Below are 72,089 nucleotides of genomic sequence, written 5' to 3'. Positions count from 1 at the left end.
GTCTAGGTTTTTCCACAGCTTTTGAATCTGTTCCATTGGTCTGTGTGTCTGAGTTTTTTGCCAGTACTGTACCATTTTGATTACTACAGCTTTGTGGTACAGTTTGAAACCAACTCTGTTTTTCTTTCTCAATATTGTTTTGCTTATTCTGGTTCTGTTGTGGTTTCATACAAATTTTAGGATGGTTTTTATATTATGTGAAAAATAACGTTATAATTTTGATAAGAATTTCACTGAACCTATAAATGACTTCGGTTATGGGCATTTTAACAATATTACTTCTTTTCATTGATGAACATGACATATCTTTCCACTTATTTTCACCTTCATTTTTTTCATCAATATCTCACTATTTTCAGTGTACAGATCTTTCCCCTCCTTGGTTAAATTTATTTGTTCTTGTTTTATTCTTTTTTCATTCTATGGGAAATGGGATTTTTTTCTTTCTTATTTGGATATTTTATTGTTGGGGTATAGAAACACAACTAACTTTTGTATATTGGGTTTGTATTGTGCAGTTTTACTTAGTTCTAACAGAGCTCTGGTAGCATCTTTAGGGTTTTCTATATACAAGATCATGTCTTCTGCAAACAGAGTTAATTTTGTGTCTTCCTTTTTAATTTGGATTCTTTTCCCTTTTTTTTTTTTTGCTTTTTGCCTGATCGCTCTGGCTAGGACTCCCAGTACTATGTTGAATAGGACAAAGCTTCTTTCTCCATTAGGATCAGTTTTCTCCCAGGAGGCTCTTCATTTACTCATGGTTACATTTTTTTGGCAAGAACTGCCCCACGGTTTTCCAGATGTGCACAGGCATGTATGAATCAGACCAGAAGTGCACTGATGAGTCTCAGAAGGTGGGTTCTGCTGTGTTAGTAAAGCATCCAGCCTTCAAAATTGATGACAACCACTAGTCCTGAGCTTGACTCAAGTCATCCTTAAGTGGACCCTGGCCAGGTAGTTCAGTTGGTTAGAACACTGTCCCCATACGCCAAGGTTGTGGGTTCAATCTCTGGTCAGGGCACATACAAGAAGCAACCAATGAATGCATAAAAAAGTGGAACAATGATTTTTTTCCCTCTCTCTCCCTACCTCTCACTCTCTAAAATCAGTTAAGAAAAGTAAAAGAAAAATCATCGTTAATGGAAGCACATAAAGTAGGGCAGCTTCAAAGTCATTTACATCTGAATTTGGACTCCAACTCAATAGACTGTCTGTTCACAATTTCTTTGGGTTTTGCTCTGATTCTTATGATTTTTTTCTTCTGCTTACTTTGGACTTAATTTGCACATTTTTCCCCCTAGTTTTCTAAGGTTGAAAGTTCAGACCGTTGATTCCAGATCTTTCCCTTTTTCTAATACATGTGCATTCAATAGTATAAATTTTCCTCTAAGCATTGCTCTTACTGCATCCCTCACATTTTGGTAAGCTGTGTTTTCATTTTCACTTAATTCAAAATATTTTTAAATTTCTCTTGAGATTTCTTCTTTGACCTGTGTTATTTAGAAGTATGGTTTTCTTTCCCTCCCTCCCTCCCTTCCTTCTTTTTTCCTTCCTTTCCTTTGCATCACTGTTTATTTTCCATCAACCATCTCTCCATTTTCTGTTGAAGAAGCCGTGGAAGACTAGCTTAAGACCACTCAGTGGTTATTCCCACCCATTCAGTGGCCTGAGCAGCAGGAGCTGTAGACTCGTCTTCAGTGGCAGCTGAGTGCTTTCATCTTCAATAGGAAGCTGCTGAACAGACATGGAGGGCACCTGAGATCAGTCTGCAACCTTGGGTTGAGTAGCAGTAAATTCAGGAGCTGGAGCAGTCCCTTCACCCTGTCATTTTTCTCTGGCGACAGCTTTTAGCAGCATCGCGCTTTTCTGTTTCAGTCTTCACAGGATCTCTGCAAGAATAGAAATCAGGCATGACCTCCTGCAGACATATGGTGCCACGAATGTGCAGAACTTCCTGGACCAGCGTCCAACACATCAGAGTCACTGAATGAGCTCCTTTGTTGTTGCACTTGATGGCAATGTCCACACAGTGCAGAGGAGCGTCTTATGGCACAGGGCATTGGCAGGTGGGTTAACATAAGCTGCGAAAGTCTTGTGTTCAGCCCTGGGGTCCATCAGCATCAGCAGTTAGAACTTCCAGAAGGCTGCCTGCATCTGGTTAGGAAAAGTTCTAGTGGTCAAGCAGTGGCAATAGAGGTGGCTTCAAAGGCAGCAGCAAACTTCAGCACAGCCTGCTGGCCATTATTCCTGAAGGACAGGACATTGACCTCAGCCAGAACTATGATGATGTCAACTGCTGGAAGGAGCTTCTCTCAGGCTATCTTCAGATTTATTGTGAAGACGCCACCACTTTTCCTTCCGTAAATGTATGCTCCATTTGGAATTCAAGGTTGGTGCCACCTAAGTGGGTTCTTGCTGCAAGAAATTTGAGGGCATCCTCTTTCTTCATATGTGGATATCAAAAGCTCCAGATACTGTGAGAGTTTCCATTCATGTTATGATGAGAATCTAGAACAACGCCACAGAGACACCTCACTGGGTAGCACAGAAAAGCAAGATGTGTATTTGCTAACCTTCACAGGATTTGTAATTTTTAGCTATGTTTCTGTTATTGACTTTTAGTGTAATCCCACTGTAATCTGAGAGCAGGCACTGAATGATTTCTATTTTAAAGAATTTGTTACGGTGTGTTTTATGGCCCAGAATGTGTTCTCACTTGGTCAGTGCTCTGTGCGAGCTTCAGGAGAACGTGCGTGCTGCTGTGGTTGGATGAAGCAGTTGAGAGACGTCAGTTATATCCGGTTGATTGATGGTGTTGTTGAGTTCAATTATATGTCTATTGATTTTCTGCCTGCTGGGTCTGTTCATTTCTAATAGAGGGGTGTTGAAGTCTCCACTTATGATAGTGGATTCGTCTGTTTCTCCTCACATTTCCATTAGTTTTTGCTTCATGTAGTCTGAAAGTCTGTTATTATGTGCGTACATGTTAAGGGCTGTTAGATCTTCTTGGGGAATTGACCCCTAATGCTATCTGTATCCCTGATAAACTTCCTTCCTTTGAATTCTGCTGTAAAGTAAGTGCAGTCCCACTTGTTTTCTTCTGATTAGTGTGAGCTGGTATATTTTTCTTTATCCATTTACTCTTTATTTTGTTTTATGTTGAGGTATAACTAACACACAACATCAGTTTCAGGTATACAACGTGACTTTGCTTTTGTACAGAACGATCACGACAATAAGTCTCATTATCAGCCAGCACCACCTGTGTAGTCATAGTTTGTTTCCTCATGATGATAATGTAATAGCTACTCTCTTAGCAAATTTAAAATGTGCAACCCAGTGTTATTAGCTAGAGCAGTTGTGCTGTACACCACATCTTCATGACTCACTTCTTCTGTAACTGGAAGTTGGCACCTTTTGACTCCCTTTCCCCACTTCGTCCTGTCCCTTCCACGAATCTACTATGGTAACCACGAATCTACTCTCTGCATCTAGGGGGGGGTTATTTGTTTGTTTGTTTTGTTCAGATTCTACATATTAGAGAATATGTTTTTTATTCTCTGTCTGAAAATAAAAACCATATTAAAGAATATGTTTTTAATAAAAACATATTAGAGAATATGGTTTTTATTCTCTGGCTCATTTGACTTAGCATAATGCTCTCTAGATCCATCCATGTTGTCACAAATGACAAAATTCCATTCTTTTTCATGACTGAATAATATTCCATTGTATATATATGTGTGTGTGTGTATGTATATATGTATATGTGTGTGTGTGTGTATACATATACATATACATACACACAACTTTTTTTATCCTTTAACCTGTTGGTGGAAACTTAGGTTGTTTACATATCCTGACTATTGTAAGTGACGCCGCAATGAATGTGAGGTGCATATTTCTCTCTGAGTCAGTGTTTTTGTTTTCTTTGAGTAAATGTCTAGACATGGAATTGCTAAATCACATGGCAGCTCTATTTTTAATTTTTTGAGCAACTTCCATACTGTTTTCCTCAATGGTGGCACCAATTTTCATTTCCAACAACGATGCAGAAGGATACATTTTTCTCCACGTTCTCAGCACTCTTTGCTATTTCTTGTCTTTTTGGTAATAGCCTTTCTAACAGGTGTGAGGTGATATCTCATTGTGGTTTGGATTTGTCTTTCCCTGATTAGTGATGTCACACATCTTTCCATGTACCAGTCATTTGTATGTCTTCTTTGGAAAAATGCCTATTCAGTCCTCTGCCTGTTTTTGTTTTTTATTTTTAAAAACATTTTCTCTATTTGTAGACAGAGGAGAAGGGAGAGAGAAAAAGAGAGAGAGAAACATTAATGTGTGGTTGCCTGTTGTGTACCCGCTGCTGGGGACCTGGCCTGAAACCCAGGTATGTGCCCTGACTGGGAACTGGACCAGAGATCCTTCGGTTCTCAGGCCAGCATTCAATCCACTGAGCCACACCAGCCAGGGTTAGTCCTCTGCCCATTTTTAAATTGGATTGTTTGTTTCATTATTGAGTTGTGTAAGCTATTCATATATTTTGGATATTAACTCATTATTACATATATGATTTGCAAATATTTTCTCCAGTTTAGTAGGTTGTCTTTTCATTTGCCAATTGTTTTATTTGCTAGGCAGGAGCTTTTTAGTTTGACATAGTCCCACTTGTTTATTTTTGCTTTTATTGCCCTTGCTTGTGGTGTCAAATCTAAAAAATCTCAGCCAGGACCAATGTCAAGGAGCTTCCTGCCTATATTTTCTTCTAGGAGTTTCCGGTCTTACATTCAAGTCATTAATCTATTATCAGCTATTTTGTGTATGGTGGAAAAGAGTGGTTTAGTTACTTATTTTTTGACATGTGTCTATACAGTTTTTCCAACACCATTTATTGAAGTGACTATCCTTTCCCTATTGTATATACTTGACTCCTTTGTTGTAAATTAATTGACCACATAAACATAAGTTTATGGTTGGATTCTCTATTCTGTTCCATTGACATGTGTCTGTGTGCCATTACCACACTGGTTTGATTACTATAGCTTTGTAATATACTTTGAAATCAGGGATTGTGATGCCCCCAGCTTTGATTTTATTTCTCAAGATTGCTTTGGCTATTAGGATTCTTGTGGTTCCATACAAATTTTAATATTATTTTCTCTATTTCCAAGAAAAAATGCCATTGGAATTTTGGTAGGAATTGAATTGAATGTGTAGATTGCTTTGGTTGTTAAGAATATTAATTCTTTCAATCCATGAGCATGGTATGTATTTCTATTTATTTGTGTATTCTTCAATTTCCTTCATCAATATCTTAAGAGTTTTCAGCCCTGGCTGGCATAGCTCAGTGGATTGAGCATGGGCCTGTAAAGCAAAGGGTCATCAGTTCGATTCCCAGTCAGGGCACATGCCTGGGTTGCAGGCCAGGTCCCCAGTAGGGGACACATGAGAGGCACCCACACATTGATGTTTCTCTCCCTCTCTCCTTCCCTTCCCCTTTCTAAAAATAAAAAATATAAATAAAAAATATTGTATGATTGCATAGCAGAATATCAAAATTTGACAACATGCTATTCTATGTGGATCCCTAGAGTAAGTTCTTGGAGTAGAAAATAAGCCATTTATATTAATGCAAGGTTCATAGAAAGTGAGCCCAAATTAATGTGAATGTGATTTTTTTCAACAAAAACCAATCTTACGCAGATGCAAAGTGCATTTGCAACAACAAAAGATAGTTTAAAGTCTGCAGACACTGACGTGTTGTCAAGGATGCTCACTTGATAATAAAGTTGATGTGGCATGGAGCTCTTCCATTTCCCCGCATCCTGCCAATCAGATGCTGATTTAGGTCCAAGGTTTTCTTCTAATTGTAAATAATTTTAAGGATAATGAAAATTTGTTGTGTAAATAATTATGCATATATATAGTCTGTAGATTTAAATGGGTCAAATATAAGAAATAAATTTTGGCTCCAGAACTAGTAACATGGCAAAATCATTATGCACATACCGGCACGAGGCCAGAAAACTCTTGTTAAGGGTGCTGCTTTGCTGGTGCTCCACAAAGCAGAGGGTTCACTGCCCGAACCCAATGCTCCTGGCTCTGCAGGTCCATGGCCAGAAGGTACTCAAGAGTGGTGATGTGCCCTGGCTGGGGTGGCTCAGTTGACTGGAATCTAAGGAGTGAGAGTTCAATTCCTGGTCAAGGCACATACCAGGCTGCAAATTCGATCCCCTGTTGGGGCGCATATAGAAGGCAACGGATTGGTGTTCTCTTTTGTATCAATGTTTTTCTTTCTTTCCCTTTCCCCCTCTCTCTAAAAGCAATGAAAAACTGTCCTTGGGTGAGAATTAAAAAAAAAAAAAGAGTGGTCTCTAAGTGGAACTTCATGCCCACTTGAATGGATCCATTAGTTCAAATATCATGAAGAAATTAATGGCTAAGAAATCAGGTCTTAAAATTCATGATCAGATGACTATAATTTATAAGGGAAAGAAAAGAACTTTAGAAGAATGTTTCCAGATGTTTCAGATTATTCATCAGCTTACTACTTGCCCTTATGATATTCTAATGCTCACAAAAGATGTTATTAAAGAATTTGCAGATGAGCTATAAATTCTGGACCTAAGGGACACAGCCTGATGAGAACTGCTGCAGAAATGACTAAAAAGACTTATGTGGAATGTGTACATGAGGGCATAAAACAGTCTAACCAAGGAAACTTAGAGACTGATGTTATGTCCTTGATATCAATTGACAGAAGAAGGGGCCCTTCAGTGGCCAAGGAGACCTAAACTTTCTGAAGAATTCTTCCTTTCTACTAAAGATACAGTTCTTGGCCTTGACCTTGGTGGAGACCCTATAGCAGGACAAGCAAAAGATTTATTTGAACCTCTTTTAGAAGCAAAACAAACACACAAACAAACAAGAAAACAACCCATTAGTTCTGAAGATGGTATTGCATCTTCCGGAGACTTCCAAAACTCCTGGGTCTGCTTTCTGACAGAACCGGGCAGGGATCAACTCTCAGCTCCTTTGAGGGAGGGTCCCTGGATTTGGTGGACTTTGTGAGGAAATACAAGATCCTGCTGGGACTCTGTTTGATCTCACATCTTCAAAGTCAGACAGCTCTGTCTTATCACCAGCACCACTGCAGATTCCCACAGTACTGCTCATCCTTCCGCCATCTGTATTGATGATAAGGGTGTTTTTTGCAGTATACCTTTCCCAAGAGCAACAGCTGGCAGCTGAAAAATTTAGTTTGGTCCCAGCTGGTATGGATTAGTGGGTTGAGCATTGGTCTGCAATCTGAAAGGTTGCCAGTTTGATTCCTGGTCAGGGCACATGCCTGGGCTCCGGGCCAGGTCCTCTGGGACATCGCTGTTTCTCTCCCTCTCTTTCTCTTGCTAAAGAATAAATAAAGTCTTAAAAATTTAGTGTGACCCAGTCTCAGGGATGGGATCTGTCTTATAAATCCATCAACTACACTTTTGCTTCTGATAGCATTAGGTCTGACCTAAGGAGGAAGTGGAATCATCTGAAGTTCAAAGTGTTTCACTTTTAAAGCTGTAATGAGGTAGATTACTTTTGAGTATGTGTTGCAACCGAGATCCTCCTACCATACTCCTCTTAGAAGTAAACCATCCACCTGTCCCTTTGAAGCATAGCAGCCAGGTAGCACAGGTTCCGTCACCAATACCTTACTCATGGTGGTTGCTCAGTAAATATGTCTTAAATTGAAAAAAAAAAGGGCCTGTACCCTCATATTCTTTATTTCTTTCAGTCCTACTCTTCCCAAAGCCAAAATTGAAACAAAACCTTTGAAGGCAAAGAAAGCAGTGCTGAAGGGTGTCTGTCTACAGCCAGAAGAAGAAGAAAAAGGAGGAGGGGAAGGGAGGGGAGGGGAAGAAGTTCCACATGTCACTCACCTTCCAGGCAGCCAAAGACCCTATGCTCTGAAGGCAGCCTAAGTATCGGGGAGGAACACCCCCAGGAGAAACAAGCTTGGGCACTATGCCATCATCAAACTCCCCTGACTATCGAGTCAGCCATGAAGAAGATAGAAGACAACAATACACTTGTGTTCATTGTGGATGTCACAGGTGATGTTAACATGAGATCAAAAGGTAGTTTTTTTCTTCTAAACCTGTTTATTATAGTTGCATCTTTCACAACAAGCAAAATAAGCAATATTGAGCTCAAACTCAGGTTAATCCCTGTAGAATCAGAGGAGAGATTAAAGTTTCTGTTCTGAACATCTTAAAGCATTGGTTTCAGAGCCACAGTGTAATTATTGATGTTGGTTATTAATTCTCTTTGGGGAGAATTATGTCCAAAGACATCCCTAAACAAATAAGTGATTTAAAAATTACCTTAGTTACACAGATTATCACAATGAATTACTACAGATAATGATTACGGAAGCCTGTGAATAATAGCAACCAGGCGGCCTTCTCTGAACACCTCCCTGGGTGTGGGAGAGGCTAGACTTTGAACACAGAGGGATGCGAACTGTTGGGTGGGTTAAATACGCACTCTCCCAAGTATGGTGTGGCTAGTCAAAGCAAAATGCACATCTGAAAAAAGTGCAGCAAAAATTTTTAAAGAATGGGCATTAATTTTTATTTTAAACAATTTTCTTCATTTTCCATGGTATTTTATAGTAGACTTTGTGAAAGACTAAGAATTAAGTTATTGCTGACACTCATTAAAAAAATCCCAATAAGGGCCCTGGCTGGTGTAGCTCAGTGGATTGAGCACAGGCCCACGAACCAGAGGATCATAGTTCAATTCCCAGTCAGGGCACATGCCTGGGTTGCAGGCCAGTTCCCTGCAGGCCAGTTCCCAGCAGGGGACGCATGAAAGGCAACCATACATTGAGGTGTCTCTCCCTCTCTCCTTCCCCTCTAAAGATAAATAAATAAATAAAATCTTTAAAAAAATCCCAATAAAATATAATGTCAATATTTGGAAAATTCAAATTAACTATTATTTCCAAAATAGCTGACAGATATTTACATATAGAATGTCTGATATTGTATTCTTACAGGAATCAGAGGTATGGATGGTTTTTCTCAACATGTACAGAATATGTATTTTATATCATACACTTATTAAATAAATCAGGTTTTAAATGTTCATGTACTTATACATGCCATACTTCTTACGTTTAGAAAGCAAAACAGCATTCCTTATCAAGGTACATTATTTTTCAACTGCTATACTTAGTGAGGTTTTCTTGGGTGGGATAGCAACCTCACAATCTTAAATTCCTAGAGAGACTGTAATTTTGAATAATGTCAATTAAACTATAGATAAAAAACACTCATCATAATTAATCATTTCCTGAAAGTGAATGTTTTGCCTAACCAGATGAAGGTACCGTGGACCTCATGTCAAACCATTAAACATGTTGTACACAGCCTGTGTATACCACTGTGTATATCACATACAGTGGCGCAGTAGATACCATGTAGAAAGCACAGCCACATTAGAGTTCTGTGTACTATTCTTGTGACATTAGATCTTGTTTTTCGAAAGATTCTATTTATTTTTTGAGAGCGGGAAAGGGAGGGAGGATACGAGGGTGAGAAACATCAGTGTGTAAGAGAAACATCCAGCAGTTGCCTCTCACACGTCCCCAGATGGGGACCTGGCCCCCCACCCAGGCATGTGCCCCGACTGGGAATTTATCAGATTGGTTCTCAGGCTGGCTCAGTCCACTGAGCCACAGCAGTCAGGGCTCACACTAGATCGTTTAAGTAAAAAATTTTCTTTTTCTTGGCTTTAAACGTTTTTTAAAAAGTGAGCTTCTTGTAGACAATACACGATTAGGTCGTGTTTCAATCCTCTCTGGCAATATCTTTTCATGGTGTTATTTAGACCACTGACATCCAAAGTGATTATTGATGTAGTGGATTACTATCTACCATAGACATTACTGTTCTACTTGTTGTCACTCTTACTTGTTCTTATTTTTGTCTTCCACACTTTTCTTTCCTTTTGTGATTTTAATTAAGTTTTTATATGCTCCCATTTCCTTCCTTTCTTAGCATATTCGTTATACATTTTATTTTTAAATTTTATTTAATTATTTAGTTAATTATTTTTAGATCTTTCTGGTGAAAAGTTTATTGATTATATTAGCCCTTTCGTAGAAACAAGTTTTGGTTCTGGGGTGTCATATGTACATTCAGATATAAGCAAGGAAACCCACCAGCTATCAAATTCACAACAGACACTAGTTGACTAAGCTGGGAAGGAAGGAGGAGAGTTAAAATTATTTTATGTAATTATTTAAGTAATTTTATAATTTTATTTTATTAAAATTATGTAAAACTATGTACATTTTATAGTAAGGATGTCAAATAATCACGTGAATTTTTCGTTCATGCAGGTGATTATTTAAATACCTCCGACTGGGTTTTTATAATATTTATACATTCAAAAAGTATTTAGAATCTATTATTCAACATACATATACAGATGTATGTATGTATGGTGGTTAGGTATGAGAAAAATACATTTCTATTTTCAGTGAGACCTCTAAAGAGAAACTATAGCTTTCCTTGCTAACTCAAGTCAGTCTTAACATCTAATTTAATACCTTAAAAAATTTTTAATGATTGTTCTAGACTTCGAAATACACATTTACAACTAATCCAAGTCTACTTTCAAATAACTCCTTACAATTTTGAGTAGCGTGAGAACCTTATATTAACAAAATAATACTCATTGTCCCCTTTTATCCATTGTATCGTTATTCATTTCACTTATACATATGCACACATCGCATTTATATATACACACATAACGCAATATATACGCACGAGCATACATAGTTTAATACATTGTTGAAATTAGCATTTTAAACAAGCCATTAGTCCAATAAAAATTTTAAAAATAAGTTTTTATTTTACCATCACTTACTCATTTGATGCTCTTCTTTTCTCTACGTTGATCTGAGTTTCTGACGTATTTATTATTTTTCTTTTTTCTCTGTAAAGAACATCTTTTCACAATTCTCACAGGCAGATTTGGTGGCAATGAATCCGCTCATTTATTTTTTTGAGCGTGTACTTCTCCACGAATGTGATGCCATATACACACCGCCGGGTTGGGGTACAGATGGGGACAGCAGCAAGGTCTGATCCGACTAGGACGGGACTGCTCAGTGCCACAATTACCCAAGACACTCGAGGGAGAGTTCCGCCCCTCTGCGGAAGTAATTTAACTCAAAACAGCTAGGAGAGAAAAGGGGAAGTGGGGTATTAAGTGCTCACGGGAGCACGTAACTCGGACAAAGTGCTGACTGCCCCTAGCGGGTGAGTCCCAGACGCTAGATATTCTACCCTACGCACCGTGCGTGGCAATATGTGCAGCGTCTTCCGCAGGACTTTGTGCAGGTTCCTGTGCAACACTTTGTGGCGCTACAAGCGACTCCCTACATGGTGGCTCCAGGAAGACTCAACTTTAGAACCCCCCAGTTTTAGGCTGGAGAATAATGGCAACACCCGAAAAACCAACCAACCAACCACACTGCGGTAGGCATGAGGCAGCACTGCACCCCGCTTTGCAGGTGCGATATCGCAGCATCGCACCAAGACATTCTTTAGTGACATATGATTGGTTTGGCCAAGAAGTCCGTTTAGGTTTTTTCCATAAAACAAAAGACACGTTTTTCATTTTCACCAGGAACTTTACTGATTTGGATATTCTGAGTATGCCAACTATCTCCTGCAATTGGCTTCTAGTGGGTAGAGGCCAGGGGTGCTGCTAAACATCTTCCAAAGCATAAGACAGCCCCACAGCAAAGAATTATTTGGCCAAAATGGCAATAGGACCAAGAAATTTCTCAAACCACTTTTGACAGATTCAATCAGTCACAGCACCTTCTTCACACCCTGCACAAATCTTTTGTGCGTTTCAGTTGCATTTTTACCTCTAGTGAAATAATAAAGCATAATATGCTAAAGATGTGTTTTCTCTCATCTTTAATATTTAAATGGCTGCACAAAAATTCACCAATATTGATAAGTTTTTAAAAATGCATGCTGATATGACAGCTATCACAATACAATCTATTTAACGAGAGTGTTTCTAATGAAGTTAAAGACAACTAAGCAATACCACAGCCATTGTACAGAAAAAAAAATAAATGAACCTTTTGGCCAATTCAATATTAGTCAGGCTGCTGAAACTCTCCTAGGCTCATAAAATTCAGTTTTAGCAAGAACTCTGTGAGTCAGTTTCCCCAGAACCTCATACCTAACCACCACAGTGGAACTTGACACTGAACCAGGTGTACCCTGGGATCATACCACAAGAGTACTCCGGAGCTATACCTCAGACGGACCTCGGCACTGTACCACGGATGCACCTCAGCACCGAACAGCAGACACACCTAGTAACCTTATGAGATTGTATCTCAACCAGTACAGCGAATGCACCTCCGCACCAACCATGGACGAACCTCAGCACTTCTGTCCAGGTCTTCCAGTCTCAGCCTTTTGTGAAGATTCGTGGCTTCCGTATGCATTTTTGTCAGGCTCGCTCTTTCTTCTCCTAGGCTCATCTGTGCACCTCCTTGAAAAATCTGGTTTTAGCAAGGACTTTGTTAAATCAGTTTCATCAGAACGATCCACCCGAAGTTGCCCTCCAAGTCCGATCACCCTGGATATCTGCAGGACCCACATCCTTCACCTTCCCTCAGGTGATATTTAACCTCCCTGTTTCATCTTCAGAAAGACAGGCGCTAGGTTAGTGTAGCCAGAAACCACTCTAATCCCTGTGCGCACTACATCCACAGCATCCTACATAACACTGCTCTTTGGCTTCCCCTAGTGGTACCAGAGGCAGTACTGCAGCGCGTACCTCGGTACCGTACCCACGGGTGAACCCTCTGGTGGACGTCCCTTTGCACTGACTTCCAGGTTTTACTGCGGCACTCTTTTGTGACAAATTTTTTTTGCTGCATTATACCTTTCAGTAAGGTTCGTTCCCTGACCTTCTCCAAGGCTCCCCTGTGCACTTCCTTGTTTCGAGCATGCATTTTTGATAGTCTTTCCTATAAGCCAGCCCGTGGTCACTGCTGGGGTCATCTCATTTGGCTCTTAAGAACTGAAAGCCCTGAGCCATCTGTGTGACCGCCAGTTCTAAAGGTGACACCGGCACTGAGAAATAAAAGGAAGCTAACACAGGTGACTATGTTATTCACTTGGCTTTTACTAACATAGATTTGGCCGGCTTTATTCATGCAGATTCCAAATCCATACTAACTTAATGACAATTATAATCATTCAGATGCAATGAGTAACAACATCACACAAGAGAATTGGGATCTAACAAGCTCAAGCCCCGAGTCCCGAGTCCCAGAGTCTCGGTCAGTGAGTCCTGGAGACCGCACAGTGAGCAAGGGAGTTGTCGGGGTCTTACAAGGCAGAATTACTGGAGCGGGGTCCACAGCGAAGCAAATGAAGTTCTCGGAAGCAAGGCAGAGCCTCAAGTGACACAGCAGTCAGATCTGCAGGCGTGGGCCAGCACGTTGGTGTGTGGAGCTCGGCTGTCTCAGAGTGGTCTGGAGTCTAGTTCAGTTACACCCTCGAGATTCTTTGTTCCCCACCTCTTTGGGTCTCTTGATAATGTCTCGGGACCCTAACTATGGGCGTACCTCTGCACTTCCTTCCAGGTTGGACTGGGGCACTCTTTCATCACAAAGATGCTCTGCTTCACTATACTTTTTCATGTGGGTGGCTCCCTAACCTTCTAGGCTCATCTGTGCAGTTCCTTGTAAAATCCAGTCTTAACAAGAACTCTGTTAAGTCAGTTTTACCAGAACCCCATACCGAACCCCAGGTGGGCCTTGGCACGGTACCAGGCGTACCCTCGAACCACACAGTAGGTGCATAACAGGCAGCACCAGTCCTCAAATGCGCCTCGCCTCTGTCCTTCAGACACTCATGCTGTGCTGTTGAGGAGCTTCAACACCTTGCCAGGAAGCACTTAGGGACCTGGGAACCTTCCTGGGGTTGCTGCGCAGTGCCTTTAGGGCAGTGGTGCACCTCGGCAAGGTACCGCGGGCGAACCTCGGCACTGACTTCCAGGTCTTAGGTGGAACTCTTTTGTGATGAAGAGTCTTACTTCATTCTGTTGGGTTGGCCCAAAGGTCCGTATGCTAATTTCCATAAAATAAGAGATACGCTTTTTATTTTCACCAATAAATTTATGATTTTGAGTATGTTGGCTATCTCCTGTGTGGCCTAATGTTGATTATTACCAGTTAGTGTTGGATTTGATCACTATCAACTTCAACTGGTCTACCTGACCGTGAAGTTCGTTTAGCAAAAAATCTTAGGCACAAAACTTGGTAAACCATGTTTGACATGTTCCATCAGTCACAGCATGAATCTTTTTGTGTGTGTGTTTCAGTTGCATTTTTACCTTTCTTGAAATAATAAAGCATAATATGCCAAAAATGTTGCATATCTTCTTGCATTTTCAATATTAAAATGGCTGCACAAAAAGTCACCAATTTGATAAACTTTTTAAAAATGCACACTGATATGACAGTTGTCACAATGCAATCTAGCAAGATTTTTTCGAATAAAGCTAAAGACAACTAAGTGCTACTAAAGCCCTCTGACAGAAAAAAAAATGAAGCAAACTTTTTGGGCAACCCAATACTTCTTAGTCAGGTTCACTCCCTAATGCCGAAGGCTCGCGTGTGTACTTCCTTGTAAAATCGAGCTTTAGCAAGAACTCTGCTAAATCAGTTCCACCACAACCTCCATAAGCAACAGCAGGTAAATCTTGCACCATATAGGGTGTACCTGGGAACCATCCCGAGGCTGTACTCCAGCGCCGTATCTCGAATATACCTCTGCATTGTGTAGAGGATGTACCTCAGCACCAGGCTAACATACTTTGGGAACTTACGGTTGTACCTCAGCCCCTGAAGTCCTATACACCTTGGCACTTATTTCTAGGTGTTTTGTGGCACTCTTTTTAAAAATCCTCTACTGAAAATATGTTTATCGACTTTAGAGAGAGAAGAAGGGAGAGAGAAAATATGAATGTGAGAGAAAGTAACATCAGTTGGTTGCCTCCCTTTTGCACCCCAACTGGGTACTGAAACTGTCGTCCATATACGTGCCTTGACTGGGGTTGTACTCTCAACCTTTCGAGGTACTGGCTGAATCTCTAACCAAATTTGCCACTTGGCCAGGGCTTGTGGCCATCTTTTGCGATGAAGATTCTTTGCTTCATTGTACTTTTTAGTCAAGCTCGTTCACTAATATTCTGAGACTTGTCTGTATACTTCCTTGTCATAATCAGTTCAAACTCCACTAAGTGAGCTTCATCCAAATTGCTACCTCCGTATCTGATCACCCTGGATAACTGATCAGGACCCTCATCCCTCATCATCCCCCAAGTGATGTTTCATCACCCAGTCACATCTTCAGAAAGTCTCCTGTTAGGTTCGTTGGTCAGAACGCCCCTTTTTCCTGTGCGCACCTCCCTATACCACACCTGACACAGCACTGTTCTTTGACTGTTTCCAGTGGTACCATAGAAAGTACAGTTCCCATGGAGGACCCTTGCCGACTTACTAGGACACACACACACCTCTCTGAACTAGGTGATGGTTGTACCTCAGCACCATACTAAAAGAACTTACCCTGGCAGTGTTTATGACAAAGATTCCTTCCTTCATGATACCTCAGTCAGGCCCCTGTACCTTGTCCTAGGCTCCTCTATGATCTTCCTTATAAAAAGAGTTTTTGTAAAATTCAGCTAAGTCAGGTTCCTTCCAAATGCCACCACTACCCATTTTTGTTGGGCTTGGCACTTCATACACTCTTCCAGTGCAAAATAATGCCCTTCAGACCATCATAACAAGTGTCATGGCAAGCCGTGTCACTAAGACAGAGAAACTTTCATGTGACAGAGAAACATCAATTGGTTGCCTCGTGTACATGCCACAAATAGGATGAACCCTGCAACCTGGTATGTACCCTGACCAGGAATTGAACATGCAACATTTTGGTGTACAGGATGATCCTCCACCAGCCAAGCTACCCGACCACAGCTCTGCCCATATTTAAATTGAATTATTTGATTTGTTCTCAATGAGTAGTCAAGTGTTACTGCATATTCTCTCTTTAATGGTGGCACATCAAAGCACCCACAACTCAATGCCTCAGGTGTCATCACAAGCCTGTGAGCACCATTCACAATTGCATTTGCAACATCCCCCGTAGTGGTGGCCTTTGGCTACTACCAGGTGGACCAGAGCCGGTTCTGTGCAACTGTGTTCAGACCCGGAAATACCATATTTTGCTATGTACAATGTGCTCCCCTGTAGCACGTTTTAAGCCCAAACATTCAGAAAAACATGTTTGTTTTAATTTTTAAATCAATTAATTAACTATTTAGATTTAGAAAGCAAATCAATTATCACATTCCAAAGTGTTATTTCGCATACAAACATTGTCATTGCTTTTTAGAACAACACTTTTATAGCATAGGCATAAATAAAAGAATTAAAAACATTCCTATAGATATGGAATTTGTACTACCCGTGTATAATATGCTGCCTTATTATTCCCTCAGAAATCTGGGCAACAGAGTGTGCATTACAAAAAACAAAATATGGGGCCTCCATGTCTTAACCTTTGCCCTTTTCGAGGTGTGTTCTGCCGCCAGACCGTGGCTGTGTTCCAGCGCAGTAACACGGTGTACCCGACTCCCGCTCCCCGGAAGTGCTTCATAACTGCACTGCAGCTGTATCTCAGCACTGTATGGTGGATGCGCCTAGAAACCTTACCCTGGGCGTACCACCCCACTTACTTCTAGGTTTTACTGGGGCACTCTTTTATGACAAGGATATTTGCCTCATTATATTTTTTCATGTGGGTGGCTCCCCAACCTTTTAGCCTCATCGGCGTACTTTCTTGTAAAATCCAGTCTTAACAAGAACTCTGCTAAGTCAGTTTTACCAGAACCACATGCCGAACCCCAGGTGGGCCTCGGTGTGGTACCAGGCGTACCCTCGAACCTCAGGGTGGGTGCACAACAGGCAGCACCAGTCCTCGGATGCGCCTCAGCTCTGTCCTTCTGACACTCGCACCGTGCTGCCGAGGAACTTCAACTCTGTGCCGGGAAGCACTTAGGGACCTGGGAACCTTCCTGGGGTTGCTGCGCAGTGCCTTTAGGGCAGTGGTGCACCTCGGCAAGGTACCGCGGGCGAACCTCGGCACTGACTTCCAGGTCTTAGGTGGAACTCTTTTGTGATGAAGAGTCTTACTTCATTCTGTTGGGTTGGCCCAAAGGTCCGTATGCTAATTTCCATAAAATAAGAGATACGCTTTTTATTTTCACCAATAAATTTATGATTTTGAGTATGTTGGCTATCTCCTGTGTGGCCTAATGTTGATTATTACCAGTTAGTGTTGGATTTGATCACTATCAACTTCAACTGGTCTACCTGACCGTGAAGTTCGTTTAGCAAAAAATCTTAGGCACAAAACTTGGTAAACCATGTTTGACATGTTCCATCAGTCACAGCATGAATCTTTTTGTGTGTGTGTTTCAGTTGCATTTTTACCTTTCTTGAAATAATAAAGCATAATATGCCAAAAATGTTGCATATCTTCTTGCATTTTCAATATTAAAATGGCTGCACAAAAAGTCACCAATTTGATAAACTTTTTAAAAATGCACACTGATATGACAGTTGTCACAATGCAATCTAGCAAGATTTTTTCGAATAAAGCTAAAGACAACTAAGTGCTACTAAAGCCCTCTGACAGAAAAAAAAATGAAGCAAACTTTTTGGGCAACCCAATACTTCTTAGTCAGGTTCACTCCCTAATGCCGAAGGCTCGCGTGTGTACTTCCTTGTAAAATCGAGCTTTAGCAAGAACTCTGCTAAATCAGTTCCACCACAACCTCCATAAGCAACAGCAGGTAAATCTTGCACCATATAGGGTGTACCTGGGAACCATCCCGAGGCTGTACTCCAGCGCCGTATCTCGAATATACCTCTGCATTGTGTAGAGGATGTACCTCAGCACCAGGCTAACATACTTTGGGAACTTACGGTTGTACCTCAGCCCCTGAAGTCCTATACACCTTGGCACTTATTTCTAGGTGTTTTGTGGCACTCTTTTTAAAAATCCTCTACTGAAAATATGTTTATCGACTTTAGAGAGAGAAGAAGGGAGAGAGAAAATATGAATGTGAGAGAAAGTAACATCAGTTGGTTGCCTCCCTTTTGCACCCCAACTGGGTACTGAAACTGTCGTCCATATACGTGCCTTGACTGGGGTTGTACTCTCAACCTTTCGAGGTACTGGCTGAATCTCTAACCAAATTTGCCACTTGGCCAGGGCTTGTGGCCATCTTTTGCGATGAAGATTCTTTGCTTCATTGTACTTTTTAGTCAAGCTCGTTCACTAATATTCTGAGACTTGTCTGTATACTTCCTTGTCATAATCAGTTCAAACTCCACTAAGTGAGCTTCATCCAAATTGCTACCTCCGTATCTGATCACCCTGGATAACTGATCAGGACCCTCATCCCTCATCATCCCCCAAGTGATGTTTCATCACCCAGTCACATCTTCAGAAAGTCTCCTGTTAGGTTCGTTGGTCAGAACGCCCCTTTTTCCTGTGCGCACCTCCCTATACCACACCTGACACAGCACTGTTCTTTGACTGTTTCCAGTGGTACCATAGAAAGTACAGTTCCCATGGAGGACCCTTGCCGACTTACTAGGACACACACACACCTCTCTGAACTAGGTGATGGTTGTACCTCAGCACCATACTAAAAGAACTTACCCTGGCAGTGTTTATGACAAAGATTCCTTCCTTCATGATACCTCAGTCAGGCCCCTGTACCTTGTCCTAGGCTCCTCTATGATCTTCCTTATAAAAAGAGTTTTTGTAAAATTCAGCTAAGTCAGGTTCCTTCCAAATGCCACCACTACCCATTTTTGTTGGGCTTGGCACTTCATACACTCTTCCAGTGCAAAATAATGCCCTTCAGACCATCATAACAAGTGTCATGGCAAGCCGTGTCACTAAGACAGAGAAACTTTCATGTGACAGAGAAACATCAATTGGTTGCCTCGTGTACATGCCACAAATAGGATGAACCCTGCAACCTGGTATGTACCCTGACCAGGAATTGAACATGCAACATTTTGGTGTACAGGATGATCCTCCACCAGCCAAGCTACCCGACCACAGCTCTGCCCATATTTAAATTGAATTATTTGATTTGTTCTCAATGAGTAGTCAAGTGTTACTGCATATTCTCTCTTTAATGGTGGCACATCAAAGCACCCACAACTCAATGCCTCAGGTGTCATCACAAGCCTGTGAGCACCATTCACAATTGCATTTGCAACATCCCCCGTAGTGGTGGCCTTTGGCTACTACCAGGTGGACCAGAGCCGGTTCTGTGCAACTGTGTTCAGACCCGGAAATACCATATTTTGCTATGTACAATGTGCTCCCCTGTAGCACGTTTTAAGCCCAAACATTCAGAAAAACATGTTTGTTTTAATTTTTAAATCAATTAATTAACTATTTAGATTTAGAAAGCAAATCAATTATCACATTCCAAAGTGTTATTTCGCATACAAACATTGTCATTGCTTTTTAGAACAACACTTTTATAGCATAGGCATAAATAAAAGAATTAAAAACATTCCTATAGATATGGAATTTGTACTACCCGTGTATAATATGCTGCCTTATTATTCCCTCAGAAATCTGGGCAACAGAGTGTGCATTACAAAAAACAAAATATGGGGCCTCCATGTCTTAACCTTTGCCCTTTTCGAGGTGTGTTCTGCCGCCAGACCGTGGCTGTGTTCCAGCGCAGTAACACGGTGTACCCGACTCCCGCTCCCCGGAAGTGCTTCATAACTGCACTGCAGCTGTATCTCAGCACTGTATGGTGGATGCGCCTAGAAACCTTACCCTGGGCGTACCACCCCACTTACTTCTAGGTTTTACTGGGGCACTCTTTTATGACAAGGATATTTGCCTCATTATATTTTTTCATGTGGGTGGCTCCCCAACCTTTTAGCCTCATCGGCGCACTTTCTTGTAAAATCCAGTCTTAACAAGAACTCTGCTAAGTCAGTTTTACCAGAACCACATGCCGAACCCCAGGTGGGCCTCGGGTGTGGTACCAGGCGTACCCTCGAACCTCAGGGTGGGTGCACAACAGGCAGCACCAGTCCTCGGATGCGCCTCAGCTCTGTCCTTCTGACACTCGCACTGTGCTGCCGAGGAACTTCAACTCTGTGCCGGGAAGCACTTAGGGACCTGGGAAGCTTCTTGCGGTTGCTGCTCAGTGACTTAGGGCAGCGGTGCACCTCGGCAAGGTACCGCGGGCGAACCTCGGCACTGGCTTCCGGGTCTTAGGTGGAACTCTTTTGTGATGAAGATTCTTACTTCACTATGTTGGGTTGTCCTACAAGCTCCTATCTTCTTTTTCTATATAATAAGAGATACACTTTTCATTTCACTAATAACTTTATGATTTGGATATTTTGAGTATGTCGGCTATCTCCTGTGTGGTTTAATGTTGATTGTTATCGATTAGTGTCCGGGTTTTATCGCTATCAACTTCAACTGGTCTGCCCCACTGTGGAGTTTGTTTAGTAAGAAATCTCAGGCACGAAAGTTGGCAAACCACGCTTGACGTGTTCCATCAGTCACAGCACCTTCTCCATACACTGCACCAATCTATTTTTGTGTATGTTTCAGTTGCGTGTTTACCTTTCTTGAAATAATGAAGCATACTATGCTGAAAACGTTGTGTATATTCTTGCATTTTCAATATTAAAGTGGCCACACAAATATCCTACAATTTTAATACAATTGTTAAAAACGATTTTATTTATTTATTTTTAGACTGAGAAGCAGGGAAGGAGAAAGAGTGCACAGAGTATGAATGTGTGGTTGCCTCTTGCACGCCTCCCTTGGGGGACCTGGCCCGCAACTCATGCATGTGCCCTGAATGGGAATCGAATCGGCGACACTTTGGTTTGCAGACCAGCACTCAATCCACTGAACCACACCAGCCAGGGAGATAATATTTTTTTTTCTGGGTTGAGACTACTCCTGCGCTTCTCTGTACATGCCAAGGTTTGACAGAGACACTGATAATATTTTTAATGCACAGATATGACAGCTGTCACTATACCATCTAGTATGGTTGTTTTGAATGAAATTAAAGACAACTAAGTGCTACTAGAGCATCTTAGAAAAGACACCAGATAAACATTTTGGCCAACCCAGTACTTCTTAGTCAGGCTCACTCCCTAACCACCAAGGCTCACCTGTGTACTTCCTTGTAAATCCAGCTTTGACAAGAGCTCTGTTAAGTCAGTTTAACCAGCACGTCCAGTTTATATTGTGCACAAATATTCTTAACTAAAACTTTCAGAAAAGATGTCATTTCATCAAAAATTAATTAATTAATTTAATAAGTTTAATTAAATTCATTTAATTAAAATTAAAATTTCATTTTAATTTTAAAAATCAATCAATTATTTATTTACCTTTAGAAACAAAGCCAATTATCATATTCCAGGATATTATTTTGCATACCTACATCGTTGCTGCTTTCTAGAGTTACACTTTTAATGCATAAGCAAAAAAAAAAAAGAATTAAAAACATTCCCATAGATATGGAATTAGTACTACCCATGTATAATATGCCGCCATATTTTTCTCTCAAAAATTTGAGCAAAAATGTGCTCATTACACAAGACAAAATAAGGGGCCTCCATATCTTGACCTTTGCCATTTTCCAGGTTTGTTCTGCCGCCAGACCGTGGCTGTGTTCCAGCACAGTAACACAGCGTACTGGGGTCGCGCTCCGCGGATGTGCTTCATAACTGCACTGCAGCTGTATTTCGGCACCGTAGGTGGATGCGCCTAGAAACCTTACCCTGGGCGTACCGCCACACTTACTTCTAGGTTTTACTGGGGCACTCTTTTATGACAAAGCTATTTGCCTCATTATACTTTTTCATGTGGGTGGCTCCCCAAACTTCTAGCCTCATTGGCGCACTTTCTTGTAAAATCCAGTTTTAGCAAGAACGCTGCTAAGTCAGTTTCACCAGAACCCCATACAGAATCCCAGGTGGGCCTCGGTGTGCTACCAGGCGTACCCTTGAAACGCACAGTACGTGCAAAACAAGCAGCACCAGTCCTTGGATGCGCCTCAGCTCTGTCCTTCACACACACGCGCAGTGTGCTGCTGAGGAACTTCAACACTGTGCCGGGAAGCACTTAGCAAATTGGGAAGCTTCCTGGGGTTGCTGCTCAGCACCTTAGGGCAGCGGTGCACCTCGGCAGGGTACCGTGGGCGAACCTCGGCATTGACTTCCAGGTCTTAGGTGGAACTCTTCTGTGATGAAGATTCTTACTGCATTATATTAGGTTGTTCTAAAAGTTCTTATGTTTTTTCCCATAAAATAAGAGATACACCTTTTATTTTCACCAATAACTTTAAGATTTGGATATTTGGAGTATGTCGGCTATCTCCTGCAAGGTCTAACATTGTGTGTTATCAGTTTCTCAATTTGACCTTATGAGTTTAACTGGCTTATTTGACCACGGAGTTCGTTTAGCAAGAAATCTCAGACACAAAACTTCATAAATCATGTTTGACATGTTCCGTCTGTCACAGAATCTGCTCCATACACTGCACAAAAATTATTGTATGTGTTTCAGTTGCTTGTTTGCCTTTCTTGAAAAATAAAGCATAACATTCCAAAAATGTTGCTTATCTTTTCCCATCTTCAATATCACAATGACTGCACATAAATCCAACAATTCATATAATTCATTTAATGTGGAAATGGGATTTTTTCATTTCATTTTAGGCAGAGGGAAGGAAGGGAGAGAAGCATCAACATGTGGTTGCCTCTTGCACACCCCATACTGGGGGACTTGCCCGCAGCCCAGGTACATATGCTGAGTGGCCATTGGACTTGTGACCCTTGGTTCACAGGCCAGCACTCAATGCACTGAGCCACACCAGTGAGGGCAGATACGACTTTTTAAATGCAAGCAAATATGACAGCTATCACAGTACAATCTAGCAAGATTGTTTTTGAATGCAGTTAGAGACAACTAAGCACTACTAGAGCGATTTTAGAGAAAAACACCAAATGAAGTTATTGGTGTACTTCATACTTCTTAGTGAGGCTCACTCCCTAAACGTCAAGGCTCATGTGTGTACCTCTTGTAACATCTAGTTTTAGTGAGAACTCTGCTAGGTCAGCTTCACCAGGACCTCTATACAGAGCCTACCTGAACCTTGGCACTGTATCAGGTGTGTCCTGAAACCACTCCACGAATATACCCCAGTGCTGTATGTACCTCGAATGTACCCCAGCATTGTACAGAGAATGTACATTGGCACCGGGCTAATGTATGTCGGAAGCTTACGGTTTACCTGAGTCTGAAGGCCTACCCTTGACCATTACTTCTAGGTGTTTCTGTGGTACTCTTTTTTTAAAAAAAAATCTTCTATTGAAGATATGTTAATTGATTTTAGAGAGAGAGAAAGAGAGAAGAGGAGAAAACATAGATGTGGCAAAGAGAACCATAATTGATTGCCTCTGGTACATACCAAAGAGATGGAACCTGCAACTTTGGGAAATACCCTGACCAGGAATTGAATCTGTAACCCTTTGTTGTACTGGATGACGCTCCAGCAACCTTGTTTTCTGGTCAGAGCTCTGCCCATACTTTGAGTGGGTTATTTGTTTTGATCTCATGAATCATCAAGTTTCAATGAATATTCTTTTATTTAACAGTGGCACTGCATAGCACCCACACCTCAACAGCACAGGTGGCATTATAGTTCAGTGAGCGCCATGCGCAATTACAAGGGCAGCCTCCCACCCAGTGATGGCCTTTGGCTGCCCCCAGGTGGAAACCTAGGCGGTTTGTCCCTCTACACTCTCCCGCGGCCGGGTATACCGTATTTTGCTGTGTATAATAAGATCCCCTGTATATTGTGCACACACATTTCTAGCCCAAACTTTCAGAAAAAAAATCTGTTTTAAATCAGTTTTAAAAATCAATTATTGATTTGTTTATATTTCAAAACAATACTAATGATCATATTTCAGGGCATTATTTTGCATACAGACATGGTTATTGCTTTTTAGAGTTACACTTTTAATGCATAAACATAGATAAAATAATTAAAAGCAATTCTATAGATATGGAATTTGTACTACCCATATATAATATGCCCTCTTATTTTTCCCTAAAATTTTTGGGCAAAAAAAGGGTGTGTTATAGACAGCAAAATACGGTACATCGATCAGCTGCAGGGGGACCTTTGCCCTTTCCCAGGTGTGTCTTGCCGCCAGACCGTGGCTGTGTCTCAGTGCTATCCCAGGCATGCTCTGCAGATGTGCTTCATAACTGTACTGCAGCCTTATTTCAGGACCGCATGGTGGATGTGCCTAGAAACCTTACCGTGGGCGTACCTCTGCATTTATTCCAGGTTGGACTGGGGCACTCTTTTATGACAAAGATTCTTTGTCTCATAATACTTTTTCATGTGGGTCGCTCCCTAACCTAGGCTCATCTGTGCACTTCCTTGTAAAATCCAGTTTTAGCAAGAAGTCTGCTAAGTCATTTTCACCAGAACCCCATACCGAACCCCAGGTGGGCCTCGGTGTGGTACCAGGCATACCCTTGAACCTCAGGGCAGGTGCACAACAAACAGCACAGGTCCTCGGATGCGCCATGGCTCTGTACTTCAGACACACTCACACCGTGCTGCCGAGGAGCTTCAACACTGTGCCGGGAAGCACTTAGGGACCTGGGAAGATGCCTGTGGTTGCTGCTCAGCGACTTAAGGCAGCGGTGCACCTCGGCAAGGTACTGCGGGCGAACCTCGGCGCTGGCGTCCAGGTCTTAGGGAGAACTCTTTTGTGATGAAGATTCTTACTTCATTATATTGGGTTGGCCCAAAGGTCTGCATGGTTATTTTCATAAAATAAGAGACACATATTTTGTTTTCACCAATAACTTAATGATTTGGATATTTTGAGTATGTTGGCTATGTTCTGCGTGACATGATGTTGATTGTTATCAGTTAGTGTTGGATTTGATCACTATCCACTTCAACTGGTCTGCCTAACTGTGGAGTTTGTTTAGCAAGAACTCTCAGGCACAAAACTTTTCAACAACATTTGACATGTTCCATCAGTCACAGCACATTCTCCATGCACTGCACAAATCTTTGTGTATGTTTCAGTTTCATGCTTACCTTTCTTGAAATAATAAAGCACAACACACCAAAGATGTTGCATTCTTTTTACATCTTCAATATTAAAATGGCTGCACAAAAATTCACCAAATTTGGTAAGAGTTTTTTGGAGGCATGCTGATATGACGGCTGTCACAGTACATTGTAACAAGATTGTTTGGAATGAGGTTAAGGACAACTAAGTGCTACTAGGAGCCATCTTATGTGAAAAAAAATCAAAGGAAATTTTTGGGCAACCCAATACTTTTGTATAGGCTCACTCCCCAACCTTCAAGGCTTACCTGTGCACTTCCTTGTAAAATCTAGTTTTACCAGAACCTCCATAAGCAACTACAGATGAACCTTGGCACCGTATCGGTTGTATCCTGAAACCATTCCGTGGATGTACTCCAGTGTGCATCTCGGCACTCTACTGAGAATACACATCGGCACTGACCTAACATACCTCGGAAACTTAGATTGTACCTCAGCCCCCAAATGCCTATACACCTTGGCAGTTACTTACAGGTATTCCTGTGGCATTCTTTTAAAAAAATCCTCTCTTGAGGATATGTTAATTGATTTTAGAGAAAGAAGAAGGGAGAGAGAGAGAAAACATTGAAGAGAGAGAGAAACATCAATTGGTTACCTTTTCCACGCCCCCAACTGGGAACCTGGCCCACAACCCAGGGCACGTGCCCTGACAGGGGATTGTACCAGCGACCTTTCGGTTGTGGGTTCATGCCACACTAGTCAAGGACTCAGCTCTCTTCTTGGCTGGGGAAGACCTTCTCAACTAGATGTCTCCCATTTAGTCTGAAAAATGATGCAACATCAGACGAGAACAACACGATGCAGCACCCATGGAGGAGGGGGCACACTGCTACTACCTGCAGTACCATTTAGGCGTGGCCTCTGCCGGTGGGTCTAGTTGGAGAGCCCAGGCAATGTAGGGCCTATCCTCTCCACCTGGGGTGATCCCTCCCATCCCTGCCCCCACCCTGTGCTCCGCAGCGCCAGTGGTTCTACAAACAGGCCCCAGACTCGGTTTACGCAGAAAGAATAAGCTACACAGATACGAAAAGTGTTGCCCTAAAGGAAGAAGTTTGTATCTGCTGTCAGGAGGCAAGACAGGCCCCCAGGGCCACTGGGGAAGTGGCCTACAAGATCAGCAGACAGAGAGCAAAAGGGGAATGGGGAGCGGGAACCCAAATAGAGTGTTTCTCAAAAGAAATAAGCAAAGCAAAGTAAGGATACAAACTTATGATTTATCTATTCGTTCTAGGTTATCCAAGGTGTTCACATATAATTGTTTTAGTAGTCTCTTAAGCCTCTTTGTATTTCTCTGGTAAATATTGCGTTGTGTCCTCTTTTATTCCTGAATATTTGAGTCTTTCTTCTTTTTGCCTTGGTAATTCTAACTAAAGGGTTTAAATTTTGATTATCTTTCAAAGAGACCGCTCTTCACCCTTGATCTTTCTTATTGTCTTTCTAATCTTGTTTCATTGATTCTGCTCTAATGTGTATTATTTCCTTTCTTTGGCTACCTTTACTTAGTGTGTTGTAGTTTCTATTGTTCCTTGATGTTAGGTTACTTGAGATCATTCTTTATTCTAAATCTAGTGTTTTTCTTTATAAACATCCCTCTTAGATTGGCTTTTGCTGCTTCTTATAAGCTTCGCTGTTTGTGTTTTGGTTTGTGTCAAGATACTTTGTGATTTTCTTTATAATTTCCTCTTTGACCCATTGTTTGGTCCCAACTGTGGTTTAATTTCCACATGTTGTGAATTTTCCAGTTTTTTGCAGTAGTAATTTCTGTCTTCACACCATTATGGAACGAAGAGATACTTCCATGACTATGGTCTTCACATTTCAGTGTACCTCCCAGCCCTCTAAGGTGCTCTGTAGGAGGTACCCTGTGGCAGCAGCATCACAAGCAGCTGTCTACAGGCAGCTCAGGTGCTCTCAGCTTTAGAGCTCCTTAACTGTAAGTTGGGAATGAGGGCAGTACTCAACAAACAGACACCATGCAGTAGCCGTTAAGGAGCTAGTGTGACAAAAAGCAGTGACACCCTTTAGGCAATGGCTTCTCAGTTGGATCCAGTTGGTGAGCCAAAGCAGTCTAAGAATGTATTGGATTGACCTACAGTGCTGGCGGCGCCAATTGTTCTGCAAACAAACCTTGGACTTGATTCAGCAAACAAGGGAACACACAGGCTCTGAAATGATTGCGATGGAGGAAGACGTTTTGTATGAATTTCACAGTCCCCTAGAAATGGGGCAGTGGCATACATGCAGGACAACCAGGGGAATTAGCCTGCAAGATCAGCAGACAGAGAGGGAGGGAGGGAGAAGTGTGGGTAGGAGACTCTACGGAGGTTTTTCACGAGAAGGAATGAGCAAAGCAGAATAAGGCTGGTGTATAACTTATGGTTGCATAGTTTAAATACTTTTGGCTGACTCTGACCCATATATAGCGATATTCCTCTCTGTCTAAAGTCCACTTTCAGGAGAGTCTGCAGATCACTTAGAAAATCCAGAATGTTAGCATCTCCTGTTATGGCAGCTAATTGCTGCTTTTCCCAGACAGTGAGCTATAGTTCAGAGCTCATGATAGAGACCCTTTGAGGTTTGTCTTCCCTTCCTTATCTGTATATTTTGCTACCCCCTCATTGTATAAAAAATAGATAACTTTAAATGTACCTTCTTCAAGACATACAAGTGTATAGTTAGTGTTAAATATTATTTCATTGTTGTTGAACAGATCTCTAGAACATTTTTTCTTGCAGTCCTGAAACTCTGTGAGTAGTAAAAACAGTAATATTCCCTTCAACCTCCCCTGACTTTGCTAATCTTCATTCTACTATTCTTTTTTTTATTTGACTACTTTAGACATTTTATGTGAGTGGGATCATACGTATTTGTCTTTATTGTGACTGGCATATTTTGCTTAGCATAATGTCATTATATCCATTCATGCCTTAGAATGAGCCGGGATTTTTTTTTTTTTTAAAGATAGCACATATGTACTCTAGCCTCTCTTCAGCTCTTAGAAATCTTTTGCCTTTTACTGAAAAGACGGCATAACATGCCAGTATGCATATATACTTTCTCCCTGAATGCATCCATGCATGGGTATTTGGGTTGGTTTTACTTCTTGGGTAGGATGACAAATGTTGTGATGAACGTAGGGGTCCAAATAGCTCTTTGAGATGCTAGTTTGAGTAGTTTGGAATAAATATCCCAGAGTAGGATTGCTGGGTCATATGTCATTCTGTTTTTACTTATTATTTATCTATTTATTTTTAAATTGTTGTTCAACTACAATTTTCTGCCTTTTACTCCCATCAATCCACCCCCTTATTCTATTTTTATATTTTGAGGACTCCCCACACAGTTTTCTAGGATGGGTTCGGTATTTTACCTTCACACCAACTGCTCTTCGATTCCAACTTCTCCCCTTTGCCAGCAACAATTTGTATTTTCTGTTCTCTCTCTCTTTTTAAAGATTTTATTTATTTATCTTTAGAGGGGAAGGGAAGGAGAGAAGGAGAGAAATATCAATGCATGGTTGCCTCTTGTGAGTCCCCTGCTGGGAACAGGCCTGCAACCCAGGCATGTGCCCTGACTGGGAATCCAACGGCGATCGTGTGGTTCACAGGCTTGCGCTCAATCCACTGAGCTACACCAGCCAGGGCTGTATTTTCTGATCTCTTAAAGGTGGCCACCTTCATACTTGTGAGGTGATTATGGTTTTGAATTGCATTTCCTGCTGATGAGGACATGTAATGTTGAGTAACTTTTCATACATGAGTAGGCCATTTATAAACTTTCTATGAAGAAATGTCTCTTCAGACCTCTGCCCATATTTTAAATTATTATTTTAATCCTCATTAGAGGATATGCTTATTGATTCCATAGACAGAAGAAAGGGGAGAGAGGGAGAGATGGGGGGAACACAGATCAGTTGATTCCCGCATGCGCACCCACCAGGGGTGGGAACTGCGACCTAGGTATGTGCCCTGATCAGCAATAGAACCCTCAGCCTCTTGGTGTACGGGATGAGGCTGCATTAACTGAGCCACCTGGCCAGAGCTCTGGCCATGTTTTAATTGGGTTATTTGTTTTGTTTCTCGCTGAGTAGTGGAGTTTCACTGACTATTCTTTTTCTTTTCAACAGTGGCACCGTGAGGCACCCAAACCTCAGCATCACAGGCAGCATCGTAGGTCTGTGAGCACCATGCGCAAGTACACGTGCGACTCCGCCCTGGTGACGGCCTTTCCCAGCTCCCAGGAGGTGAAACAGGGGATTCTGTGCATTTGCTCTCTACTGCAGGTGTACCATATTTTGGCACGTACAATATGCTCCCCTGTATATTGTGCGCACTTGTTTTCAGCCTAAACTTTCAGAAAATAATCTTTCATTTTAATTTTTCAATCAATCTTTAACTTATATTTAGAAACAAAACCAATTATTTTACTCCAGGGTATTATTTTGCATACAGACACTGTTATTGCTTTCTAGAGTTACACTTTCAATGCGTAGGCATAAATAAAAGAATTAAAAACATTCCCATAGATATGGAATTAGTACTACCCGCGTATAATATGCCGCCTTATTTTTCCCTCAAACATTTGGGCAAAACAGTGTGCATTACACTTGACAAAATATCGTGCCCCCATATCAAACTTCAGGTCGACCTCTGCCCTTTTCTAGGTGTGTTCTGCCGCCAGACCGTGGCTGTGTTCCAGCGCAGTGACCCAGCGTAGCTGGGTCGCCCTCCGCGGATGTGCTTCATAACTGCACTGCAGCTGTATTTCAGCACCTAGGTGGATGTGCCTGGAAACCTTACCCTGGGCGTACCTCTGCATTTATTCCAGGTTGGACTGGGGCACTCTTTTATGACAAAGATTCTTTTCCACATTATATTTTTTCATGTGGGTGGCTCCCTAACCTTCTAGGTTCATCGGCGCACTTCCTTTTAAAATTGAGTTTTAGCAAGAACTCTAAGCCAATTCCACCAGAACCCTTTACCGAACCCCAGGTGGGCCTTGGTGTGGTACCAGGAGTACCCTTGAACCTCAGGGTAGGTGCACAAGCAGCACCAGTCCTCGGATGCACCTCACCTCTGTCCTTCTGACACACTCGAACTGTGCTGCCGAGGAGCTTCAACTCTGTGCCGGGAAGCGCTTAGGGACCTGGGAAGCTTCTTGCGGTTGCTGCTCAGTGACTTAGGGCAGCGGTGCACCTCGGCAAGGTACCGCGGGCGAACCTCGGCACTGGCTTCCGGGTCTTAGGTGGAACTCTTTTGTGATGAAGATTCTTACTTCACTATGTTGGGTTGTCCTACAAGTTCCTATCTTCTTTTTCTATATAATAAGAGATACACTTTTCATTTCACTAATAACTGTATGATTTGGATATTTTGAGTATGTCGGTTATCTCCTGTGTGGTTTAACGTTGATTGTTATCGATTAGTGTCCGGGTTTTATCGCTATCAACTTCAACTGGTCTGCCCCACTGTGGAGTTTATTTGGTAAGAAATCTCAGGCACGAAAGCTGGCAAACCACGCTTGACATGTTCCATCAGTCACAGCATCTTCTCCATACACTGCATAAATCTTTCCTTTGCATTTCAGTTTTGTTTTACCTTTCTTGAAATAATAAAGCATAATGCACCCATAATGTTGCATATCTTCTTGCATTTTAAATATTAAAATGGCTGCATAAAATTCAGCAATTTTGATAAACTTTTTAAAGAAATGTACGCTGATATGACAGCCATTACAGTACAATCTAGCAGGGTTGTTTTGCATGAAGTTGAAGGCAACTATGTGCCACTAGAGCCCTCTTACAAAAAACACCAAACAAACTTTTTGGGCAACCCAATACTTTTTCATGAGGCCCACTCCCTAACCTCCATGGCTCACCTATGTGCTTTCTTGAAAAATCCAGCTTTGGCAAGAACTCTGGTAAGTCAGTTTCATGGGAGCCTCCATAGGCAACTCTAAGTGAACCTTGGCACTGTAACAGACATACCCTGGAAGCATCCCAGGAGTGTACTCTAGCTCTGTACCACGGATGTACCTCATCACTGTACCCAGAATGCACCTCAGCATCCAGCTGAGTCTGTTGGAAACTTATGGTGGTACCTTAGCCCCTAAGGGCTTACACCTTGCAAACACCTTGGCACTTTGGTGTTTCTGTGGCCCTTTAAAAAATCCTCTTGAGGGTATGTTTATTGATTTTAGAGAGACAAGAAGGGAGGGTAAGAGAGAGAGAATTGACGTGAGGGAGAAACATCAATTGGTTGTCTCCCTTAGGCACTCGGACTGGGTATTGAACCTGCAACTTAGGTATGTGCCCTGGCAGGGGATGAACCCGCAACCCTTTGGTGTGCAGGATGACTCTCTTACCACCTAGCTCAGATGTTGGCACTTTTTTTGTGATGAAGATGTTTGCTTCCTTTTACTTTTTAGTCAGGCTCATTCCATAGGCTCATCTGTGCACTTTCTTGTAAAATCCAGTTTTAGCAGGAACCCTGCTGAATCAGTTCCCCCAGAACCTCCTGCCCACCTCCACATCTGATCACCCTGGACATCCGACTGGGATCCTCATCATTCACCATCTCCCATGTGATATTTGATAACCCAGTCCCATCTTCAGCAACAATCATGTTTGGTTTGTTTAGCTGGAATTTTCCTTTTCCCCGATGTTTTCACTTAGTAATTTTCCACCCACTGTCGGCACTCTCCTCCTTGGCTATGTATTCTCACCAACTCATGTTGTCCTTGGGGGTGAGTGCAGGCTCTGCCCCACTGCCAAGTCCTAATGGCAGCGATCTTTATACCTATGCTATGATCTGTTGTACCATCTCCAATAAGTGTCATTAAAGATTTTTTTCTTTAACAGTGGCACTGCGAGGCACCACACCGCAACACCATAGTTGGCACAAACCCCGACTCCGTGAGTAACTCCACACACAGCCTCCTACATGGCACTGTCGTTTGGCTGCCCCTAGTGGTACCATGGGTGGTACTGCAATTTGTACCTTGGTTTCGTATTGGGTATGTGCCTTGGCACTGTACCTTCTGGACTTCCGCGGAACTCTTTGGGATGATTCTTTGTTTCGCTGTACTTTGATTAGGCTCCTGAGTCTTCTAGTCTCCTCTATAATCTTCCATGCAACATCCAGTCTTAACAAGAACCCCGCTGAGTCCGTTTCAAAAAACTCACCCACCATCCTTGTATTCTTTTAAACCTCACCTAGATATGTTTATTGGTTTTCGAGAGAGGGGAGGGGCAAGAGAGAGACAGAGACAGAAAAGCATGGATGTGAGAGAGCGACATATATTGGTTGCCTCCTGTGTGTGCCTCCGCAGGGGATTGAAGCTCAACCCTGTTGTGCACAGGAGGATGCTCCAATAAACCGAACCTACCGTCTGTATTTTATTTTATTTTATTTTATTTTATTTTATTTTATTTTATTTTATTTTTGCATAGCTTGGTACTCTTCACCACACTCTTCCAGGCAGTTCTATGAGAACTTTTTTGGAGCTCCCCGATTTTACACTAGGAAATCATGACGTTACCCACCAAAAAACACAACCCCCCCCAAACCCCAATAATACACTGTAGCAGCCATCAAGCAACACGTATGCTGATAACTAGAGATGTCCTTAGGTAGTGGCAGTTCATTCCAGTCAGAGAGCACAAGCAACCCAATGCTGTGTCGTCCCCACTGGGTGTTAATACCCTGCTTGCTGCACCAATTGTTCTGAAAGATGCTCTGGACTTTTGAGCAGAAAGGGACAGACACAAAAAATAATTGTCATGAAGGAAGATAATTTTTTAAATCACAATAAAATCATTCAGAACTGAAAGCAAGGCAATCTATATGCAGGGTCACCAGGCAAGGTTCCACAGGATTACAGAGAGAGAGAGAGGGAGGGGAGAGGGGAGAGAGAGAGAGAGAGAGAGAGAGAGAGAGATGGAATCTTTAACCTTTATGGAGGTTTTCTCGGAAAGGAATGAGCAAAACAAATAAACCTGGTGAACAACTTGTGACTGGAGAGTTTGAATAGTTTTGGTGGACTCTAACCTTGCCTTTGAGAGAGTCAGGATCTCTGAGTAAATCTTGAATCTTAGGACACCTCTATGGTGGCTACTTGCTATTTCTCCTGAGCAGTGACCCTTATATTGGAGCTCAAGATACAAACACTTCCAAGTCTGTATCACCCTCACTTTTTGTCCTTTATTGCTTTCTAATATTTTCTTTGTGTAAAAGACAGATATTATCAAATCTACCATTGTAGCCATTGTAAGCGCATTGCTGAGAGTGTTAACATTCTCATATTGTTGTTCACTGAATCTCTAACACTTTCTGATCCTGCAATTCTGAAACCGTATAACCCAAAACACGAAATCACTTCTCCTCATGCCCAGTATCTGGTAATCTTTGTTCTACTTTTCTTTCCATGATTTTGACTACTTTAGATATTTCATACAGCATTTTTCTTTCTTACGACAGGCGTATTTATTTTAGCATAGCGTCCTTGATGTTCATTCACACAGTAGCCCTGGGACGATTTTTCTAAGAGCTGTATAATGGTCCATCATCTGTGTGGACCCTGTTTTCTCTCTCTACTCATCCAGTATGGACAATACCCTCACCTCTTGGCTACTGTGAATGCCGTTGTAATGAGCATAGAGTCCGAATGTCTCTCTGGGATTTGCCTTTGAGTAGTTTCAGGTAAATATCAGAAATGGTATAGGTAGAGATTATAGTATCCTCTCTTTTTATATTTTTCGAGGAATCTCCATATCACTTTTTAATAATGGCTGAACTATTTTACTTTCTCACCAACAGTGCTCTTGGGTTCCGGTTTCTCTGTCTTCCTTGCAACATTGTTATTTTCTGTTCTTTTGATAGTTGCTATCCTGATGCACATGAGGTGATAGTGATACCTTTTTGTGGTGTTGAGGTACAGGGGTGGGCAAAAGTAGGCTTGCAGTTATACTACAAATACATAATACCATAAATAGTCATACAAGACTAAACTCAGCGTTTGGTGTACTCACAACTGTAAACCTGTTTGTGCCCACCCCTGGATAGTTCCCTAATGATTAGTGACAATGAGCATCTTTTCTTACGCTTGCTGGCTCTTTGGAGAGACGTCTATTCAATCCGTATTTCCCTTTTAAATTGGGAAATTAGATTTGTTGTTGTTTATTTGTATAAATTCCTTAAGCATGCTGGATAAGCGACACATCAGATATAGAACATGCAATTACTTTAATTCTTTCCATAGGTTGTCCTTGACTCTGTTGCTTCCTTTGACTTGCAGAGGTTTTTAAAGTTTGATGTCCTCCCACATTTTTCCACATTTATAGAACCATGGATTTGTAAATTTCTTGTGTCATAAATATAATTGAATTCACATTGATTACTGTAATGGTTTTCTATTGCTGTGTAACGAATTGCCACACACTTAGTGGCCTAAATTAAACCCATTTATTAGTTCTCCGTTCTGCGGTCAGAATTGCTCCTGCTGACTTTGGAGTTGAGCCCACTCTCTCCCCTATTCTAAACTCCCCATCGCAGAGGTTCCTGTACCTGTTGCCCATGGCCTGGAATAAAGCCTGTCTTGCCGAGCTTTATTGAATGTGTCACTGAATATCTTTTTTTTTCTTAACGGTGGTAGTGAAAGGACGCTTACCGCCTCTTTACATTCCGCACCAGGAGCGCCTTCAAATGCAGCGCGGGAACTGCACCGATCTCCAACGGGCGGAGCAGCTCTGTGCCCAGGCGCTCTCTACTCCATCGCACTCCAAGCCGAGGTTCCAGATCTTCTAGGCTCATCTGCGCACTTCCTCGTCAAATCCATTTTTAGCAAGAACTCTACCAAACTGTGTTCATCAGCACCTCCAGCCTCCAGCTCTGATCACCCTGGATATCAGAGCAGAAGCCTCGTCCTTCGCCATTCCCAGGCGATTAACTCATCACCCCGGACTGCCTTGGCAGGGATTGTGTTGGACTGGTTTAGTCAGAACCCTCTTTATTCCTTTTAGTCATTTTTTCGTGCACTGCCCCTCACACCAGTCCTTGGCTATAAATTCCCACTTGCCCATGTTGTATTAGGAATTAAGTGCCCTATCTCTCCCATTGCGAGGTCCCAGTTGGAGTTGTCCCTGTACCTATTACTATGGTTCTGAATAATACCTTTTTATCATTTTCACAAACATTATTACGCGCTGCCACATGGTGCAGCTGCAGTGCGCTGCGTCGCCACACCTGAGCACTGTCAGCCACGGCCCTGCGCTGGGCGCAGTTTGTCTTCGCCGCGCCCTCTGCCAGCACTTGGGGGCCTTGGCGCTCTTCAGAGCAGCCCTCTTCCGGCTACCACGAGGGCGTGTGAACTAGAGGAGTGCCCTCATCCGGTCTGGGAAGTCAGGGCAGCATGAGACGAGAACAACACGATGCAGCACCCACCGAGGAGCCAGTGCATTACCACCTGCGGCGGCAACCAGAGCTGTGGCCTCTGCTGGTGGGTCTAGCTGGAGAGCCCCAGCAGTCTAGGGCCTATCCTCTCCACCTGGGGTGATCCCCACCCCATGCTCAGCAGCGCCAGTGGTTCTACAAACAGGCCTTGGAGTCGGTTTACGCAGAAATAGTAAGCTACACAGACATGAAAAATGTTGCCCAGAAGGAAGGAGATTGTATTGTACTGTCTCATAGCAGCGGGAAGCACAGCAAAATCAGCAGGCAGAGCCAGAAGGGAACTGCAAGTGGGAGCCCTTTGGGAGTTTAAAAAAAAAAGCAAAGCAAAGAAGAGGTACAAACTTGGGATTTACCTGTTTATTCTAGGTTATCCAACTTGTTCGTGTATAATTGTTTTAGTAGTCTCTTACGGTTGTTTGTATTTCCCTGGTGAAAACTGTAATGCCTCCCCCTTCATTTCTGATTTTATTATTTGAGTCTTCCCTCTTTTTGTCTTGGTTATTCTAAGTAAAGGGTTTCGACCTGGTTTATCTTTTCAAAAAGGCAACTCTTATTTCATTGATTTTTTCCTATTGACTTTATTTCATTGATTTCTGCTGTAATCTGTATTATTTCCTTCCTGTTGCTACTTTTGGCTCAGTGTGTTGTAGTTTCTATTGTTCCTTGAGGTTAAATAAAGTTAGGTTGTTTGAGATCTTTCTTTACTTCCTAGCATTTTTTGTTGTAAACGTCCCTTGTAGAACTGCTTTTGCTGCATCACACAGCTTTGGCTGGTTCTTTTCATCTGCATTGCGTCAAATTACTTTGTGATTTCTGACGATTTCTTCTGTGGCTCATTCGTTGTTCTGAAGTTGTGTTTTGATTTCCACATGTTGTTAATTTTCCAGTTTTTCTTTCACCAGTAATTTCTATCTTCACACCATCGTGGTCAGGAAAGGAGCTTCTATGAGTCCCCTCTCAACACTGCAGTCCATCTTCCGGCCACATTACGTTGCGGTGCCGTCTTTGCAGCGGCCCTGCACGTGACAGCTCAGGGAGCGTTCACCTCCCTGAGCTCCCCAATTTTAAGCTGGAAATCATGGCACTCCCCCAGAAAAACAACGCAGTACCTTCCAGCGGCAAGGGTGACAGCAACCAGCAGTGACTCCCTTTAGCAGTGACTTTCCTACTGGGTCTGGTTGGCGAGCCCAAGCTGTCTAAGGATCTGTCATTTCTGATGCAAAATCATCCTGCTCTAAAAACGTACCCTAGACTCATCTGGAGCAGACAAAGTAAGACACACAGACATGAAAATGATTACCGTGAAGGAAAATATTTTCATTATGCTTATAGTATCCCAGAAACATCAGGTTGGTCCATGAAGGGCCACTAGGCAAGCAGGGAAGGAATGGACTATGCAAGGTAAGCAAGGGTACAAAGTACAACTGGACAGTTTGAATAGTTCTGCAGTACAGGCTTGATCTCTGGTTGTCTGGTCCTGCACCCTAGTGAAGGGCTGGGGGTAGAGTTCTGGACAGCAGGGGCCTGATGAACGTAGCCAGTGGGGGTTTGGACTCAGGCGTTATTAGTTCACTTGCACATCAAAGCTTTTGCTGGCAGGCCTGTTGTTTGTTATGTCTCAGAATTAGTTAGTTCTGGGAGGTGGGCTCCTTGGGTCCTTGGGCTCCAGACGTCAGAGCATCAGGAATAAAATAAGAAAATGTAGTTAGTGCAATGGACTTCGTGGGACTCAGGAATCTTGTAGAAGTTTTGGGAGTACATATGGGAGGAACCTCAGCAGTGAAATAATTCTATATTGTTGCAAGTCAAGCAGTGAAGATATTTGGGAGTTTAAATAGAGGGAAAAGCTAAAGAACATAGTTCTTATACTGATGACTTTGTTCTAGGAAGGGGCAATAATAATTACTTTTTTAAAAGTTAAACTCCAGAGGACATACGTTTTGAAATGACTTCTCAATTATGACTTTTCAATTAGGAAAGAACCAGTGTTAGGTGACATTTTCAATCCTTATTATCACCACAAGTCAAAAACACTCTCTTTAAGGGCTACAAGTTATGTTTTAGTTAGCAAGAAAATGATGAAAGGAAACTAAAAAAAATGGGTGGGTAGAAACAAAAGATGGCATGGAGAGAAAGAAAAAAAAGAGAAAGGAATAGAATATAGGAGTTGATAAAGAATTATGTATTGGAAACAAACGATGTCAAACCATGTCCCAGTCAGGTCTTTGTATGAAACTGTGTTACAGATATATCTACAGATTGTAACAGTGGAAGTAATTTGTTTGACTAGACTGAAGGGAGAATAGGATGGGAAGGTTATTCCTGAGAAGTTAAATCTCATTGTGCATAATGTTAAACTCACGTGCAGGAAATGTTCCTAGAGTTGAGTCACCCGTCCAGTGGGCAAAAAAATCCATGTTTACTCCTGACAAACAGAAGCAAATATTCAAAATAAATTTATTGTCTTCAGTTCTGGTGGATCATGTTCGGGTTTAGTTAAAAATAGGCTTATATTGCCAGTTGGTGGTTTGCCAAGTTCACACATTGTACATAAAACTCTTACTTGGTGGATGAGGATTTAGCCCATTTGCACACCTCCCCCTGCACTCTTGTCTGTCCTCACACCTACACTGCTATCCTCCACACATCCACCGTGTACTTCTGCAATCAGGTCACATACCTTGCATTTTTTTCCAGGAGCCTCTTTTTCCTTCTTGTTCCAACAAGCAGTCAGATGAAGACATTAGCATTATCATTCTTCCCTCTGCTTTTGAATGAAATTTTGTCAATGATGGAGACCATCTTATGAGGAGGAATCAAGACAAAATGATGGGGATATTTTGTGACCCTTCTCATTAATTTTAAAATTTTGATTTGGATGTGGAATGTGAGTGAATTCTTTTCATTCAAAGATGACATTATACTTTTAAAAGAGTTGAAATGCCAGGCTAATGGGTAAAAGCTTCATAATAATCTCACCTGTTTGTGAATAGGTAGATGTGTACAGTAATAGCATTTTTGGGAAAAATAATCCAAACTCTTAAGCAGATGGAATCTAAATTCCTTTATGATTCAGAAATGAGATCTAGGTTTCCCTAGTTGCCTTTTCCCTTCAGACATTAGCCTAATGTTAGCTTAAGCAGCTTACAAAAAAAACCAGGAATTGTTGTAATGATTTCTGGACATTAAAAAGCAGTTTTTATTTTTCTGTTGAAGAATGAAGAATGAAATAACACATACAGAGGATCTTCCCTCCCCGTGCTGCCCCCCCCACTCTGAGGAAGGAATGGGATGCATATAAAACCAACCTCTGATTCTTAGGTTGAGTGAATATTTGCTGAGTGAACGGGTTTTGATTTATAGTGGGCTAACAAAGGATTGGGGGGAATTTTTTTTATTTTAACTTTTAGAGCTGAGCCTTGTAGATACTTAAGCTCTGCAAAAAAGTCCCCACTGCCACTAGACAGAGATGGAGCCTGGAAGGGCTGCTCTTCTGATGCAGGATGGCACTTCCTCTAAGTTTATGGTAATATCGGCCGGGATAAAACATGCTGCCAACTAAACTAAAATGCAACGACTTCTTCTAATTTAGCATTTCTTATTCCATACTTAGTGAAAGAACTCTTTCAGGCTTAGAAACAGGTTATTATGTATCAATCTGGAGCATGCATAAAAAGGGAACTATAAAATTAGTTAAGGTGTTCCCAAAACTTCACATTTTCCTTTTTTTTTCTTCAAAGGTTTTATTTATTTATCTTCACAGAGGGGAAGGAAGGGAGGGAAAAAGAGAGGGAGAGAAACATCAATGTGTGGTTGCCTCTTGAGCACCCCCCACTGGGGGCCCTGCCCCCAACCCAGGCATGTGCCCCGACCAGGAATTGAACCAGCAACCCCCTGGTTCACAGGCCGGCACTCAGTCAACTGAGCCACACCAGCCAGGCAAAACTTCACATTTTTCTAAATCACATTTTAAAAATCCTCACCTGAGGATAAGTTTTTTTTTTTAAATTGATTTCAGAGAGAGGAAGGGAGAGAGAGAAAGAGAAATATCAATGTGAGAGAGAAACAAGGATTGGCCTCCTGCATGTGTCCCAATCGCGGTTCAAACCTGCAACCTAGGTATCTGCCATGACTGGGAGGCAACTCTGCACTCTGGTGTACAGGAGCAGCGCTCCGACCATGCCACTCAATCCCCTTTGGAGTCAGTTGTTGAACGGCTGTGGTTTTCCATGCAGTATTGTCTTTGTGCCACCAGAAGTGGTGGTGACCCATCAAGACTTACAAGTGCTCCACTATTGAATCCAGGGTTTTGTTTTGTTTTTTAAAGATTTTATTTATTTATTTAGATAGAGGGAAGAGAGAGTGAGAAGCACCAATGTGTGAGAGATACATCGATGGATTGCCATGTACATGTCCCCAACTGGGGGCCCAGCCTGGCCTGCAACCCAGGCATGTGCCCTGACAGGGAATCCAACTGGCAATCCTCTGGTTTACAGACTTGCACTCAAACCACTGAGCCACACCCGCCAGGGCTGAATCCAGTATTTCCCCCCAAGCAAGTTTCATGCTAGCACTTTCTTGGCTTACCCAGAAGAGGTTAATGCATTCTTTTCAGGTTACATTCAGGACTCATTTTCCTTCTTCAATATATATATATATATATATATATATATATATATATTTTTTTTTCTACTGGAACTTAGAGGGGTTGTAATTGACTAACTATAACATTGGGAATAATCACTCAGACATCTCACTTTTTTGGAGGTGTGTGCATTAGACTTACCATTTAACTGTTCAGATATAGGTTTCCAAAATGCATTAAGAACTAATGTACCTGGTGAGTAACTCGGGGGTCTAACAGCTTTTAGCTGGTCCCATATTTCTCTTTGCTAAGTGCTGAAGAAATCTCTTTTTGGTCCTAGGAAAATCTCCCCTCTTTTCCTAGGACTCTTCAAGTCTGAAAGACTCCTATACCTGTTAATTCCCTTCTCTTAGAGTTGTGGGTTCTATTAAACAATGCCCTCAATTCAGGTGAAATAAGTACGATGTGAAGGGCTATCTGTATGTGCTGTTGATGACAGCGATGTTAATACAGCCCCCTGGCCAATATTAAGAGCACAGTTTGTAAAATGCATCCTGTTTTCAGAGATGTTGAAGGGTCAAAAAATGTGTGTCTCAGCATCTGTGAAATAACATTATGTCATGGTGGCTGGGTTAATGTATAATGAATTTTCTTTCACCAATTCCAAGGTTAAGATGTGGAAAGAGTTTGCCTTTAAAAAATCAGTGCTTTTTTTGTGTCTTAACAAAATCTAAAGGGGGTGATAAACCAAACAGTTGCAAAAGCTCAGATTTAAAGTGGCAGAAAGATAGCAGAGGAAGCAGGAGCTTAAATATACACAAAGAATGTAAACTATGAATGCAAAAGCAATGGACAAGTTTAAAAGGGGGGGCAAAGTCACAAGCTTATTAAAAATGATAATTATAGCAATTACCAAAGAGCAAAGTAGCTCATTCTATGATTATTTTTACAAAAGATATAAGCTCTCCAAATAGAGACCTGCTCTCTCCATTTTAGGTATGATTATTTTCCTTATCATAGATTATAATGCATTCAGTGGCGTGATGAATTCGGGCTTGTGTCCCTCATTACACTAAGCTGTTTTTGCACAAAATTATATTCTCAGTGGGTGGTACAGAATATCACTGAATAACTGACTTGATTTTGATTAATATTCGTAACCCTTTCATGTGCACTGTAGGTCTTTGAATACCTAACCTCCCCAAGCATAGGGTTTTTTCATTTGTCAAAAGGGTATAACAGGATTCGTTATAAGATCTTATAAAGGGTTGTCCTGAGAATGAAATGCAAGAATCACATAGAAACCTTAAACACCAATCAAGGGCTCATTAAACAGCAGCTTTTGTCAGATGCAGCTCACTACGGGAAACACACCGAAACAGCGCAAACGACTAGCCCCTCTGAGCCCATTTTCTTTTCTGCAGCTCATGTGTTGCTTTGCATTGGGAAGCATTTTCTATCTGGTCCCTCAGATAATAAAACCTTCGTGAGTATCTCACGTCCTAACTGCGCTATAAGCCTGGTCATTTTGCCTGAAACAGGTTTGATTTCACAAGCCTGGAGTGGGGCCCTGACCCTGGAGGAAGTGTTCTCTTTAAAAGATGTCGGGGAGGGGAGGGGAGGGTTGGGGGCGGGAGGAAGGGGGCTCCGGCGCCGGGGGTGGGGGTGGGCTAGGGGCGGTCTCGCTGTCCCTGCGTCAGAAGGGGCCTTGTTTTCGCACCTTCCCTGACGTCAAACCTCAATCGGGGCTGCAGCGCAGCGTTGCCCCTGGAGGACTACGTGGGCTGAGTCGTGACTGGGGGCCCAGGTCCGCGAAGTGACGCGCTCACTTCGCTTCTCCTCTCGCACAGGCGGCAGAGGCTGGTGGCTCCTGCATCTGGCTCCACTGGCAGCAGTCAGCAGGCGCGGGCGGCCGCGGCGCTCTGGACGGCTCGGGGGTCTGGGCACCGCCATGGAACCGGAATAGGAAGGGAGCGAGCCCACCGGTCTTCGGCCTCTACCGAGGCCCGGAAGGAATCAGGGCGGCCTCCACAGAGGTGAGAACGGCGGCGGGGGCGGACGCGGACGAGCCGGCCGAGTCGGCGCGCAGCCCGGGCGACGCCCGCGGGCTCAGTGTGCGCGGCCGGGGGTGGGGCCTGCTCGCCTCGCGCCCCGGGCGCCTTCTTGCTCCCGAGGGACCCACGGACCTCTCGCCCGGCTCCCGCACCCTCCTTGCAGGTCCTCGGCTTCCCTTCACCCCAGTCCCTTCCTGCTCCTCCTGCGCGAGCGGGGCCGGCGTCTCCGGGCTGGGATCACCGTGGCTGGGGCGTGGGGTGGAGGTGGGGCGCGGGCAGCCTTGTGTTTCTGTCGGGGGCCGTGGGTCGGAGGGGCCCGGTGGACGAGGCCTTGGGCTGGGCCCTGGAGACAGGGAAATTTGCGAGGTCCGATTTAGGGCTTTGTACCCTCGGGGAATTGCACGGGCATCTGTGGGGTCGAGATCCGGAGCCACCTGTCCACAAATCCCCTTCCCCCTGTGCCTTGCGCTGTGTCCAGCTGCCCCCAGAACTAGGCCTTTACCAGCCTTCTGCAATTAGAATTTATTTTGGAAACGTTAGGTTTTTGTGTTAACGATTATTTTACTATCGCCGTGCAACAGTTGTGTAAATCTGGTCAAATTACGCCGTTGTCATTACGTGCTCCTGAAAAGGCCGTTTCCAGCTCCTAACATTATCCGACGCGGTGATTCTGGTAGCGCGTGGAAGAAATGCGTAAAGAGACAGTGCCCCTCAAGGAACTAAAACGTATTTTTACACTCAGAATAGAATTATATTTATTTTTTTGTAGCAAACCGTGTTTGTACTATCAGGAAAAAACCCGCTGAAAAAGCCCATTGCAATCTCATCTTCAAGAGCCACTATTAACTATTTGGGGTTCATAAATTATATTCGTGTGTTATATAATTGGGGTACTAATGTAATCTGCTCTCTCCCGTTTTTTTAAAAACTACATTGAGGACTTTTTCTACACTGATGCATAAACATCCCTCCACTGCCTTCTCAACTTGCATTGATCTGGACCCAAAGCGTAGAAGGCAGTGATTTTCTTCTCCCCTGCACTTTGGCCAATGGTCAGCCTTAGTAAAGACACTTGTTAAAGACTTGATAAAGTATCGCAGTTATGGCCAAAATATTGGATAGAAATAAACTGAATTCAGGGTAACAACCATCTTCTATAAAATATTGTTTGCTCTGCTTAATATTTTGAGACAGTGTTTTTTCAAATGGCAGTTTTCGATCCATTGGTGAATTGTGAAATTAATTTGGTGACTCATAGCTAGCACTTTTTAAAAAACGAAATAAAATAGCATAGAAAATACCGGAATGCATTGCATTACACATCATGAAGGTATTGTTTTGCAAAACTGTCTGTGTGTGTGGGTGCATGTATATATACCTTCGTGTGCGTGTGCTGGATTGCGTTATAAAATGTATTGCTTTCCTGTGTCTTGATGTTTAATTTTTTTATTTACTTTTTTACATTTAATCTTTATTGTATTTTTCCGTTACCATTTAATCCCTTTATGTCCTTCCTCTCCCCAGCAATCCACACTGTTGTCCATGTCCATCAATGCTTTTTCCTTTTTGCTCAACACGGTATTTAATTTTGAGTCAGAATGCGAGGTATTGTCTGCATCCAGCTTGGAGAATGGAGCAATGATGCAATTAAGCAAAACATCAGTTTTACTCTTTTCTTTGGAATATGTGACCGTGTTTATTGCAGCAAATTATATTCCTAATTATTTGTTTTCACCTAATATTAAAGCAAGTAATTAGCATTCCTGAAAATGCAGAAAGAAAGCATTTTATAGCAGTTAAAAGGTTAAGAGCACAAACTGCTCAGATTGACCTAGGGTCATATCCCGCTACACTGGTCATGGGTGTGTGCCCTGGAACAAGACGCAGCTTCTCTCTAAACCTCAGTTTCTTGATTTGCAAACTGGGAGATACCAAAACACCAATCTCAAAAGACTGTTTGGATATCACGGAGATGACAAAATGCTTGTGAAATTGTTGACACAGTGCCTGGCCCAGATTAAGTACTCACTAAAAGCTAGCTATTATTATTTTAATAAGACTGAACTGAGGTATCCAGGAAAATGCTGGTCACCAGAGGTAAGTTGAAAATCAGTTTACATTTAAAGAAAGGGACACTGAACGAGGATTTTAACATATTGTTTGGTTGTTGTTTTGTAATTGCTCCCCAGCTGTATCCCTATTCCCAGACAGGTAATTTAGATTATTTTATTCAGTAGACCAAACACCCTTCTATTGTCTTTCCTAGTAAATCGGTGTCTCTCTTGTCAGGTTGTTGAAAATTTTTCCCCCCTAAAGATTCTGGTTAGCTTTTATTTCAGCACCGAAGCAGCTTGAGAAACTCACACACGACAACTCTGAACTCATTTCGACAACAGGTACAGGTCTCCAGTGTGCAAGAAACCGTGTCAAGAAAATAAATGCAATTTTCTTTCGTTTTTGAGTCAGTTGTGCTGAAGTTCTTTCACTCGGTTCAGTCTCTGTGCACTGCCCTGCATGGTTTCCTCGGTTTTAAATGTCACATAAATCAGTGAACTAAGAGTGTGAACACTGTCATTTTTATAGTATTGTTATATTTATGAAAAATAAATTAAATGCTTTGGACTAAAAATGAGGTTTTTGCAAAAATACTTAAGTGGGTGTGACAACTATAAAGGGTTGGACAAAATCCTAAGTTATCCTAATAGCGCTCTCAGTTTTGAATGTGTCTTTAAGTTCTTGTTCTGCTTTAGAGAAGGAGAAAATGGAAACTTGTTGAGTGTGTATGATTATGATGGAGATTTTGAAAGAATGAAAAAAAATGACTTGGAACGCTAGCTGTCCTATGCACAAAAAACCCTGAGTGAAACAAAGAAAAGCCTAATTTGCCCTTAAATCAAAGATATATGCATTTCTATGTTTTAATTTAGATAATATAGTAAATTTATGTGTGTATGTATTTTTGAAATCATCTTACTGACTTTTTTTTAAAAGTTCACCAATTACTCAGTCTTGTCAGATGATAGGACTTTTTTTTGTCTTACACTAATAAAATGAAAGAAATACTATGTAATCATTAAACATTCTTTTTAGGAATTATAATATATAGAGGTGCTTCTCATACATGGTTAAGTGACAGAGAGGCATAGAATAGATTGAATAGTACCATTCCATTTTTATAAAAACACATTTAGGAAAAAGAATACATAATATATGTTAATGGTGGCTACTGGGATTACAGCCAATTTTTATGCTTTTTATTTCTTTAGTTTTATAATTGCATTATAATAAATATTTTTCACTTTTATACTAAAAATAATAAAAGTCATGTTTTTAAAGGAAAAGATTGCATTTTTCTAATTTGCAAGCATAATGAGCCTAAATCTTTGCTCTAAGGGATTCAGATTCTTACATGGATATTTTGGAGATAAACTAATTTCTCTAATATTCTAGGAAATGATACTGAAGAGTTTAACAGTTACATTCCTTTCCCTGCAAAAAAAGCTCCCTTGAGTAGGACAGAACTATTGTTCCAGAATTTTCTTAAAGCAGTCTTTGAGTGTGGTATACGGCTTTTCAGAAAATTTCCATAGTGCCTGCAGAAACGGTATAGATTCTTTAGTCTGCTTTTAAACTGTATCATGTCAACACTCAGATCATCTTTTCTTGCTTTATTGCCCATGCATTCTTCAACAAAACCTCGGCTTTAGCTGTACTTGTCAACCGATTATCTCCAAATACACCTTGTGCTTTCTTGCTTTTGTACTTTTGCTTTTTTGTTACTTGGGATAGCTTTTCCTGACCTTTGTGTAAGCAAATTCTACCCATTTCCCAATTTCCAACTAAAAAAAATGTACCTACCACGATATCCTGGCCCCTCCAGTTAAAAGCGATTAGCATTTATTATTTGTGCCTAGGCAATTCTCAGATACCACCTGGCATTTTTTGCATTAATTTCCCATTTCCATTTTAAACTTCTTAAGAGCAAGAGAGATTTCCCTGTATTTTCCTCTTTCCCTTAAACCTCCTAACGTGGACCCTTACACAGGATAGGCACTCAACGTACTGATTCCATTCCTTGATTATACACCGGTGTCCCCAGCTCTTTTGAGTCAAACCATGGGCATTTTTTCAGTGATCCTGGATAATATAGTCAACAATTTGCCCACAACGTGTGGAAAAATAAAAAAATTGTTAATTTGGCTGAAGTGTCAATAAATGTAAATAGACGATACATAATTGATAGTGTCTTTCATTAGAACTAACACAAGAGGCGGGAGTTGGGTCGTTAGTTCAGAAAGTAAACTAAATTTCACATAGGTAGTTCTTTTAAATGTTTCTCATGCAGTTTGTTTTGGGTTTGATGGTATCTTTGTTCTTAACATTAGAGGCACAGTTTTGCCTTACTTTTTTTTTACAGCTGCTATTCTCAGACCCCCGAGATCTGATGTCTTTGATGGGGCTCACGTGGGCCATCACTGCTCCTCGGCTCCGGAGCGTCTTAGGAGGTCGTGCAGGATTTAGTGAGTCACAGTATATGAAGTGCTTTGTGTTCAGAGCTTAATATTTTTGCCCTTATTGTTAGAAACCTAATTGTGTCACCTTTTAAACTGAAATATGACTTGGAGCTGTTTATTTGGCCAGTGGCAGACATTTATGGATCTTATGTTTTTAAAAATCATTTTATTTTAATTTACAGATGTTTGCCAGGACTCGTATAGCTGATGAAGTACCTGCCCTTTTCTGCTAAGGTAAATGATTTGTTACTTCGTAAACATATCAGGTACTGGGAGAATTCAGAGTTTGTATAAAAAGACCTATTCAGGTGATAGGTCTTAATGGGATAGAGTCCCGGACAACAAAGAAATGATGCCTTTAAGTAAGAATTTTATTAGTACATTAAAAAGATGGCCTATATTATTGGTTCAACCAATAAAAGATCCATCTGGGAGCATTTTAAATATGCATAATAGGCATGGGCCTGTCTCTCACCGGCAGATTTTGATTCAGTAAGCTTTTCGGGTGGGGACCTAGCATATGAATTTAAAAAAATGCCAGTATTGCTTCTGATTCATTGTCGCTCACTGTCATTGTAGCAAGTATATGACACTGGAGAAGACAGAAGTAGCAGGTGATAATGCCGTGAGACTTGAAGGACATAAGGATTACAGACTTTAAAAATATTTAAAGTATTTAAATTGTGTGTGTGGTAGTAGACCCATCCTTTCACTTTGCCTGTCATTCAGTGACTATTTTCCTTGTGTTTTAAATAAAGCACATTAAATTAAAAAAGTTTAAATAAAGGTTTTTTTATTGAATGATTTTCAAAGTTTACGTTTAAGCTCTAGGGGTTTCTCAACCTGAAAACGACCGTATCTGTAAATGCAACTTGACGCTCGGTTCATTTTGTTCCTTCAGGTTATGAATGAAGTAAAGTAATGGAACTAAGACCAATTACAAGTAATTTCTTATATATTCTTTATTTCAGAGGCTGGTTTTAATTGATTCATTTTCCTCCTAAGTGTGGGAAGTCAAAAAGTCAAAGTTTTTCATAATAAAAAGTAATAGGTAAGTGAATGTTACAACATTGTGACTTAAAGAAGCTTTTTTCTGTTCTCATCTCACGAGTTTTGAGGCTCTGATTTCATTTTTTAAAGACTGATTTTAATGAGTAAATTTTTTTCTGTTGCAGGGTCATCCTTCTTATCAGAAATGTTCATAATACTTTATAGGATCATTCTGTATATATTTTCCAACATACAGTGTTTAAAGTAATTAGAATTAAAAATATGATAAAATTATTTCTTACAGTTCTATTTTAACTTTAAGAAAACAAAGCAAAAACTGTATTGTATTGAGTTTGTTACTGAAGTAATCAACATACACACTTTGTGTCAGTGGATGAATTGTCTGTGTATCAGAATTACCTGGGAATTCCTAAAATCTAGACTCCGTTTCAGCTCTACAAAATCAGAATTTTGGGGGATGATTTTGATACTCATTCTGATTTGGAAACCACTTCAGTATATAATATTGAAGGATTATAGTTTTAAGGGGTAGAAACTTAGAAAATATATGTAACAAAATCTCATCATACCAGTTGGAAAAAATTCCTCATCTGTTTGGTTTATGTAATTGTCAGAGAGAAATGCTGCATGTTTCAGAGACTAAATTAGTTGTTATTTTGACTTTCAGCAGCTTTATTGGGTAAATTATTTCAAAATCTGTTTCTGGACTAAGCAGAAAATACAAGTGGCATCTTTACTCTCATGAGAGAGAATTAGATGTTATATATGACACTGGCTTTTCAAGTAATTTGGGATTTTGTGTAGAAATATAATGGGAAAATTCATGAGCCTCATTAGCATATGTTAAATATACTATAATAATAACTTATTAGTACTGAATCAGTCCTAATAATGCTAACAAGTTAAAAACTTAGTCATCTAGTCTTCAGTTATTGGCTGCAAGGTACTGTTTTAGATGTACGATATCATCTCCACTCTGCTCACGGGTTGATTTCATAGCTCATGTGGAAGGAAGCCTATCTATTTTCATAATTATGAGAAATAACAGTGGGTAGGACTCAAGAGTGAATTTCCGTTCTCTGATATTAGCATAGCAAATTTCCTTGTAATAGCAAGAATTATTGTGATTTCACCATTTCTTTTTCCAGTTTGAGTATTCAACGACAATACCTTTGGACTTTGGTTATTCAACATGCAGAACAGACAAGGATATTGCAGCTATTGCTGTGTGTGCTATGGTAACCTGGAACAGGTGAGATGGTCTTGTTAGTGTGGGCATTACGCCTCAAAGGACTTGGTAGTGACTTCCTCTTTTTTTACATTTTGTTCAGTTTATTTAGTCCTGGGACAGATTGTAATAAGAACCTAGAAGTTGAAGGACACTGTTTAAGGTTCTAGGGATAGGACCATCCACAAAACAAGGTCTTTTTATTTATGGAGCTTACATTACAATACAGTAAAACAGAAAATAGTCATATAAATTTAGTACAACATGTCAGATTGTAATAAATGTTATAAGGAAAATAAAATAAGCAAAGGAGTACCATTTTAGATAGGGTGGCTAGGTAAGGTTAGGGGAATAACGTTAGAGTTGGGATTTGAACGAAGTGTGGGAGCCAGGCTTGCTCGTCTCTGGCAGAAGAGAAGGAGAGTGCAAGGACGGAGACCCTGAGAGAGGCGGGTGGGTGGTGTGCTGACCCAAAGCCAGGAGGCCAGGGCGGCTGCGGTGGAAGTAGGGTGGCAGTGGGAGTGGGTGTTGAATGGCAGGTGGAGAATTCAGAGAATTAGATTCTGTAAGAAATTGTAAAATAAGGTAAGGACTTCGAATTTAATGTTTTGATGCACAAAAGTTTTAAATTTTGCTAGAGTTGAATTTAGCTTTTTTTCCCCTTTTGTTGCTCATGTTGTGGGTGTCATAAAGATTGCCTAATCCCAGATCATGAAGATGTATGCCTGTGTTTTTCTCTAAGCGTATTATAGCTTTAGCTGTTACATTCAGATCTTTTTTTAAAAAATATTTTATTTATTTTTAGAGATGGGAAGGGAGGGAGAAAGAGATAGAGAGAAACATTAGTGTGTGGTTGCCTCTTGCATAGCCCCCACTGGGGACCTGGCCCACAACCCAGGCATGTGCCCTGACTGGGAATCGAACCCGTGACCCTTTGGTTCACAGCCTGTGCTCAATCCACTGAGTTACGCCAGCCAGGGCTACATTCAGATCTTGATTCATTTTGACTTAATTTTTCTTTATGATGTGACTTCATTACCCCCTAAAAGCCCTGTCACCAAATGTAGTTATATTGGCAGTTAAAACTTTAATATATACATTTGTGGGGTACAGGCTTCAACCTGTAGCAATTATAATGGATTGCTTTTTCATATGTTAAACTAATTTTGCATTCCTGGGATAAATTTCACTTGGCCTTGGTATATAATCCTTTTTATATGTTACTGAGTTTGGTTTGTTGGTATTTTGTTGAAGATTTCTGCATCTATATTCATAATTGTGTCAAAACTTTTGTGATCTAATGAGGTTCTGATGCTGCTAGTACTAAACTTTTATGATATCAAACACAGGTTTGTAATATATAAAAATTCTGCTGTTTAGTGGCACTTGTTTTGTTTAATTGTCTAATAGTAATCACATAAATTCATTCTAAGGATGAGGTTTTATTATTGATTTCCACACCTTTGTCTTTTGAAAAAGACATACTTTTTAATGCTGTTATAAACATGGGGAGGCAAATAATAAATCTATGACAAGCACCATTTTTTGCATAAATCATCCACATCTCTCCTAAAGAGATTTAGAGATGTAAGTATCGTATCTAAGGGAAAGTTCATTTTATAGATTTTAGATGTATATTTTAGAATTGCTTTGTAGAAAGGGTATAGCAGTTTCTACTTCTACTCTCACTGCTGAGTATTACCCATTTAAAAACATTCAGTTTCTTTCTTCCCTGTAGCATATATCTAGTCCTCAGCACAGGTACTTGACTGCACAGAATAGACAACGGATGGGTTCCAGTAGTTTGATGGAACGTTTCTTGCAGGACGTACTGCGGCACCACCCATATCATTATCAAGAAAGCAGGTAAAGTAACGGAATGGAATAAGATTAGTGCGTAGTTGGCATACATTACAGTAGATGTTTGTGATAACATTTTACTGCTTCTTAAAGTGAATCTTGGAGTCAGGGAATATAATATGAAATTGTATCTAGTAATTTTCCTTTGCAATGATATATTTTTTATTTTTCCTATTTTAAGTAGCACATTTCACACTACACAAGCTATGGATTATATAATACTTCTTCCCAAATAAAAGTTCTAGGGCAGTAAATAATTATATATCATTCAGGTGTTTGGTAAGTATGGCAAGATGAAGCACAGGAAAAAGGTGGCAGCACAGATAGCTGTTAAAAGACGAGTACCAGAAACACTGGCGACGGCAGAGTAGGGTGGTCAGGTTTATCCGCAGTTTACAGGATTCGTGCTTGTACGCACACACCAGTCGTGGAAGAGTGCTCCTTTCCTGTCGCTCTTGCCAGCCAGCACTGGGGTTATAGCAATCTCATTTTGTTCCTCCCAACATAACAGGCCAAAAAAAGGATATCTCATACTTTTATTATTTATTAGTGAAATAGAACTTCTGTCTTCATATATTTATTAGCCATATATTTGTTCATCTATGGCTAAATAAAACAATTCTGAACAATTCTGTTCTGAATTGTTCATATACTTTGCTTATTTTTCTGTTGAACTTTTTGTATATTTTGGATTTGTATGCAATATTTATGGATACTAGTTCTTTGTATTTTAAAGATGTTAAAAATATTTTTTCAGAATTTGTTACATTTTTCAATTGTGGGTCTCTTATGATATAGAAATTAAACATTTTGATATAATCAGATCTAAGGGGAATTTCCCTTTATGTTTTTTTCTATGTCTTTTTTTATGCCCTTGTTTCTTCTTTTAAATATTTTAATCTTCCTGGAATTTTTTTTAAAAGATTTTATTTATTTATTTTTTTAGAGAGAGTGGAAGGGAGGGAGAAAGAGAGAGAAACATCAACGTGTGGTTGCCTGTCATGCACACCCTATTAGGGACCTGGCTTGCAACCCATGCATGTGCCCTGATCAGGAATTGAACCAGCGACCCTTTGGTTCTCAGGCTGGCACTCAATCCACTGAGCCACACTAGCCAGGGCACTTCCTGGAATTTTAAAAGTCTGGTGTGAGACAGCATTTCTACTTATTTTTAATAAATTTATATTATCTCCATTGATACATAATATCACCTGCAACATAAACTAAATTCCTAAGTTGTTATGTGTATCTGTATATTTGGTTGCTGAATACAATTTTCTTTCCTTGAGTTTTTAAATCTTATGCCAATACAACATTGTTTAATTATGTTTACAAGCTTTCTAAGTAAAAGTTAAAAAATTTTTCTGTCTTGCTTTCTTTTCTAGACATTTTAGCCTTCTTAAAAATCAGCTCTTGCTTTATTTTTGCTTTCTATTTATTGGTTTTTCTTAATTTATTTCTTCGGCTCTTGGGGGAGGAATTTGGTTATTCTATCTATTGAATTAGGTGCTTATCTAGTTAATGTATGCGTACTAATTCTTTTTTAATGGAAGGTTTAAAAGTTTGAAGTTTTCATTTTGACACCTCATAGATTTTTATATATAGTTCTTATATTTATAGATAGTTTTTAAAATGTTGCTTTTTTAGCATGGGTTATAGAAAAGAGTGGGTTTTTAACCTCTAGTCATTAGGTTTTTTGAAGGGCTTTTTTTTTGCTCATAAAATTAGTTTAAAATGAGTAGAAATACAGATGATGCTTTAGTTGTTAACTTCAAATGTACACATAAAAATATTGATGCAAATCTAAGCGTATAAATGATGATTCCTAACCTTTTGGGGACTTTTGCTCATTGCATTTTATGAACCTGCTTGTGTTTCTTTTCTTCATCTCTTTTGTTAGCCAGATGATACAAAGTTAATTTTATTTTGAGAATGTTGTGATAGTCTTTAAGACAAATGGAGATAATCTACAGGCTTTTGAAAAACTAGGGTAAAGTGATTACTACACTCCAATTTTATTGATTAAAATTCAGAAGTATGAAAATTATGGAAGTTTTTTTGCCCCATCATAATATTATTTTGATAGCAGGGTTAGCTTTTTAAATTTACAAATGCCAAAAAACATTATCTTAATACAATTATAATTTTGGGGGGGAAAGCATTAGTAATATCTATGACATTTTTTAAAAAGTTGCGTGTAGCCACACGTGTGTGAGTATTCTTTTAATCTTCCCAGTGCAATCGTGGCGTGTCTCAAGTTGAAAAATATTTAATAAAGGTGTTTTTAGGTGTTAATCTAATTAAACTTTAATTTATTTTAAATAGGCTATATATATATATTTCAAGTGTATTTTATTGATTATGCTATTATAGTTGTCCCATTTTTCCCTCTTTATCCCCTCCACCCTGCACCCCACCCCACCCCACCCTCTAGCATTCCCTCCTGGCCTTCATGTCCATGGGTTGTACATATTAAGTTCTTTGACTTCTTCATTTCCTATGCTATTCTTAACCTTTCTCTTGTCTTAAATGGACTATATTTTTACATAGTTTTAGATTACCAGAATATTTGGGAAGATGGGACAAATAATTTTTATATACCACCTCATTCAGTTACTTATTACTAATATCTTACATTAGTATGGTACATTTGTTACAATTAACAAACCAATGTAATACATTAACTGAATTCTGTAATTTATTCAGATTTCTGTAGTTTTTACTTAATTTTTTTTGTTTCAGGATCCCATCCAGGATAATCATATTCAATTAACTTGTCATGTCTCTTTAGACTCCTCTTGGCATTTTTAATTTTAGTAGATATTACCAAATTGTTCTTTATAGCGATGAAACTAATCTATACTCCTACCAATAATGTAGTAAAGTGCTGGTCATTGCAGCCTTGCCAAATAAATGTGTTAAAATAATAATAGTTAATGATTACTGTTTTCCAGACTTAAAAAAAAATGTTCTTTGCTTTGACTGGTGTGGCTCAGTTGTTGGGTGTCACCCTGTAAAGCAAAAGATTATGGGTTTGATGCCTGGTCAGGACACATGCCTGGGTTATGGGTTTGGTCCCTGGTTGGGGCACATATGAGAGGCAGCCAGTTGATATTTCTCTCTCACATTGATGTTTCTCTCCCTCTCTAATTCCTTCCCTCCCTTTCCCTCTCTCTAAAAATAAATGAATAAAATCTTTTTAAAAAGCTCTTTACATGTAATAACTAATTTACTTCTCAAAACAGTCTCATGAAGGAGAATTTCCAATCAAGATGTAGGTACACATGCTTTGCCTCCTTGCACAACCACAAAAAGAATTACAACTAACTCAAAACAAACAACGCCCACTACTGTCAGAAAATCATACTGTATGGAAGTCCAACAACCAAGGATTTAAAGAAGCCATATTCATCCTGATGGGTAGGAGGGGCGGAGATATGGATACAGGTAGAGAGGCAAGGAGATGAGGTATGGTGGTGGAATAGGCAGTCCCACATTCATGTGATGGACAAAAATTGGGAGGGATACCCTGGGAGCTAGTGATCCCAGCCCCAGGCCATCACACAGCCAAGGGTTCCAGTGCTGGGAAGATAAATCCTCATAACTTTTTGGTGTAAAAACCAGTGGGGTTGTGTCAGTGGAAAAACTGCTAGATCTTCTGGAAATGCCTTTTATAGGGCCTACACGTGCTTCGAATGTACATATATCTACCTACTGTGGTATTCAGCACCAGGGCAACAGCTGGAAGGGCACCCTTGCATAGGGGGTGAAGTGACTGGAAATGGGGCAAGTACTGGGCCAACTTCGAGAAGCCAGCCAGCGGCATTGTATCCTCTCTGAGCACATCCACACCCACAGCCACAAAGTGGTGAAGTGGGTTGCCCCACCATGGCTATTCCCTAGAGCTCTGCCCCACTCAGTTTACAGGTGCCTTTTTTGGTCACATACCATGCTACTAAGGGAGTCAAAGCCACTCTAACTAATATACAGAAACAGACACGGGGAGGCTGACAAATTGAAGAAACAGAAATATGCCTCAAATGAATGAACAGAACAAAACCCTAGAAAAAGAACTAGATTGAACAGAGATAACTAGCCTTTCAGAATCAGAGTTCAAAACATTGGTGATAAGGATGCTCATAGAACTCGTTGACAGAAATACCATAAAGGAAGAAACGAAGTTTACACTAAGTGAAATGAAGAAATATTTACAGGGAACCAACAGTGAAGGGAAGGAAGCTGGTATTCAAATCAACAGTTTGGAACATAAGGCAAAAAAGAAGCATTTGACCAGAACAGAAAGAAGAAATGAGAGTTCAAAAAAAAATGAAGATAGTATAAGAAGGCTCCAGGGCAACTCCAAATGTGGACACATCTGAATCATGAGGATTCCAGAAGAAGAGGAAGAATAGGAAATTGAAAACTAATTTGAAAAAATAAGGAAAAAACCTCTAATTTGGTGAAGAAAATAGACATACAAGTCTAAGAAGCACAAAGAGTCCCAAACAAGATGGGCCCAAAGAGAACCACACCAAGATACATCATAATTAAAATGCCACAAGTTAAAGATAAAGAGAGAATCTTAAAAGCAGTGAGAGAAAAGCAAAGAGTTCCTTACAGAGGAGTTCCCATAAGGCTGTCAGCTGATTTCTCAAAAGAAACCTTTCAGGCAAGAAGGGGCTGGAAAGAAGTATCCCAAGTCATGAAAGACAAGGACCTACATCCAAGATTATTCTATCCAGCAAAGCTATCATTTCAAATATGAGGGCAGAGAAAATGCTTCCCAGGTAAGGTCTAGTTAAAGGAGTTTATCATCAACAAGCCCTTATTATATGAAATGTTAAAGGGACTTGTCAAAGACAAAGATGATGACAAATATGAACAGTAAAGTGGCAACAAACTCATAACTATCAACAACTGAACCTAAAAAAATATAAACAAACTTTAGCAAACAGCTAAAACAGGAACAGAATCGCAGAAATGGGTATTACATGGAGGGTTATCAGCTGGTAGTGGAAGGGGGGAGAATCAGGGGGAAAGGTATAGGGAATAAGAAGCATAAACAGTAGGTACAAAATAGACAGGGGGAGGTTAAGAATAGTATTGGAAATGGAGAAGCTGAAGAACATACCTGTATGACTTCATGGACATGAACAAAGTGGGGGATGCTGCAGGGAGAGGGGGTACAGTTTGGAGGGGGATAAAGGGGAGAAAAAATGGGACTACTATAATAGCATAATCAATAAAGTATACTTTAACAAATAAAAAAAGCAAGCATAGCTTTTAGGTATAAAATAAACAGGGAGATGTAAGAACAGTATAGGAAATGGAGAAGCCATGGAACTTATATGCAAGATCCATGGACATGAAAAAGTGGGGGATTTTCTGAAGAGGGGGCTACTGGGTGGAAGGGTGCCAAGGGGAAAAATTGGGACAGCTGTGATAGCATAACCAATAAAATATATTTTAAAAACAAAAACCAGACTCATTATTTTCTTTTTTTTGGAAGGAGGAAACTAAAGAAGGTTAAGTAACTTGTGTTAAACCCTTTGTTTACTGTTCTGGTATATGAAAAGTGATATATAGCTTTATTTACATATTTCTTATATTTAGGAGCCATTTGTGTTTACTAAGTAGCAATTGGTAGAGCCACCTGCATCTTCCGTACGATTACCTTCCTGAAATACATTATACAGCCTGGTATAATGGTCTTAGATGTTTGTCCTCTAAGAATCTGCCTCAGGATAAAAAGAAAATAACACTGTTTTAACTTAAACATTTTAAGCAAATACTAGAATATTTTAATGATTTTTCCCTTTTTTTTTAGATCAAGACAAAATGAGAGACTTCTTAGGAATAATGCATCATCTTCTGAAGTGGTTCCTGTAGATGATTCTGTTTCTGAAGAAATGGCTGATAGTGCTACTGGAGTCAGAGGAGAGATAGCTACCAAAAGTTTTGAACCTACTGGAGAGTTGTATTCTAGACCTAGTAAATCTCAGGAATGTACACAGGGAGTTTCAGTTCGACCATCAGTTATTCAAAAATTGGAGAAGGGGCAGCAGCAGCCCTTGGAGTTTGTTTATAAAGTTGGGAGTGGCGTGAAAGAATTAAGCCCAATGGGTGTTGGTCAAACTACAAATAATGGACAAAACATAATACATCCCTCAGTGATATCTGCTGCTCCTGCTAGTCATTTACCTGAAAGTTCTTATAATCGACCACGTACAGCTAATACTACTAGGTTACCACTAGCAGCCCATTTGGATTCAGTTAGCAAATGTGACCCAAACAAAGTTGACAGGTCCATTGACCAGCAAGACAGGGGCTCTAGAAATCCCATGCTCTCATCCCGTCTAGAAACTTCTTCAGTTTTGTATCAGAAACCTAAAGAATCAAATAGGAAATCTGTATGTATAAATTCAGATAAATTGATTTTGCAGGGAGATGTAAAATCTCGTGGTAAAACTTTGTCAACTGGCTTTAAATCTCATGCTTTTATGGGTACTGAGGGCTCCTTCAAATGTGAATCTCTTTCCAAATTAGCTGCAAAGCCAGCAATCAACCTGAATAAAACTGATACACCTTCTAATAAAAGAATCTTTGAATATGCCATTCCAAAGCACCACGAGAAATTGTTTTCTAATATGAATCGTACCCAAGAAGAAAAGCATGTGGTTTTAAAGAAGTCAGTCATTTCGAGACAGAGGAGCTCAGTGAGTTCTAAAATGGAATATGCTTGTGGCTCTTCTCAGTCAGCATCTGATCAACCCGAAGAAGCTGTACAAGACCTTTGGAGTGTGGAGACAATTGACCAAGAAGATAAGGCTTGTGAATCTAGAGGTTCTGAAATGAGTTTTGATTGCAGTTCTTTTTATTTACTAACTGACCAATCTAAAGTGACTGCTAAAGAAATGAACCCTTCAAAGGAAGTACATGCTTATTTGCAGCATAAGGGTAATAAATCTTGTGTTTCTGAAATAAGTTCTGATCATGATGGCCCTCTTCAGCTGGCCACCAACCGCACTCACGTAATTGTTAAAGGTAGTAGTGTTCAGAAGGCAGTGCCTGTTCGCCTGGTTGATGAAAGCTATGATTCTAGTGATTCTGAGATGAATTTTGATTGTGATACCTCACCTCAGTCCACTGCTGACTACCCACAACAGCCTGCAAAAGAAGTAGACCTTCCTAAGGAGGCACCTGTTGACTTGGTGGATAAGAACTATGGCTCTAGTAGCTCTGAAATAAGTGCTGATTCTGTTTTACCACTTCAGTCAGTGACTGACCAACTCCCAGTGGCTGTCACTGAAACAGAGCTTCAGAAGAAGGTTCCCATTGGCTTGGTTGATGTGAACTATGGATCAAGTTGTTCTGAAACAAGTTTTGATTGTGATGTTTCTCTTCAGTCAGTGATTGTCCATCCCCAGCTGGCTAATAAAGAAAGAAATAGGCATGTCTACCTGAAAGATAACCACAAATCTGGTAGTGCTAAAGCACATCTTGATTGTGGTATCTCTCTTGAGACAGTGACTGATGAAACTCAGAGGGCTGTTGAAGAAATAAATCTTCCAAAAGAGAAGAATGACCTTGTGGATAACAACTGTGAATATTATGGTCCTGAAATGAGTTTTCACACTGATGGTCAGTTAGTGGATGACCAACCCCAAGTAGCAGTTCAGGAAGTAAATCCTCAAGAAGTAGTTATTGACCCACAGAATAAGAGTGCTAAATCTAGCGTTTCTGATCTGAGTTTTAATTCTCATGCTTCTCTTTATCAGTCAGCTAATGAACAACCTCATGGAGCTCTGGGTGAAATAAATCCGAAAGAGTTAAATGTCGACATGGAAGTTAAGAGCTATGGGTGCTCCAGTTCTGAATTGACTTTTGAGTCTGATCCCCCTCCTCTGTCAGTTACTGAGCAGTCTGAGCTGGATGTTGAAGAAATAAGAAAAAGGCACATTAACTTGGAAGGTGAGAGCTCTGGGTCAAATAGTTCTGATATAACTTTTGAGTCTGATATTCCTCCATGTTCAATAGCTGACCAATCTCAAGTAGCTGAGGAGGAACGTATTGATCAGGAATATAAAAGTAATGAATCTTGTGTTTCTGAAACAACTTTTGATTCTGATATACCTCTTCCTTCAGGGACTGATCAACCTGAAGTAGCTGTTAAAGAAATGATCATTCAGAAAGAAGACTGTGCACACTTAGGAAGGAAGAACGATGAAACCAATGGTTCTGAAATAAGTTTGGATTCTTATGTCCCTCCTCTTTCAGTGACAAATCCTGGAGTACTTGTTAAAAGGCTTAATCTTCAAAAAGAAGAAAATGAAGACTTCGAAAGTAAGGAAAATGAACCTAGTGCTTCTGAATTAAGTCTGAATTACGGTAGTTTTCATCCAATAAGTGGACATCCTGAAGATCCCATTAGAGAAGTAAGTCTTCAGAAAGAAGAGCATGTGCAGTTAGAAAACAAGAATAATGGACCTGATGTTCCTGAAATCACTTTGAAATCTTACATTTCTCATTTAGTGACTGATCATCCTGACAGAGCTGTGAAAGAAGCAAACCATCAGAAAGAAGAGCGTGTAAACTTACAAGATAAGGGTAATGAATTAAGTGTTTCTGAAACAAGTTTGGATTTCGGCATCCCTCTTCATTCAGTGATTCAGAGAACTGACATAGTTCTTAAAGAAATATGGCTTCAGAAAGAAAAGCATGCTCAATTTGAAGGTAAAAGCACTGAATTTAGTGGTTCTGAAATAAATATAGATTGTGATGTTTCTCATTCAGTGACTGAACCTCAAATAGTTGTTAAAGAAGTAAATGTTCAGAATGAATATGTTTTAGAAAACAAGAGTGATAAATACAGTGGTTCTGAAATAATTTTGGGTTCTGATATCCTTCCTCAGTCGATGCCTGAAAAACCTCAAATAACTGTGTTGAAGGAGGACCATGTTGACCCAGAACAAGAAAGTATTGAATCTAGAGATTTTGAAATAAATTTGGATATTGGTCCCCCTCATCATTCAGTCATTGAGCAATCTCAGCTAGTCCCATTGAAGGAAAAACATGTTGATCTGGAAGACACAAGCAGTGAATCTAATAATCGTAAAGTAAATTTTGATTCTGATCATCCTCTTCAGCCACTGACTGAACAATTTCAGGAAGTGATTAAAAAATCAAACCTGTGGAAGGTAGAGGATGTTGGCCTAGAAAATAAAGTTGATAAACCTGATGGTTCTAAATTAATACAGGATTCTGATGTTTCTCCTGAATCTGTGCCTGATCAACCTGAAGCATCTGGTAAACAAATAAACCTTGAGAATGAAGGTCATGTGTACATGGAAGACAATAACAGCCAATATAGCAGTTCTGAAATGAGTTTGGATTCTGATTTCTTGGCTCAGTCAACAGTTGATCAGCCTCAAATAACTATTTTGGAGAAGGAGCATGTTGAGCTAGAAGAGAAGCACAATAAATCTTGTGGTTCTGAAATAAGTTTTGACTCTGATGACCCTCTTCAGTCAGTGGCTGACCAGCTTAGAGAAACCGTTAAAGAAATAAGCCTTTGGAAGGATGAAGTTGACGTGGAAGAGAAGAGAGAGAAATCTAAGGGTTATGAAATTATGTATGATTCTAATGTCCATTTTCAGTCAGTGGCTGGCCAAAATGAGGAAATTGTTAAGGAGATCAACCTTTGGAAGAAGCCTGTGGACTTGGAAGGTAAGATTGTTGAACCTAGTGCTCCTAAAATAAGTTTTGACTCTGATGAACCTTTTCATTCTGTGGCTAATGAAATTCAAGAGGCTACCACAGAAATAAGTCTTCTGAGGGAGGGACATGTTTGTCTGCATGATAAGGTGTATGAACCCAATGATTCTGAGGTAATTTATGTTACAAATGTCCCTCTTCAGTCAGCGATTGAAGAACCACACATTTTGCAAGAGGAACATGCCGACTTGGAAGATAAGAGCAATGATCTTTGTGGTCCTGAAATAAGTTTTGCTGCTGATGATCCCCTTCAGTCTGTGACTGACCAGCTGGAAAAAGGTGTTAAAGTGAGTCTTTGGAAGGAAGACTGTATTTACCTAGGAGATAAGAGCTATAAACTAGGTGATTTTGAAGTACGTTGTGATTCTGATGCTCCTGTTCAGTTAGTGGTTGATCAATCTCCTGTGGCTGTCAAACAAATAAACTTGCAAAAGAAGGATCATAATGACCTAGAAAATAAAAACTGTGAACCCAGTGTTTGTGAAATAAAATGTGATTCTGGTATTCATTTTCAGTTGGAAGTTGACCAACCTCAAGTGGTTTGCAAAGAAATGAACCTTCAGAGGGTAGCACATCTTGGCATGGAAGAAAAGACTAGTGATTCTGAAGTAATGTCTGATTCTGATGTCCCTCTTCAAATAGTAGTTAATGAATTTCAAGTGTCAGTCAAAGAAGCAAATCTTCAAAAGATGCTGCTTGTGGATCTGGTGACTGGTGATAGTGATTGCGAAATGGTTTCTGATTCTGATATCCCATGCCAGCCAGTGATTGACTCACCCCAAGTGACTGTTGAAGGAATTGATGGTATAAATGCAAAAAGTTTTGATTTAGAGGGTGAGTGCTATGACTGTTGTGATACTGAACTAGGATATGTTTGTGAAGCCTCTCCTCAATCAGTGTCAAATCAATCCAGAAAGACTTTTAAGGTAGTAAACCAGAAAAAAGACTATATTATTCTGGAAGAGGCAGGCTGTGAGCCTTATGGTTCTGAGATAAATTTTCAAATTGATCCCTCTCATCATTCGATGACTTACCAATCCCCAGGGTCTGATAAAAAAAAGGCAAAATATATTGACCCAGAAAAGAAGAGCTGTGAATCTAATAGTCCCCCAAAAAATTATAAACGGGAAGGCACTTCTCAGCCAGTGACTCATCAACTACAGAAAGCTGACAATGAAGACAACTTTTGGAAAGATCCAGAAATTACTGGTTTAAAAGAAAAGAGCTGTGAATGTAGTGTTTCTGCCATAGATTGTAATGCCCCTCTTGAGTCAGAGATCCTTCAAATGGCTGAAGAAGATAACCTTTTGAAGTTAAAACCTAGAGATTCAGGAAACGTGAACTCTGAACCTTGTGGTTCTGGAGTGAATATTCAACAAGACCCCTCTGTTCCATCTGATACTGACCATCCTCAAACAGCTGTTAATAAACCAGACCTGTTTAAGAAGAAGACATCTTTTGACATGAAAGAGATGAAACGTGATTCCCACTCAAGCTCTGCTCCAAAGGTTGAGTCTGCAAGGAAGCAGAAAAAAGCAAAGGGGGTCATAGAGGAGAACACTGATGAACCAGTTCTTGAAGCCTTGCCTCATGTCCCTCCTTCATTTGTGGGGAAAACATGGTCTCAAATAATGAGAGAAGATGACATGAAAATTAATGCGCTTGTGAAGGAATTTAAGGAAGGTCGTTTCCACTGTTACTTTGATGATGACTCTGAGACCAGGAAAGTAAAAAAAAAAAATTTGAATGAAGAAAAAGTGATTACCTCGGCTGACCTTAATGACACCGCATTTATTCAAGTTCTATTAGACTGTGATTACAATATTGATGACTTTTCAGTAGCCTTAGATAAACCTAGCCATCATCCTACAGAAAAGAGGCCTTATGAACAAACGTGGCGAGTGGCTTCTAGATGCCAGGCTGTAAAAGTCAGCCATGGAACTCAAACCAATCTCATGAGTTACCTAGTGACAAAAGGAGTAAATGGACAAGAGGAAGACTCGCCAACACTGAAGCGTTTACTTTTACACAACGACAGAAAACCAAAAAAGAAAATCGAAATCGGAACAGTTGAATTTCTTGAATCATATACTAACATTTTGAAGCCTTTGCACCCCAATGCCTTAGTCTATGTTCTTTCTTCAAATATTAAGCTGAAGGAAGGTGAATCCTTCAACTTCTCTAAAATAAGGCGCCGTAGTGACAAAAACAATCAAGACTTTAGCATACAGTACAAGTATAAACCCAGTTCCTTTAATTATTATGACCCATTGAATAAACAAATAGTAATTAATCCTCCTCTGAACATAGAAGTACCAGAGTCAGACAGGAATAACTGGGTTCAAATTCGTTTTAGTGACCTGAGCCCCAGTGTAGGAGATGATGATGCTCATGTACAAAGCTCTAGTTTAGCACCTTTTATGACATTGTCAGTAAGACATGAATTAATGTCACACCAGGCGGCCGGTGGGTCTTCTGTATTTTTGGCAAAATCAGATGTCTTGAATTCTAGTGAAGTTCCAAAGAAAAGCAATTTCCAGTTAACTCTCTTAAATGGTGATGCCAAAATCTCGCCAAAATCAGTGAGAAATGAGTCTTTAGAAAGTAAAAAGAAAGTTCAGAGAAAGAAGGTGACAAGTAATAAGACAGGTTTACTCAAAAAATGTTACAGACCAGCACTTCTCCAGCAAAACACCAGAATCACATCAGAAAAACAGTCAATTTGGATTCAGACCAAACTAAGTGATATAATTAGAAAGTATATTTCAAAATACTCTGTTTTTTTGCGTCGCAAATATCAGTCCAGGAGGGCTTTTATTGGAACGCATCTTAAGAAAAAAAAATCTGTTGTTCGTAGATTAAAGAAGGCAAAGAGACCAGCCAAAGTACTTTCAAAGTCAGTACCGTCAGCTGGTGCTGAAGAGCAGTTAAGAGCTATAAAGAGCCCTTCTCCCAAGCAACCTGTGCAGGGTTCTTCCCGCATTGCAGGAGCTAAGAGGAATGGTCGTAAAAAACGCCCCAGAAAAAAACAAAGAAAGCGTCCTAAACCTGTTAAGATATATGATTTGAGAAGTTTATATTCTCAGGTGCCATATTCTGATAGGATGATGACCCGACTATTACACAAATTGTTGCTCAGTAAAGCAAAGCAGAAGTATATGTATTAAAACTAGTTGAGGATTCAGAACTTCAGGTGAAATATATTTGGTATGTAGTACACATAGCTCTCCCAAATTTGGAAAAAATCAATCTTCAACTATTTTGCTACAGACATCACTTTTTCATCATACTATAATGAAAACTTTTATATTATTTTAAGATTAGTGTTTAAGGTCCTTTTTAAAAAAATTCTAAAGACCCTTTGTCTATTTGCTGTAGAAGAGCTTCATCTTAATTTGTCATATAAGTTGGCACAGTATAGTTTTCTTCCCCCAAATCAAGTCCCTCTTATTTTTTATGATTGTACCTCATGTCAGTAGGTTATAATATTGCAAGAATTAAAATGGCAAACATTTAGTGCTATTTTATTTTTACTTTTTAAAAATTAGAACAAAGACTATATACTTACATTTAGTGTATTTCAGGGTGGCGTTGTCAATCCTGTGGTCTGACTGGATAATTAAAAAGAAGAAACTATAACAAGTTATCTCAACTTTTCAGTGGGGTTGACAAATGAGATATAATTTCTTTTAAAAGCATTCCAGAGAGTGAGATTCCATAATCCTTAATGCAGATTTTAAGAACTGCCTGGTAATTTTATATACATAGCACAAACTCCCCCTGCTTTATTAAAAATGGATCTGCAGGTCTCTACCTTTCCACATTTGGATACATGCACATATACAATCTCTGTAATATACAACCTCTGCTTTCCTTTAGCATTACTGTAAGGGGAAGATGATCTTGCCAGTGTCACTATGCTTTTCCACCACCTGTATCTGAAGGGTTTGGTGGTTTAATATGAAAATCCAGAATATTTTATGTCCTTATCTCTTAAAAATATTTTAGACATTACCATATTGTTTTATAATAGCTTGAACTAAAATGATTGGTTTGGTAATTTGGGAAGACCCATTGATTATTATTAAAAATTACTTATAATCTTGATATCTGAAAAGATCTAATAAAATTGACAACCCAAGTGGAGGCCCATTGGCAAGTGAGAAACTCTATTTGTACATTAGTTTGACTTTCCTTAAACTTGCTAACTATTTTAATAATTCAAATAAAAGATGTTAAGATATGCAGTTTAGGTCTAAGATCCTCAGAGAATGTTTAGATCCTTTATTCAGGGACACTGGTTGGGCTAGTACATATGTGTCCGATTATCCTTAAGCCAAGGATTCTGGATCCTTTTCTATCATTAATGTTAAAGGAAAACATGAATTTCAACTATATTGTATAAACCATATTTGACTGAAGCTATATCAGTGTACCATGATTTCAGAGATAAAAATGTGTTATCTTAGAATTAACTATAGTGTTGTAACAGTTGATTTTTAAATGTAGTTTTAATTCAGGGGCCATTACTTAACCTGCGAGTGTGTTATGGTGGTATGTTCTAATTTCTTTTAAATTTAAGACAGTAATTATATTGTAAAATGGACAAATGTTTATATTTCTAGTTATAAAGCAACTTTAACCTTGTGTCATATACAAATATTTTAATTTTCTTTCTTAATATATCACTGTGTGTCACTAGTTTAAAATAATTCTCCAATTTTAATTTAGGAAGGATACTGTCCTACTGATGAGGAAGTAAACAAAGAGCTAACATACAAAAATATTCTACTTGTGGGTGTTGGTGTCTTTTTTCCTATGAAGTAGACATACAATGACCGCAAGTACGATTAATAGTCATTCTGCATACTTTCAGTGTAAGTTTTAGAGCAAGAAGTCACATCGAAGTTAATGTACTGTGTAATTATGATGTGTCATATCTATTGTGATGACATCATGCAGAGAGGACAGTGCTTACAATTCAAATGCTCGAACACCTAAAAAAATCTACTAGCTTCACATTGGAAACTCTTCTAAGTTCCATTTCTTTAGAGGAAAAGGTTTATATTAAAAAATTTATATCACTAAAATATTAAAGTATACGATCCTAGTGTTTATAAAAAACATTTTGGAAATGTTTATCTAAGTTCCCATAATCATTATTATTTTAGACAAGCTTGAAAAATTGAATTTGTAAGAATTATAATTTGGGTTAAATTGTAAATGAATTACTTTCAGAATTTGGTAGGTTACATGATGTGCCCCTTTGTCAAATTACACTTTGGCTTAATTTGCAGATTAGATAAAACAGTTGGATGTTTTTTTGTGTGTGTGTACTCAAGAGTGCATTAAGTTCTTTTAATAGTGAAAATTGAATTACAGCCACAATGAATATTTTATTAATCTTGTACTTGTTCAGTATCTTGCATAGATTTTTATTATAATTGTTCCAAGTTAAACAGTATGTGTGTGGACTATATTGTGTAAAGTGTGTTTGCATTAGTGCATTTAAATTATTTGTGTAAGTAGGGCTTTGAGTGACACTTTTTGGTAAAGAGAAACTATATTTAAATATTCAAACAATTATATATTTCCATGTAAAATTAATGTGAAGACTAATGTATTTTTTATAATGCAATTTAAAGAGTAAATTTGTTTTCGAAGTTATCAAGATGAAATTTATCAAATACTGAAATTTGTCTCTACTTTCTCATGTTAGGAAATTTTTCTGGGACTTCTTAAGGAATTAGGGAATGATCAAAACAGAAGTTCATTTTGTAAATGGTCTTAGAGGTAATAGAGACTGTAAACATTGATGCTGGTGAGACAATACTGTTTAACCAAAGATATACAGGTCATGTTCAACGGAGTAGTTGTTTCAAAAGATTAAAATGCAGCAAGTATTTATTAGTCTGGTGGAGTGATGGGTCAGCCACTTTTCACGTTGTACACCTGCATTCAAAGAGTCGGTGAACAGGACTGAGCTCAGGAGGCAGTATCTCTATCGTTATGTGACTCCTGTCGGGAAGAGAACTTCGATTCCTCCGTCACCAGAGTGAACGTCATCAAGGACAAGAAAACACCGAAGAGTATACGTATGTCAGTGAGGTAGGTGCCTTTGGCCTCAGTGCAGTGACTTCTGGGGTTTGTTGGTCCAGAATTATATTAAGATGAACAACAGCCTACTCTATAATAAAAAATTACTAGAATAAAAGGATAACATGGAAGTCCATTCTCCATAAAGGACTTTTATATATAGAAAAAATATGGAAAATACTGAGAAAATCATGTAATTAAGGAATTACACATCAAAATGTCTACTTTTGAAAATGAGAGGCTGAGGAAGAATCTCAACATTTCCTTATACTTAGGCCCTAAATATTAGGGAAATAATACAATTAGTATATTTCCTTTGTTTTTATCATTTATGAGTATATTTTAAAAGTTCTCTCAGTGTATTTTGAACTATTTACCTTGATTAAGGGATAGATCTAGGTTGAGCTGTAGTTTGTTGCTGAATCTTTAAGTATAGATTTACTTTTTCTCTGTTTATAATTTATTACATGTGTGTTGCATTTTTACATGCATTTTCTTTTCTACATTTTTAAGATGGGCATGTGTGTATACTTCTTCAGCACTAATTATCAGGCATTGTTCTAAGCTTTTAACCTGAATTACACTATTTCATTTGATCTTCAGAAAGCTCTTATGAGTTAGGTACTGTTATTATCACTAAATAGCAAATGAGACAATTGAGGCACGAAGCCTCAAATTTGAGATTACAAATGAGTTGTTATGTGCTGTAATCAAATTGGGGTCACAGTGAGTCCTCATTCCCAACCCCATCTGCAGTTCCATCCACCAGTTACTTTCTGTCTGTCTGTACAGTTTGGCCTTTTCTGGACATTTTATGTACATGGCACCATGCAATATGTGGTCTTCTGTGTCTGGCTTCTTTCATTGGCCACGATGCTTTCAAGGGTCTTTGGTGTTGTAGCATGCGTCAGAATTTTTTCTTATTTGCTGAGTAGTATTTATAATTCATTATTAATAAAGCTGGTGACAGAATGTGGGTTTTCTGATAACAAATAATGATAGAAGCGAATGGTAGGCTTGAGGCTGTTTGTGTATACCTCTCATACCTGTTTTCCTTGATTACTACCCCAATTCCAAGACCAACCGCTCTTTGCCTTTTGAGTGCTTTAATACTTGAATGCTTTCTGCTTTCTGTCTTTGACCCTTTTTCCCTTTACCACTCATCTTGACGTTCTTTTTCACTGTGCTTTGTGAATTCTCATATTCAGTATCAGCACATTACTTTGTGTTAAGTCCTTTCACAATGGATTGTTTGCAGGTGACCAAGGGAGAGTCATGTCCAAGTTGCCCTTTATCCTAGTCTACGTGTGCTATAGAACCAGGAAGTATTGATGGTACTTGTCATGGTGGACATGTTTCCTTAAAATTACTCTCCTGCATAACCACCATCACATCAGAATCATCGATATGATATGATTGATGTTAATATGATATAACTCTCTACTCCATATACCATACTCAGATTTTGTAGGTTATCCCACAGTGTCCTCTCTAGGCCCAAGATTTGGTCCAGTTGCACACACTGTTACGACTTTAGTATCTTTCAGTGTGTGAGCAGTTCCTCAGCCTTTCTTTGTATTTAATACCTTGACATTTCGAAGTGTACAAACCAGTTTCTTTGTGAAATGTTCCTCAATATGAGTTTGTCTGATGTTTCTTTATAATCAATGCTTTTTGTGGGGGGGGGCAGTAATTTTGTGAACTTCTCAGTGTATCATAACAGCAGCCATGTGATGTCTGTTTGAATAAAAGTGGTGATTAAAGATATCCAGTCTTTGTCTTTATCTCAGGAGACGAGCATTCAGTGATGGGAAATGGGGGGTTCTCATAGAGGGAGAGTTAACAAATAGTTACATTTGTTCACAACTAAATTTTGAGGCAAGTGTTACTGAAAATTTTATAAATTGGTTTTTTTAAAGATTTTTATTTATTTATTTTTAGAGAGGGGAAGGGAGGGAGAAAGAGAGAGAGAGAGAAACATCAATGTACGGTTGCCTCTCCTGTGGCCCCCACTGGGGACCTGGCCCACAACCCAGGCATGTGCCCTGACTGGGAATCGAACCTGTGACCCTTTGGTTTGCAGCCTGTGCTCAATCCACTGAGCTATGCCAGCCAGGGTGAAAATTTTTATATACTTACCATCTAACATCATACATAAGTCAGTAGCTTATTCATCAGTTTTACAAGTATCACGTATACTCCTACTATATCCTGACCCTCTGGTGTGTGCCAAGGCTCCAAGCATCAACCAAACATCTCTCTCTTCCTTTCATTAACTGATCAGAGTGGAAGAATTTCAATACTGGGAAGTTAATGGACTTGAAACATAATTCTTATGCTATCAAAAGATCATTAATAAACTATATAGGTAACAAAGGATACCACTATTGGGCATTGAAAAATTCCTCAATGTACTAAGACCTATTGCAAGGCATTTCTCCTCATTATCTGAAAAGATTGTTTTCCTATGTTTTCATTATTACACATCATCTTCCCTGTATTGTTTCGTTGCACCAAAATGGAGTGTTACGTAGACTCAGTTACCCATCTTTCACAGCATGCAAGTGACTTCCTAAAGACACTGGCATATTCATCAGATGTTTAGTTTTTGAGTTGAGATATTGTCAGCTTCTTTGAACTTGAAAAACAGTTTATTTTTTTTGTCTAAAGAGTTGTTATCAGTCGCAGTCAATGAAATAAGTGGTATGTTTATCACTCATTGAGCTGAAGCTATTTTACTAGGTGAATGACTACTTGGAAATATGAGTGCTAACATGACCATTTCATTGTACCAAACACTAGCCTCACTCTGTTGTTTTACACAGTGGACTTCTGACATCAAGAGTATATTTAATTGACAGGGGGTGGGAGAGGGCCACAAAAAAAGAGTATATTTAGTTGAGTCTTTGAGGCAGCATTGATATCTCTGTTTGTAGAATCAGAGAAACCACCTAACCCTTATAACTGATAATGTGTAGGTTGTCACTTCCAGTGTGCTACTTAACACATCTATATCCTAGCAGAACTACCAAGTTCTTTCCCTTCCTACAGTGAAAGAATCTCAAGTTTAACATAAAATGTGGCACGACAATGTGTGATTGTCCTTTGAGAAACCATCATAGTGACCCCGGATTGCCCCGCATAGTGAGTAGCGACTGCCAGAGAGCATCTCGAGCCAGGACATTTCATCAACTGCACCAGACGATCATGGGAAATGGCAGGACACAAGGACAATTTTGAGTGGCAGAATTAAAACAGAAGTATTAGACTCACTTCCAGCCAAGATGGAGGCGTAGGTGGAAACACTGTGCCCCCTCCCACAACTAAATTTAAAGAGAGCTAAGTTTCAGAAACAAAAACGCAGCCAAAACAGTGAAAATTGAACTGTACAGAAGTTCAACAACAAACCACTCAGCCAGACCGGTAAGAGGGTTGAAGTCAACAGTGGAGCGGGGTCGGGCTGGAAAGACCTTTTGCTCCAACCGACCCAGGAGTGGAGTCGGGGCAGTTGGTGGATCCCAGGCATGAAGTGGCGATGGGTGGACCCAATGAGGGCTCAGGGTGGCTGGCTGACTGTGATCACACATTCGAGTGCAGATAAACCAAGCGAAGGAGCGAACAGTGAGGCAGATGGCTCAGGCTAGGGCCCATATGGGAATTAGAGCCTGAAAGCACCAACTGGAAAGACTTTCTTGGGATCAAGGGGCCGAGAGAGGCTCCCAGGCTCACAGAGAGTTTGTTGGAGACCCACAGGGTCCTGGAGAGTACATGGGCCCACACACCCGGGAACCAGCACCAGAGGGGCCCAATTTGCTTGTGGGAAGCCCCAGAGGGGACAAATCTGAGAGAGAGTGGAGCAGAGCAAAGCGCCATTTTTCCCCCTCTGACCCCACCCCCACGTACAACATCACAACCCAGCGACTGGGTCACCTGGCCCTGGTGAACACCTAAGGCTCTGCCCCTCAAACATAACAGGTGTGAACAGACCAAACAGACCCAAGAACAGCTCAAAGTCCCAGAGCCTATAATTCTAAGTGACCAAGAAATAGCCAGTCTTTCAGATGCACAGTTCAAAATACTGGTGATCAGGATGCTCACAGAACTGGTTGATTATAGTCACAAATTAGAGGAACATATGAAGGCTAAACTGATTGAAATGAAGGGAAATGCACAGGAAACCAATAATGATGGAAAGGAAACTGGGACTCAAATCAAGGGAGTGGACCAGAAGGAAGAAAAAATGACCAAACAGAAAAGAAGGAAGAAACAAGAATTTTAAAAAATGAGGAGAGGCTTAGGAACCTCCAGGATATCTTTAAATGTTCCAACATCCGAATTATAGGGGTACCAGAAGGGGAAGAGAAAGAGCAAGTGGAAAACTTATTTGAACAAATAATAAAGAAGAACTTCCCCAGTCTGGCAAAGGCAGTAGACTTCCAGAAAACCCAGGAAGCTCAGAGAGTCCCAAAGAAGTTGGACGCAAGAAGGAACACACCAAGGCACATCATAATTACATTAGCCAAGATTAAAATGAAGGATAGAATTCTAGAAGAAGCAAGAGATCATGGGACAGTCACCTACAAAGGAGTACCCGTCAGACTGTCAGCTGATTTCTCAAAAGAGACTTTACAGGCAAGAAGGGGCTGGAAAGAAATATCCCAAGTCATGAAATCCAAAGACCTACAGCCAAGATTGCTCTATCCAGCAAAGCTTTAATTTAGAATGGAAGGGCAGACACAGTGCTTCTCAGATAAGGTCAAGTTTGAGGAGTTCATCATTACCAAGCCCTTATTATATGAAATGTTAAAGGGACTTATCTAAGAAAAAGAAGATAAAAAATATGAACAGTGAAAGGACAGCAAACTCACAGTTATTAACAACCACACCAAAAACAAAAGCAAACTAAGAGGACAACTAGATCGGGAGCGGAAACATAGAAATGGAGATCACATGGAGGGTTAGCAACAGGGGAGTGGGAGGAGGAGAAGGGGGGAGAAAGTACAGAGAATAAGTAGCATAGATGGTAGGTAGAAAATAGACAGGGGGGAGGGCAGGAATACTATGGGAAATACAGAATCTAAAGAACTTGTGACACATGGACATGAACAAAAGGGGGGGAATGGTGGGGGAGGGGTGTGCAGGGTGGAGGGGAGTGAAGGG

At 40.2% G+C, this 72,089-nt stretch overlaps 1 protein-coding gene and 2 pseudogenes across 2 annotated transcripts; 2 read left to right on the top strand and 1 right to left on the bottom strand.

Moving 5' to 3' along the window:
- Positions 1-1,627: 1,627 nt before the first annotated feature.
- LOC118985842 (40S ribosomal protein SA-like) lies at positions 1,628-2,490 on the bottom strand (annotated as a pseudogene).
- A 3,495-nt stretch (positions 2,491-5,985) lies between these two features.
- On the top strand, positions 5,986-7,564 carry LOC118985841 (adenosine deaminase-like protein; annotated as a pseudogene).
- A 34,570-nt stretch (positions 7,565-42,134) lies between these two features.
- ZDBF2 (zinc finger DBF-type containing 2) lies at positions 42,135-68,692 on the top strand. 2 transcript variants are annotated; one of them, XM_037043504.1, is made up of 7 exons: positions 42,135-42,428; positions 47,143-47,194; positions 47,932-48,011; positions 49,120-49,223; positions 50,938-51,065; positions 56,887-59,030; positions 59,205-68,692. In XM_037043504.1, the coding sequence occupies exons 4-7, from the start codon at positions 49,164-49,166 to the stop codon at positions 63,998-64,000; spliced, it is 7,128 nt and encodes a 2,375-aa protein (XP_036899399.1). In that variant the 5' UTR covers positions 42,135-42,428; positions 47,143-47,194; positions 47,932-48,011; positions 49,120-49,163; the 3' UTR covers positions 64,001-68,692. The 2 variants fall into 2 exon arrangements, with proteins under 2 accessions (XP_036899399.1, XP_036899398.1); XM_037043503.1 differs by having other exon boundaries at positions 56,887-68,692.
- Positions 68,693-72,089: the final 3,397 nt, after the last annotated feature.

The sequence above is a fragment of the Sturnira hondurensis genome, unplaced genomic scaffold, assembly GCF_014824575.4.
Source record: "Sturnira hondurensis isolate 20B ecotype Veracruz unplaced genomic scaffold, ASM1482457v3 Scaffold0004136, whole genome shotgun sequence".
NCBI classification, from domain to species: Eukaryota; Metazoa; Chordata; class Mammalia; order Chiroptera; family Phyllostomidae; genus Sturnira; species Sturnira hondurensis.
The sequence above is the reverse complement of the archived record's forward strand: the minus strand, read 5'-3'. Positions and strand labels throughout refer to the sequence as shown.

Coding starts and splice junctions, on each gene's coding strand:
- ZDBF2 (XM_037043503.1), top strand. CDS start 49,164: ATGCAGAACAGACAAGGATATTGCAGCTATTGCTGTGTGTGCTATGGT. Junction 49,224..50,937: donor GCTATGGTAACCTGGAACAG/GTGAGATGGTCT, acceptor TCTTCCCTGTAG/CATATATCTAGTCCTCAGCA. Junction 51,066..56,886: donor TATCATTATCAAGAAAGCAG/GTAAAGTAACGG, acceptor CTTTTTTTTTAG/ATCAAGACAAAATGAGAGAC.